Consider the following 61,367-nt stretch of genomic DNA (forward strand, 5'->3'; position numbering starts at 1 on the left):
AATGGAAAGATATTTTTATAACCTTTATATTAACCATTTTATATAAACCAGATCCGTAGAACCGGATATAACCGGGTACCCTTGCCCGAACTTTCGGGTCAAATAACCGGGTACGCCCACCAAGAAAAAAAGATATCCCCATATTTAGTGTAAAAATGCCTACCTCTGGAAATAATTTCAGAAAAATCTGATCGTCTTTACTAAACCAAAGTTGTTCCCTAAAAACTTATAAAGATCTGCAAAGCTATTTTTCTAAACAGAAGTTTCTTCAAAGTCCCGCCAGAGGTATCTGAAGACAGAATGCCCTACAGAAGTCTTCGGTGTTCATATGAAATTTCTATCAACTACCTACGTCTAAACACATAAGAAACTTCTAATGCCTCCTATAGACAGAAAGCCAAGAATTTCTAAAACCAAAATACATTTTTATGTATGCACAGATTGAGGATCTTTCAGATGGCCCCCAAAGACTTCTCAAAGAAAACTTTTCAGGATATCTGTGGATAAGGTATTAAAAATTAGATCTTTCGAAGTACATAACAGCCACACATACATGAGGATCTTCTACAAGTAGTCAAAATTGTACCGGTCTTTAGTAGATCTTTTAATAATCATTTGTGTATAACCACTTTATAGATCTGCAGAATAACATTTAGATATATTTCACTAGATAAAAAGGGTCTTAGAGGATTTTCATATTGATAATATACTAAAGGCTCTTTTTGGACACCTTAGCTCTCACATTTATACTGAAACCCCCGCAGAAAATGTATAAACGTGGTATTCTACACAACCAATCCCGCTAGAGGTATTGAATGGACAAAGTTTACGGGCCTCATTATAGATAGATGATAGATTCTATATATACCCATCCTATTATCCTTCAGATAAAAAGAGACATTCTTCACAATAATACCACCCATATGTCAAATATACACCGAACACCCTTCAAAGGTTCTCTAAAAATAAAATGGTATTGAAGAGTCTTCTAGAAGTTGGAAAGGTCTTAAAAAGTGTTTGAAAATAGAGGACGGACATACACAAGGAAGTCAGAAGCTTTCGTCAAAGAACTCTCCAAATACCTTCTACCACTGATACTTGTTATCCGTAGTCTCGATTTTTTTATATTTACTAACGAATTGTCTCGATATTATAGCGAACACCTACATTCACTATTTCCGATTATTTTTAAATTTCCCTCTCCCAAAAAATGTGTTAGCTTTCTGTCTATTTGTCGTTAAAACATTGATTCCAGTATGTCGTGTGGTCTGGTGTTGCGGACCATGGCGTGTGTTTTTCCCAACCTATATATATCCATAGAATAAAATTTAATTTTGTAAACATTCGATTAAATGGTTTAACTTCAACAAATATTCGGCAGCAGCAACAAAATACACTGGGACACTTTCCCTTAGCTGCCGTGGCTGTCTCTATATATATAAACATGTCGAATGGAAAACATTACAACCTCTGGGACATTATCATATTTAAAGTACGGACACTGAATTCGTTTGACAGCATGAAACCCATTTACAGTTACTATGCCACAGTGGGTCATAGATTTGTCAAAAAAAAAATAAAGGCAGTACAGCGAGAGAGAGAGAGAGAGACAGGGATACATGAGAGACAAATCGTGTCGCAAACACACACAGATCAAAGATAGTTAGTGGCTCTATTGCTAATACCATCATCCCGGATGTGTGTCGAATCATCATCGGCAGATTCTAGGGGAACTCTGTAGTTGAACAAAAAATCCATGTTATAAACTCAATAAATATTTAATTGTATCACACACATATACACACACATCAAATTGGTTGTTGTTGTCAATTTTTGGCCATCGTATCACATGATGCCCAGATTCAACCATCCAAATAACTATCCACCAAACAAACGAATGATCCAACCAACCGACCGACCGACCAACCTAACTGAAATGCAATTTAGTTAAAAGTATCAAACATCAAAGGCGATACAGTCAAACTAAATGATATTCGACAGGAAAAACAACGACAACAACAATACCGCCACCACCACTAACAACGACAATCTGATATGTTTATATTGGTGTCAGAGGTGTTACTAGATGGAATTGTGCAAAAAAAAACACTAAAATAAAATAAAATCTAAACAAAAGTGAGTGTGACAAATTTTATAATCGATATCAAAGTACCTGTAAAACGGCCTACTTAAAATTGGCAGCAGCAGCAACAACAACTAAAACGTGTCGTATTTTTTGGCAACAATTGCTAAGGCAATTTTTGGAGTCAAATTTGCTCAAACACAGTGGTTTTTGTTAGAGTAATTGGAAGTAAATAAGAGGAATATTATATTAACAACGTCAGAAGAGCCTTGGGAAAATTTTAGCAACAGACAGTTCGAAAATGCAACTCTTATGTGAATATAAAACCCTTCTGAGCTCCAAATATGTAAGAAGAATGCGGCAGGTAAGAAATCAATCAGGGATTTAATAATATCGAATTATTCGGAAATCTTCTAAGTAAATAGAAGGTCCTTCAAAGGTATTCTATTATTTATATTACAGACAGATAACACTTCAGAGATCTTCGATAGTCATAATACCCTTCAAAGGTTATATACTGTCCTAATGACCCTCAGAGGACTTCTATGGACATATTATTTTCTTCAGTGGTCTTCCAGAAATCGTTTATTTAATTTTTTTATCAGCAGGGTGTACTTTATCAATTTTTTATTGACCGAAGGTCCTGCAAAGTTATTATACCAACAGAAGACTATCCAGAGGCCTTCTATAGGCAGAAGGTCATATACACTCCCTTCTTCTACACAAATAATGTCCTTTAAGATGATTTTTATGCCTTTTATACACAGAATTCCCGACATAAATGTTCTAATACATAGGACCTTTGTGAGATTTCTATCGTCTGAAGGATCACAATGATCTCCAGAAATATCTTCAGATGTTATTTGTAGAAAGTCTACCGTTGAGAGATCTTCTATGAATAAAACAGACTTCAGAGGTACTTTTTATGTAAAAGGTTCATTGAAAGGTCTTGTGGAGAACTATTTTTAGAGGGTATATTTGTCTTTTATAGTCAAACGTGCTGCCTGAGGTTTTCTATATACAGAATATCCATCACAGGTCTTCTATATACATACGAAATTTGTGGGATTTCTATAGACAAAACAGACAGAAACTTCTTGAGATGTCATATGCAGGAATCCTAGAAATTTAATAAGGTAGTGATGTAATAGGCCCCCAGATACTTCAAAAGAGTAATTCGACACTTCCAAAGGCCGTCAAAAACTGAAGACCCCTTTAAGTTATTTTAGAGACCGATTTTATATACGTTTTTTTATATACTTATAGGTTTTGAACTGGACTCCTCTAAAAGACCTCTATCTATATATAGACAAGGCGTATCAAATCTCTCAAGAGCTCATCAGGAATATCTAAGGATTAGAAGTCCATGAGGAGGCTCTCTCATGCATCTCCTATAGGTTGTCAATTCTTTAGAGGTCTTATTTAGATAAAAGAAATGTATGTATAAAAACTTTCAGAGGTCTTCAAAAGGGGACTTTTACCTTAAAAACACCGTTTTGGGATCTTCGAAGTATAGAAGGCCCGTTAAGAGACTTTCATAGTTCAGAGATATTCTTAGAGATCTCAAACTTCTTTAGAAGATCTCAAAATATATATGTGGTCTAGACGTTTGAAAGATTTCCAGAGCACATCAGGAGTATCTATGGATTAGAAGTCCGATACGAAATCTGTTTACATAGGGATCTGTAATCACTAGGGATTTTCTTTAGACAAAATTCATTCAGAAGTCCTCTGGGAGGCCTCGGACCGAACTTATCTTTGTCTATAAGTAGGTAAGACGGTTCAGAGGTCTCAAGAGCTTATTAGGTGTATCTGCCCTTCAGATGTCTTCTATAGAAAAATGGTAACTCTGAAAACTTTTAGTTAGATAATTTCCGTCTAAGGGTATTTTATAGGCATATAATCCTTTAGGAGACTTATAGACAAATGTGGTCTTCTATAGACAAATAATTATGCAGGAGGTATCTTTATAGAGGTCTGAGATACAACTTTTCTAAAAGCCCTATATCTCAATACAGTCAAGACGTTTCACATATCTCCAGAATACGTCTAAACTTCGACCATCTCCAAAAGACCTACTGATTTCTTAGAAGCTCTCCTGAGTCATTTTTATCATTGAAAATCTTTGTACCTGCACCTATAAATTCATAGCAATGTCTTTCATCTGTGGATGGCTTCGTACCCCTAGAAGCCTGTGACAGGACTTCTTACCATGTGACAGATATATCAAAAACCTACGAAAGGCCTTCCATCTATGAACGACCTAAAGACATCTAAAAAGTAATATTCTATCAAATATGTTATGCCTTGAGTACCTGAGAATAGTAGATTTTTCATTTTAAGGACCTTTGAACGACTAAATTCTGTCATATATGTTATGCTTAGAATACCTCAAAATATCTTTTTAAAACATTCTTCTAACATACCAGGAGTTTTCTATCTTTGGAATGGCTCTGAATGACATCTCAGGTTTTATAAGTTATATGGCCTCTAAAATGACTCATTTCGGCAGGGATAATCTTAAGGGTATTCTAACTGCGTATGTGCTTTAAGCGGGTTTCAGTCTTTTAAGAACCAGAAGACCACTAAAATGTTTCCTGTTGCAAAATAACCTCTGAAGTGGCTTTACAACTACTCTAGTTTTTCCTATTGTTATACCTTAATTTACCACCCCTCTTCGTATAACCACAATCCATACCTCCATATAGTTTAGACGCACTTAAACTACAAAAGAAGGCGATTTTGTAATCTTTGATGGCTTTAATTAAGATTTTACGATGGCAATTCCATACCTCATTTTGTATTGAATGGTATTTCCTCACCCATAATAGATATCATAAAAAATTGTATAAGCCATCCATCCACCCATTCATCGAGTAATCCATCCTTTTTGTCCATAAACAACAAATTGTATTTCCTTTTTTAAAAGAAAATCATTTCTTCCGATACCGCAACTAGTGTCCTCTTCTTCTTTCCTTTATTCATTCAAACGTCCATAAAAGAACAAATCACCACAAACGATGTGAACATAAAAAACCCCTTTTGTCGTTTATTACTTCGAAACGTTCACATTTACGTATACAAAATCACTGTATTAAAATTTTATTACACACATACATGCATATCGAAGGAAAATATGTAATTCCCTCGTCCCCTTTCAGTCCTGCACGTTGAAGAGTGGTGCGGTACATTGGAGTGGAAGGGTTATTATGTTTGTCAAATGCAGTGTTGCCAATTTAGCACTTTTAGTGCTAGATTTAGCACTTTTTGAACTCGTTTAGCACCAAAAAAAATGATCTAGCACCTAGCTCCTTTTTTAGCATTTTTTTATTTATTAGGATTTTTTTTTACAATTTTGGTTTCAATCCAAAAAAATTCCCAGATTGACACATTGAACATGTTTGTGCAATGCTATCCAGCATGTGCCGTGCATTCCAAATTTCTTAAAAAATCCATCGAGTAATCCATCCTTTTTGTCAATGTATGAGAGCTATAAACAACAAATTGTTGGAACTTTCTGAAAACAATTTTTTTTATTCAGCGGGAATCCCGAATGTCAAGTTATTTTTTTATTCAGCGGGAATCCCGAATATCAAGTTATAACCACTTTAGGTTACCGAAGAGGCGGGCGTGCCTCATTATATTGTGATTGTGCCTCTCTGTTGGAAAAGAGATTATAAACCCTTAAAAGTACACAAATGAGACGGAAATTGATAATTGTCTTCATATTTGTTATTTACCTTAGCCAAATTTGGACATTATTAGTATTTATATTTCAGTAGGAAGATTTCAAACCCCTTTAAAACAAAAATATAAAATTTAAGATGTGAACAAAAAGGTAATAAACCCCTTTTCCCCATATTTATAATTGTTGATAAGGAGATTTTTTATTCAACGAAATTTAAATAATGAAATTAAAGCCAATGCAATTGTGAGGGCTAGGGATACGTAGTGGAGCGAAAAAGTCGAAACTTAGACTTTTCAATACAAAAAGTCGATTATTCGATTAGTCGACAAACGATTTCACTGTATTAAAATTTTAGTTTTACACACATACAAAATTAAAGCAATTTAGGTTGAAAATGTGCCCAAAAGCTTAAAAAACATATATTGGGGTACCATTATATGATGTACCCTATATGGACTGATAGTACCCTATATGATAGTAGTAGCAATGTATGTGCAAAATTCCAAGGCTCTATCATCAATATTGCGACCTCAATCGGACGGACATGGCTAAATCGACAACGAATAGCCGTTAAGAATAAATGGGGTTTCTGATGAATATTTCATTATTAAATATTAACAATTTTGTTCTATAAAATTTTAGCACTTTTTTCTGGCACTTTTTTAAAATTTTTAGCACTTTTTAGCATTTTTTTCAACAAAATCTAGCATTTTTCCTCAACAATGTTTTGGCAACACTGGTCAAATGCTTTGTGAGGATTTACAGAAATTTGTTCGAGGCCTACCATCTGACATTTGAACTCGAGAAATAGGTAATTTTTAGCCTAAACGTACTCGGTATGGTTTGACGTACCAGCATGTGTTGTGTTGTTACCTTAGGGTTTTGGGAATATTTACAGACATTTGAGGTGACTGCTGTCATCTGACATTTCCGATGAAATCTTTGACCTTTTTAAAGTATAAATATACTCAGTGCGCTTTGACGTACCAACATGTGTTGTGTTGTGTTGTGTTGTTTAGAGTCACTTGAAGAATCAATAGACCAAAATATGAATTAACCGAGGAAAATTCCTATTCGACAGGGTGATTCGATGAACTTAAATCTTTGAAAACTGGATCAAAGACAAATGTCGGCCAAAACGACTCTTGTCTCACAGAAAACTGGTGTTCTTCATTAACCGGTTAAATGGGTTTTAGCCTCATAAGGCCAAAATCGACCGTGTAGATCTTTGATGATGAGTCACATCCAACGATAGAGTTTCGTGGAAGAAGTACTTCGAAGCAGATGGTATCCAGTTTTTTCTGTAAAATTGCTTTTGTTGTGACTTTTCCGTCTGGGCAACGTAGGATGTCAACTATATATGGTTTGCCACAATATCTTTTGAAGATTTCAGAGGAATTCGAAAAACGAAAAGGAGAAGACAAAACCACAAATAAATTTCAGTAGCTCTGCGGGTTTGAGGATTTCCACAAGCAGAAGGGCCATTATGAATCTCTTATAGGCTGGTGTTTCTTTATATTTCATATACATCGTTCAGAGGTCTTCATAGAGATCTCGGGATGGATTCCCAACATGGGTTGGGGACCTTTCAAAGTTCTCAATAGCTCATCAAGAATATCTATAGAATAGGAGTTCATTACAAAACGTTTAACTATGAGAGTTTTATAAACCTATGACCCCTAGGGATATTTTATAGACAAAAGTCATTCAGAAGTACTCTTGGAGGCCTAATTTTGTCTAGAAGTAGGCAGGACTTTTCAGTGGTCTCAAGGGCTTATTATCTGATCTTCTATAGATAAATGGTAACATGGAAGACTGTTATCCGTCATAAGCATATACTTTTTTAGGATTTTTTTAGACAAATGACCTGTATTGTTCGTGCAGGAATCTTTTTAGAGGTCTCAGAAAGGACTTCTCTAAAAATCTTCGATCTCTATACAGTCAAGACGTTTCAGAGTTCTCGAAAATAAGTCTAAACTTCGACCATTAGCTTTTAAGGCCCTCTGCCAAACTTCTATCTATACGACCTCTTAAAGAGTTTCAATCTTTAGAAGATATTTTAACAGATGACCCAGTGATAGAAAATCTCTGAAAAAATCTTCTATATTCTATCACGGTCTTCTACCAATAAGAGTAATCAGAAATCTCGTATTTTGAAGAGCCCTCTAAAGAGGTGTTTTAAAAGTTTGAGGGACTCTTAGAAGTTCTCCAATTTTTAAAATAAATCTGAAGATCATTCTCTCCAATAGAGCTGCGAAGAAGTGCATATCCCTCATAGAAAATGCTTTAATCCCTGGAAGAGGTTTCTATTCCAGTCTAACTCTAAAGGGCCTTCTATTTATTGAAAACCTCTAAGCAGATGTATTTTTTTAATGATATTTGAAAATTTGTAGGTCTATAAGGACCTCTGAATTGATTTTAATCTCCTTCGAACCACTTCTGCCTAAAAAAACAAAACAAATCTCTAAAAACAAAAAATTCTATATTTTTCAAGGTCTTCTATCATTAAAAGTAATCTGAAATCTCATATTTGGAAATGCCCTCTAAAGAGCCTTCTATTTATAAAATATATCTGAAGGTGTTCGAAAAGTCTATAGAACCATAAAATTAAGACTCTTCTATTTTTAGAGGGACTCTTCGATCAAATAAATCTAAAGAGCTTTCTCAAAGAAGATGTTTCTATCCCAGAATAACTCTGAAGGGCCTTATATTTATTGAAAACCTCTAAGCAGACATTAGTCTTTAGGAGATATTCCTGTTTATATCCCTGAAAGAGGTTTCTATTCCAGTATAACTCTGAAGGGCCTTGCATTTATGGAAAACCTCAAATCAGACGTCTGTCTTTACGAAATATCTGAAAAGTCGTAGGTCTATAAGGACATCTAAATTGATTTTAATCTCCAACGAACCACTTCAGCTTATTGAAAGGATCTCAGATAGCCAAAGGAAAGTTGTTTAGGAAGAGCACGCTTCCTCGGTAAAACTGGTTAGGTGGCGACTGCTACGCTTGAGCACCGTCTGGGGTAAATTATGAGTGGAACACAACAATGAGTTTTCCTGAACGCTTCGTGGACCGATGTTGTACCATGACAATACGAACCGCAACACATCGGCTCCACCAACACCTTTTTGATCAAACAAAACTGGAATAAATTAGTCATCGCCGTATATTCCTGGCTTTGTTATTTTTAAATGGGATATAAGGGTACACGTATTAATATTGGTCCACTTTTCAGGATAAACTCCAAATGATTGGTTTTATGGGTTCTCATTGGGTAGAAAATCACCCTACCAAAAATAAGCCTACCACTATGGCTTAAGTTTCAGGGAAGACTCCATACAGAGATCAAGATATGTATTAAAGATTATGAAGCGCCATCTAGAGTTCATAATACGCTAATAAATGCTGTGGAGTCATCTAGCGGCCTTTATAGGTAAAAAGGATGCCTGTGAAGGTCAAAACAGTTGCTCGAAAGGATCGAAGGACTGTTGGTAACTCACAAGAGCTCACAATAAGTAATAAGAGGACTTAATAAGTACAAGGATGCGATCTAGAGGTCAGCATAGGTAAAAGCAAGCCTCTGAAGGTCAAAATAGTTGGCCTTGGAGGCCTTAAAGGGCTGGAGGTAGGTAGTAAGGATTTTATAGGAGGCCATCTAGAGATCAAGATATGTATTAGAGATTATGAAGTGCCATCTATAGTTCAAAATACGCTAATAATTACTGTGGAGTCATCTAGCGGCCTTCATAGATAACAAGGAAGCCTCTGAAGGTCAAAATAAGTGCCCTTGGAGGCCTTCAAGGGCTAACAAATACTTGAATTTAATTAAAAAATATGGAAACGTGGATTTTTTAAAGAATATTTTTTCAAGCATCCAAAAACAAAGGCGTGGATTTTTAAATGTATGGTGTTTCACGAAAGACTCCATACAACGGCATTTCCATTATTCGGTATTTTGGGAACGAATTTCCTTCAAATTGGCTTTAATTTTTAATTTGGATATTTGACAGGTTTATCAAACTAGTTTTCTTACCAAAAACTATAAGTATCGTTCCAAATTGTTGGGCATCCCCTTTATATAGGGGATGCCCAACAATTTGGAACGATGCCCAACAATAGGTCGATATCTTAGGCCAATTTTCCAATCTGAGTGTCTGTACTATGGTATGTAATTTTATTGTGGCTGTAATTTTGGAAATTTTATAAGGGAGCTATGCACATACCCCTTATAAAAGTCCCGATCGATTTTCGTTATATTTAGTGTCCACATCATGATGAAGTGTATAATATATTCGGTCTATCCGAACTTAAAGCCATTTACACATTGTTTCTAGTGGCCCAACCTTTCAATCACGTTTAAAAAGGTGCAAAGAAACCGTTCATATATCCTTGTGGTTGTATTGTCTTTTGCATTTATGACAAGTCCTGCACAACCACAAGCCATTGTCCTTTCGGTGTAAAAAAAAAAACTCCCACACAAGACAAGACAAGTTTCAACTATCATTGGTTCGGAAAATTTCGGTTACAATTTTTGAAAAACATAACACATTTTGCTTAAGTAATTGCTATTATCCTGTCTTTATACAGTTTACAACCTATAAATGTTACTTCCTTCAGTCCATGTTACCCCTGAAATCCCAAAGCAATTTAACTCATCCTCCAAGGCTCTAATAAAAACGATTCCAACCAATACCCCCACACACACATATTATGATTGTCCCTTTTTTGTGGGTTGAAACTAATGAAGCTATATATGGACCAAGGCAGCAGGACACACTGACACTTTTTAATGGTTGTTTATGTAATAGAAGCAGCAGCAACAGCGGAGGCAACGGCGACTGAGCCCAGCAATAGATGCCCATAAGTGTTTGTTGAGTGCTCCAAATTTATTTAAGCCATAAGTTATAAAGTACACATTATGCATAATTAAAATAATAAAACGGTCAATTCTTGTTAGCCAATGTCTATTTATGTAGATGTGAGTCCAGATGGGTGTGTCTGAGTGTGTTTGTGTGTGCTCTCGTGGGTCTGATTGTGTTTTGTATGCCTGTGGGTTCGTTGTGGTACACTGTGGTATAATTTGTGTGTGTGTGTGTGTGTGTGTGTGTGTGTATGTTTATGTGACTATTCTAATGAATAGATATAAAATAATGTTCCGGCCAAGGAGGATATTTTTGTTGTACCCTATAATAAATTATAAATTTCTTTAAGTCGTCAGACTATTGGATCAATGTTAATAAAATACGATTTTGATGGCATCTACAAGTGGGAGATGCTTTTGGATAATTTTTCTATGAGAAATAATCGTTTTGGTGACCTAACATTTTCAGAAGGTTTTCTATAGGAAACCACTGGGAAAATTTCTGGGTTAGAGGTAACGGTAACACACTAGAATCCAAAACATATAATTAGGAGTCATTATACGTACTATGAACACATCTAGAGGTCAAAATATGTACTAGAGATGATGAAGAGCAAGCTCGAGTTCAAAATACGAAGTAGACAGCGCCAGTAAATACTGTAGAGCCATCTAGAGCTCATCATCATCAATAACAAGATAAAAACAGGTGTTCGAGAGATTTCTTAGGGCAGTAAGGAACCTAAGAAGCCTCTGAAGTTAAAAAGCGTTGCACAAGATTTTTCTTGAGGTAGTAAAGAAACGCAGCAGGTAATAAGAAAATCTAGAGGATGGAATAGCTAATGGTAAGACACGATAACTCAAAATACATAATTAGAAACCCATATAATTACTAGGACGACATCTATATGTCATATATATAAATAGAGAGCCATCTAGAATTCATAATATGAAGTACAAGAGATGATGAGGAGCAATTTAGAGTTCACAATACGAAGTAGGCAGCGCCAGTAAATACTGTGGAGCCATCTAGATGGCATCAGCATAGGCATCAAGAAACCCTCTTAAAGTCAAAACAGGTACTCGAGAACTTTCTAAGCGCATTAAGTAAACTAAACAGATAATAAGAAGTCGTAAAGGATCAAACATGATCAAACAAGAGTTCACAATAAGTACTAAGGAGGTCTAATATATACTGTGGAACCATCTAGAGGTCAGCATATGTAGCAAGGAAACCTCTGAACGTCAAAAGTGGTGCTCAAAAGCTTTCTGGAGGTAGTATGGAAACTCTACAGGTAGTATGTAGTTCCAAAAGGATTGAAATGGTAATACACGGTAGATCACAATATGTAATAAGAAGGCCTAATAACTACTATGAAGCTATTTAGATGCCAGCATATATAATTGGGATGCCTCAGTCAAAACAGACGCTCAAAAGCTTTCTGGAGGTAGGAAGGAACCATACAGAGAATTCAAAATGTGTAATTAGGAGCCATTATAAGTACTAGGAGGCCATCTAGAGATCAAGATATGTATTACAGATTATTAAGAGCCATCTAGAGTTCAAAATACGTTAATAAATGCTGTAGAGTCTTCTAGCGGCCTTCATAGGTAACAAGGAAGCCTGTGAAAGTCAAAACAATTGCTCGAAAGGATCGAAGTACTGTTGGTAACTCATAAGAGCTCACAATAAGTAAAAAAGAAGACTTAATAAATACAAGGATGCCATCTAGAGGTCAGCATAGATAAAAGCAATCCTCTGAAGGTCAAAATAGGTGCCCTTGGTGGCCTTAAAGGGCTGGCGGTAGGTAGTAAGGATATTATAGGAGGCCATCTAGAGATCAAGATATGTATTAGAGATTATGAAGAGCCATCTATAGTTCAAAATACGCTAATAATTGCTGTGGAGTCATCTAGCGGCCTTCATAGATAACAAGGAAGCATCTGAAGGTCAAAATAAGTGCCCTTGGAGGCCTTCAAGGGCTAACAAATACTTGAAATACTTAATTAAAAAATATGGAAACGTGGATTTTTTAAAGAATATTTTTTCAAGCATCCAGAAACGTGGATTTTTAAATGTATGGTGTTTTCCAATTCCAAATGACCGTCATTTAGTTTTTCTAATCCATCGAATGACCCATTGCATGCATCTCATCCAAATGATACACCACACTTTATACTTCTTCATCCCAAAATCCAACCTCCCCCATCCCCTCCCCCACTCTCATCACCTAAACCATAAACTAACAAAAATTAAATGCGATTATTTGTTAGATTATAAAACATTTTGTGGGCAAAATGTGTTTGGATCTAAAATTCAGCAGTATTCAGGCGTTCGTCATCGATGTTCGTTCTTGTTCATCCACCCAGCAACATTCAGAGATTTGACTCTGTCACCTATTTTAACGATGACCAACTAACCACTAGCCAGTAAACCATGTGTACCAACAGCAGCATCGGCAGTTGGCACTGTAAAGTGATTTTATGCTGTAGCCAACATTTCGGATTTTTTTTTTTGGAAGACAAATTATATTTATTTTAATAGGACAGGCAGGAAATGATGAAATTGGGCTGGAAGAGAGGAGCAACAAAAAATTTGAAATGAAACCAACATTATTTCCTAAAAACAAAAGTGATCCGATCCGAAAAATCGTAGAGTGTATCTAATGAAGCTATAATTTGTGTTGAAACGATGAGGAGGAGGAGAAGCATTGAGTAAAGCCATTATGGTGACATTAACTAAAAGATGTTGCCTAAAGCAATGTATTCCCCAAAATTTAAGTTATGATAAGATGAGAGATGGGGGAGATGAGATTTTGGTTGTAATTAAAATTGCATTAATTTTAAAATGTTAGAGGTTGATGATGCTGTCAAGGGAGGTTATGATTGAATGTATATAAATAGTTTGTTGAGGATACTGAAGAAAAGAAAACAATCTCAAAGACGGATATATTTATATAGAAACTTAAATTTAACTTAAAATACTATCGTCAACATATTCAATCTTTTCAACTTCCAAGCCGTAGCAAATAACCTTCAATGGACAAGAGACGACAATTTGATGGGTACGAAAGATTTGTACCAGAATATACATCTATATTGTTGCCCAGGGAGGTAAAAAATGCATCAGAAGAAGATTCCAAAACATGTGGACGAACTTCATGTCTCCTATAGACAGAATAACTTCCAATGATATTATGTGGATAGAAAAAATCTCCAAGTCTCGTATGTTATAAAATCGTCAACAGGTTTTCCATGGGCATGGGATTAGTAAATACGTTCTATGTGCACAGAAATTTAAAAGGTATTCTATGGTCGCGATGGTTTTCCTAAGCACAATACCCCAGCTACCTTTTTCCCGAATCCGCTCTTAATATCTGCACAAATCTCCAAAGTGGATTCTGACTCGGAAATTATTATTAGAGCTATATGTTAAAACCGGTGTTAATTCGGAAGAATATTCTTGAAAAATTCCAAGAGAAGTTCAGATTTTCTAAAAAAATAGTTCATAAGTCAAAAGAAAGACTTTTGTAAATTTATAGAAAACTTTAGATTTCGATAAGAGTTCGAAGGAAATTCGTAAAGACAAGTCTTCGGAAAAAATTTAGCTGGGACTATAAACAGATATTCTTCTTCAACTAACAATCCTCCTATCTAGTTTTCTGAATGAAATCGGTTAGAATTCGGAAGAAAATTCTAGGAAAATTCGAAAGGTTAGCTGGGGCCATATTCGGATCTTCTTCATCAACAAGGGCTACGAGACTAACGAAATTTTGAAAATTTTGACAAGAAATTTTAAATTTTCTGAAGTATTCGGAAGAAAATTCGTGGAATGTTTAGCCTTTGAAAAAATTGTGGTTTGGTGAATTCAGAGTAAAATTTAAGTTTTTCGGTCATAATTCGGAAGGAAGGTTTTTATAAGTTCATAGTAAAAGTTCTACCAACCACACTAAGTGTTAAGAAATTCTGAAGATAATTTAGATTTTCTGCAAGAAATAGGTTAGAATTCGGAAGATAAGAAATCAGAGACTTCGAGAAAAATTGTCAGCTGGTACCTAGTCTTTTGTCGGAAAAATAATTAAAAGCATTTGGTTGGAGAGGAAGAATTTTATTGGGATGATAGGAACTCAGAGACCTCAGAATACAGTAAGGTGGTATGACATACATACAGGGGTTTTTCGAACACCGTGATCATCATGTGGCATATCGTGAGATAATTTCGATATTGCTGGATTTATCATTGGATCCCGCACAATTTAACAAACGATCAATTAAAAATGCTATTGTCGGCTGGTGCCAAAAAATCAACTGCGGCGTTTCAGAAGACATTTCTAAGAACATAGATGAGTGCTTTTGAACCAGAATTTGCCGTGTGGCTCTCGAAGACAAGCTAAATCCAACGAAAGTAGCACTTCGAGGCAAATGATCACCTCGAACTGCTACTTCGATGGTTCACGCAGAAGGGAAAGGCCACGAATCAGATGGAAAGACCAAGTAGAAAACAACATCTTGGAACGTGGTCTTTCAAATTGGAGGAGATGTGCACAAACGGACGCGCTTGGAATTTTTTTTTAAGCTCGGCTTTTGGAACCAGCGTTCTGTAACAAGCCAGCTAAGTAAGTAAATTCCTTATCTAGATTTAACAAAAATGAACTATGAAACTAAATGAACGACCTTAATGCACATTTTTTCAACGTTTAGGATTAGATAGATTGGTGGCCTTCCGCAACGAACAAGTTCAAAGAATCTATTCCGGAGGAGGAACAATCGGAACTAGGTCCGGTTCTTTCGTTCATCCGCTTCCTCCAGTCGTTATTTTTTGCTCTCGTTCACCTAGTTAATTCCTATGCAATCGTTCATCTAGATTTTCCTGTTCACACACCCTGTGCCACTGAATAATTAATTGAAATGGAACTATGGAACTAAAAGAATTGCGGAATGAACCGAAAAATTTCGAACCGCTTCAGGAACGAGATTGTCCAACTCCATCGACCGTTTAAATAACGAGACACCCTGTTCCAGTTCTCAGCGGTGTTGTGACATGTCTAAATACTTCTCGATTGCGTATCTCTGATCTTGTATCTGCACTTCATGTGTTCGTAATTGCTTGTTTCTAGACCTGTTCATTAAGGGGTATACTCGTCTCCGCAGTGAAGGAACGATAACAAAGCATATATTTTTTCAAAAGCATTCCATTATTTCATATTTATCTAACGCATACCACCAAATTATTTGCTAAATTTTATTCTAACAAAATTCCAATGTTTTTTTTTTAGAAAAAAACAAACACCTTTTTAACTGACTGTCAAGTATGTGAAATGCAACATTTGCATATTCGACATGATAACGATGGTATTTTATCACATATCGAATATTTTCCAATTATTTTTATATTTCCTCTATTTATGGGGAATTCCTCTTCGAAAAAAATTCAATTTTTTTCCACAAAAATATAAATTCTATAACTTCCTGCAGACAATTATTGGTTTGGCATTCGGACCAACAAAAAAGACAAAAAAACAAAATTATTTGAAACATTTTATATAAAATGACAATATCTGTATTTTCACAAAAAATAAATCGAACACAAGTTATAACCTCGAGAAAAATTTATGATGCACTTTATCAAAATAAATTCTAGGTAATGTAATTATCCCACTCAGAACCAAAAAAATAATAAATAAAAAAGTGGCGCCCAACAGTTAAAGCCCACAAAAAAAAAAACACTGAACATCCAAATACTTAACAAAATAACAACCATTCAATTGTGTCGAGAGGAAAAAAACTGTGTGGACGCACACACTTGCATATTTAACACACCAAAACCAATAACAACAACAAAAATAAATAAATATAAATACAAACACACAAAGCCATAAGCGTAACAAACTGTTCAACTATAACAATTTTATGATTTTCCGGAAGATTGTTCTTGTTACCGCCGCTTTTCTGGTTATGTCAATACATTCGACATTGTTGTTAGTATTGTTGCCATTGTCCCCTTTGTTGGAAACATCATAATCAAAAGCCATACAACAGCCTAGTATACATAAATAGGAGCTATGCCAGAAAACCAATAACAATTGTTATTTTGGTGGTGGTGGTGCTGTTGGTGGCCTAAAGGAAATCGACAAGCCACCGTCATTGATTTTGTCACAAAACACACTCAAAATGGCGCAACATCCGTTTATACGATATGTCACGCTCTGTTGTGTTGTAGCCATGTGTTGTTGTTGTTGTTGTTGTTCGGCTACTGGTAGCAGCCTCAACGGCCGTCATTGTTGGTTGGTTGGTCTTTCACATTTCAAATGTTGATGGCTTTTGAAGGCTTTTTAGGCCATAAACTGATAATTTATCGTTATTCAAAATATGGACGTAGTAAAATTGTATATTTTTGCTATGTGTGTGTGAGTGTCCCTTTTTGTTCATATTTTAATATTGAAAATTGTAAAGCATAACGAAACGAATGCATAAACCAACATCAGTAGGAACAGCCGCAGCCAACCAACCAGCCACTAACATTTATAAAATGACAAATATCCAGTGGAAAAAATTGTGAAATGAAACATCAATTTTAAATGTTCCGTAAGCCTATGCACAGTGGGTTCTAACATATTTTGTAGACTACAAGGTATACGGGGTAAAACACCCTCTAAAATTTTCAGAAATGTCTGTTGAATGAAAGATATACTACATACAAACATCCAACACATTCTCTCTTAATTGTTCTGGAACGAACTAGTTCATCGGAAATATTCCCATGAAGGAACCATATAAACTAGGTCCAGTTCTTTAGTAGATTCAAATGAACAATCTAGGAGTCGGAAATGTATGGAACTAGTTCCTTTGTTGTGGGAAGAGGAACTATATGGAGCAAGGGAACTATATTAAGGAACTAGTTCTTCTTAAAAAAGGAAATTGAGAGATCGATCAACTACTTGAAGTAGACTCTAATGAGATCCAATCCTGAATTCAACTGTGACATTAGAACATAGGAATACGGACTCGAGTCATGTTTTAAGTTCCGTGGTTCGAAAGGAACTCACATTATTTTTAATTTCTTTTTAACTCTAGACCATAATATAAAACAAGTAAAAAACCAGGTTAAAAAGTTCGATTACAGATCTGAAGAGAAAACAAGTGAAGCCAGTAAGGAAAGTTCAACCCTATATGATACCCTTCTCAACTTTGAGTACATGCAAGAGATGCTAATGTGTATAATATCCTGTTGATAGAAAAGCTTTGTCTCTTCTTCTGTCAATGGAATTTGAATGACTATTGACATGGAATCGGGTGAAAAATAAATGGGATTTACATAGATATTTGAACCAATAAAAAACCATACACATACCATTCTGAAATCTATAAAAAAAATTCATGTCAATCGGGCAGACTTGAATTTTTGGTGTAACATTTGTATGAAATCCGACAAAATTTTATATGTAGATCTGAACCGATTCAACAAAACTTAACACGCATCTAACTGGACTTAACTTAGAATGCTGTGCAATTTTTTCTCAATCGGCCCTATATTGACAGTATGGTGCTCCATTTATATAGAATCGGACGAAACTACATATATAAGAGCTATACCCTAATCTGGACCGATTTCAACAAAACTTCGCATACATAAATGTAGACCCAATTCAGTACGCTGTGGAAAATTTGGTGCCAATCGGACCAATATTGGCAGTACGGTGTTCCATTTACATAAAATCGGACGAAACAATATATGGGAGCTATATCTAAATCTGCACCGATTTCAACAAAACTTGGAATATATATCAAACTAGACCTAATTCAATACTCTATGCTAAAGTTTTCAAAAAATGTTGGGAAGTTCATATGGTGACTGAGTCATAGGTCATATTTTTGGGAAAATGAACTACCAAATAAAAGTCGCCCAGCTTGCAAAATTAGGAACTTCAACGCACAAACAATAGAGCAGCCTTTTTGTGTGAAAGCCATGTAAAACATGATCAGCTATTGAAAATATTCTAGAAATGAATTCATTATTCACCAGGAATCCGGAGTGCCAAAGCACACAGCTAAAACCGTCAAAAAATGAAACGAGTCCTAATTTCAATCCCAAAAGATGGACCCACATCGAAAATTTAATGCCAATTTATAGCCAAATAGGTTATTAAATTGTGTCAAACTATCCAAAATACTAAAATTTAGGATAACATTTGGTAGGAAGATTTTCTACTCAATGAAACGTGCCCAAAATACATTATATGGTGGATATACCAATACGTGGGCAAAGCTTTAACATGATTTCAACAGACGAGTTTCTTTCCGACGAATATTTTGAAGTGCAGTCATTTCATAGTGGTACACAATAATGTGTGTGCCTGAAGTTTTCAGAGATATTCGTCACATGAAGATTCTGTAGAAGCGTTCAGAAGGTGGAGGTTTCTCAATCGGAGTAAAAAAGTTGTCGATAAAGTAATCACCGACTAATACAAAGAGGCTTTGCCAATCGTCAAAAAACATTTTTAACCATAATTTTCTATTTAAGGACCACTTCTGCTATCATAAATATCACAGGAAGCAAAACTGAAATATTCAACGGCTTCAGAGAAAAACGTCGATTCACATATTTATTATTCCTGTCGGAATTATTCCTCCAATGTTCCTCAAGTTTAAAATCTCCTGAGTAATGTCAGCAAAATGATCAAAAGAATTCCTAAGAACAAAGATCTTCTGAAATGTCTATTACAGAAATGTCTGTCTATAAATATTATATGTTATTTATATTTCAGAAGATCTTTGTTCTTCAATACAGACCAACTTTTTTGAAATAAAAATATTTTATAGATTAAAAATACAGATCTTCTAGAAAATTATGATATTCTATTGTATAGGGTGATTACTTTATCGACAACTTTTTTACTCCGATTGAGAAACCTCCAGGCTTCTACAGCATGTGACGAATATCTCTGAAAACTTCAGGCACACACATTATTGTGTACCACTATGAAATATAAATATAAATATTTTACAGATTTTCTGTATATACAATGTATGCAAAATTTGACCAGCCCAAGGTAAAAAAAAAAATCTTGGGATAAAACCGGACACCTTCCTCGCCCGACATGAATGACAAGCTCAATAAATCTAGCGAGGATTGCGGGTGGTTAGTTAATATGTATATGGAAAAAACTGGTCTACAATGGAATAAAATCCTCGACGATGCAATTTTCTACACACTGACACCTATCCAAACATGCGGGAGCACTATTGGAACCATATTTTCTACGAATAGCGTGCAGGATTATAAAAAAGAATAGTTTCCTCATTTCCCCCGTACAATAAGCATACCATCCGGGACACGGATATACATCGATATGTACGACCACCTGCGAGTAAATCAAGAGTCGAACTTCCACAATGTCCTATTGGTCATATTAAGGATATAGTAGATCCATGTGGTCTATACAACGCTTACGCACAAACAACTACAATAGCGTCGATGGGTTGAAACACATTCTCTTCTTATTCTCTTTTCGTCAGTGGATTTTAATGATGTACTCTCAGTTATGCTCTCACAAACATACTCTTAATTTAGTTCTGTAAAACACTGGTACAAAATCAAACTTCTCCTGAAAGACTATCTCCTAGTATTTAAGTCTATAGAAACTGAATTTTGCTCAGAACCTGCTGAAGCTTCCTAAAATTAGGAAAACGCAGCACAACATTATCCTACATCCATATTAAGAAACAACATTTATCGATGTACTGATAAAGTGCATGAAGTTATTCGAGCCTCTTAATAAACCTAGCACGTCGACCAGAACAAGCTAACAGAACATATCCACTTCATGAAATCAAATTTCTCCTGAAATACTACCTCCAAGTATTTCAGATTATTAGAAACTGAAACTTGATCAGAACCGGCTGAAACTTCCAAAAATTAGGATAAACTACTAAGAAATGCCGCAGCATTACATATTCCTACATTCAACTTAAGACCGTATTTATCGAAGTATTGAAAAAGGGTTCTCATAAAACTCGCGTTTTAACCGCCCTAGCAAGTAGACCAGGACATGGTAACTGGACACAGTGATATAATACTAATTTGGCAGCTGTTTGATACCTCACTAAATCTAATGTGCAACGTTTTAGAATAGAAAAAGGACGCATGTAGGTGTTGAATAAATTACAAACTGTCATTCACTTGGTAGGGTATTTTCATAACTAGCATTCAAATTTCTAAAATTTCAAAAATTTAACATATTTTGAAATTGATATAACTCACCAGAATTTTTTGAACCTGGAAATAAATAAATAAAAATATATTAGTATACTTGCACTAAAACAGAGAGGTGTATTTACGTGTTAAATAAATTTTAAATAATTGTATGGTGGAGTACTTCTCTACTTCTCTTCTCTATGATATTCTTGTTTAATTTCAATGCTTTTTAATAGTTCGAAAATTCCCATATTTTTTCAACACATTAAAATTTTGTACAAATCCCTTGCACTGTGCACCACCACATGCATGCACCCTCCATCAAGGCAGCAGACATGTCAAACAGAAGTTTTGTTTTGTGGAGTATAGGTTTGCTAACATGCATTTGTAAATCTGAAACATTGATTTATTTTCCTGTATTTTTTGTTATTTACAAATATGCTACTACTACTGAACACAGACGCCATAAAAACACTTGCTAGATTTATTCCCTTCCCGTCCTCCACGTGAAAAGGTTGTAAAAAATAATAAAAAATACAAGCTTATATAAAACACATGGTTTCTGATATGGAAATTATATCGTATTCATTCAAAGCAATGAACAAAAACCAAAAAAATCGGATACATTTTGGCGGCTGTGCTTTTAGTTGCAAAACCCAACCGAATGGATGAAAAAAAAACAGCGAAATATAAAATTCAAATGGCAAATGTAAAAAAGGACAACGCACAAAAAACGCAAACACTCTCAGCCAATGTAGGCTTCACAACCTCGTTGTTGTTGTTGCTCGTTTTATTTCAGTTTTTTTTTGTGTTTTTGTGCAAATGACACTTATTTTAAATCCCAACAAAACAAATAAATTATTTTCGCCATTAAAGAGAATAAAAAAAACAAAACGAGAAGTAAATTTTATTGCCCCTTTTTTTACCCTGACCCAGTCACCATAAGCTTTATGGTATTTGGTATGGCAGTGTAAAGAGCAATACAGGGATTTTTTTCTAAATAGAAGTAGGTGGTGATGGAATTTGAAGGATTTATGAGGGACGTGATTCAATATTAGGGGCCTTTTATGCCTGGATAAAAAATTGTGGACAAGTCTATCTTTAAATATATCAGAAGTGGAGAATACATCACTTCCGTTGACCGCTAAATTACAAAATAAAATTTAATTCATTAAAAAAACCTATTCTTAGTTTCTACTTCATTACCCAGTTAATTGATCAATCATTAAAAATTTTAGAATCCTTTCGGGAAAACTAGTTTGTTCACTCTCTTCTTATTGATACGAAGATTTCAGTGCATCGCTCGCACTGTTTATTAAAGTGAACCTTTGTCCATATGCTATTTTCAGTGAATTATTTTACTGAACTACTTGAACATCGCTCGTTCAGTTCATTCAGTGAATCATTCAATGGAACCTGTAGTAGAGCCTTACATTTTTATTCATTAAAATGAATTCTCCCTAGTTTTTTTTTTTCATTATTATCCAGTTCATTGGTCAATCATTAACCTTGTTAGAATAAGTTTCGGAAAACTTTTTTCTGCACTATTTTCCTATTGATACAAAAAGTTCTGTGCATCGCTCACTCAATTCATTAAAGTGAACATGCGTCTATATGCTCTTTGCAGTGAATTGTTTTATTGAACTACTAGAGCATCGCTCGTTCAGTTCATTCAGTGAATCATTCAATGGAACCTGTTGTAGAGTTTTACATTTTTATTCATTAAAATTAACTCTCCATAGTCTATTCTTCATTATCGAGTTCATTAATCAATAATTAACCATCGCTTGTTCAGTTCATTGAAGTAAACATGCGAACCTTTAGTAGAATTCATTTTCATTTTAATGCATTTAGAATAAATACTTCCTACTTATTATCCAGTTTATTGATCCGAAATTTCATTTTCGGAAAGCTTCTATCGAATGTTTTTCTTATTGGCACAACGTTCAGTTCGAAGTTCAGTGCATCGTTAGCTCAGTTGCTAAAACGAACCTATGTTTAAACGCTCTGAACTAATTGAAGATCGCTCGTTCATTCAGTTACGTATAACAATGAAGGTACTTGAATAATCCTTAATGACAAATATTCCGAGACCACGACTTTATATAGAACTTCTGTGTGGTTTCGTGCCGGTATGTAATATATATTAAAAACAAAAACTTTAACTATTATCATTTAGCAATTTTGTGAACAAATCAAATCTCTACATTACCCGTATTTCGCAATCTAGTTCAGAGATAGCAGATCTAGTTCAGGAGCAGATCGATCAGTTCCCTTTCTAGGATGAAACTGGTTTTTATAATATCACCATTCGGGAACTATATGAAATAGACCTATTTCGGATCACTACGTTCTTAAAGTATTGTCATTGAACTTGTTTGTTCCGGAACCAATAAATTTTTGAAAATAAGTTGTATATAGAAGTTAACAACGTTCAAACTTGGAGCTAACCATGACCCACGGGATTGTTTGAACGAGGATATTGTTAAGCGCAAGGAATGTAATGAATGCTATTGAGGGTTGGGTCATTCCGAAATTAACTAGTTCCAAGGTACTATTCTTGGTCCAGTGCTTTCGCTTATCTAGTCTCTTTTGTTCGCTCACTTAGTTCCTATTGATCCTATCTTTCATTTATTTCGTTTCGTTCATTGGACGAATTAACTGACATGTACCAATGTACGATTGAACTAAACGGAACTGTGGAACTAAATGTATGGCCTAGTTCAAATAAAAAAGATCGAACACCTTCAGGAACGAGATTTCCAAACTCTAGTGCTGTTTTTATATACAAAGTTTGTTGGTAAGGCCAACATATATTTTCTTCATATTTCGATAACGACGGTACGCGGCCACTTCCTCTTGGGAAATAGAGAAAATATTAGAGTTGGGCAATCTAGTTCACGTAGCGGATCGATCTTTCTCGTTCCTTTTTTTAAAGGAACTACTTCCTTTGCTTCATATAGTTCCTTTGTTCCATATAGTTCCTTTGCTCCAAATAGTTCCTTTGCTCTATATAGTTCCAACTCTTTCATAGTTCCTTTGAATCTCTCTCTTTCATCGTTCTTTTGGTTTTTTTTTTTGCTAACATAGTTCCGTGTTGATTCATTAAAAAAAAGAAATGAAAAATTAAAAAAATAAAAATGAAAAAACAAAAATGAATTGAAGCTACAGAATTCAACTGCAGGACGATAAGCATAACATATTTTTTATAAATAAATAAAAATATTTAAAACAAAACAAACAAATTAAATTTTAACTATTAACACAATAATAAATTGATGAGCTTTATATGTTTATATGTTGTTAACAGTGTGACGGCATTTGTAAAACGAACGAATGAAGAATATGGGAATAAAGGAATAAGATCAGAAAAAAAGAACCAGACCAAAAAAGAACGAGATCAGAAAAAGGAACTATATTAATTAAAGAGTTGGAACTAGTTCCGATCGTTCCTTTCTCGAAATTGTTCCAATGAACTAGTTCTTTCCGGAACTACCCAACTCTAGAAAAGTACTCACAAGACAATTCAGATCGATGTTTTTTAGAAGAACAAAGGGAACAAAATACACGACTGAACTAAAATTAATTCCGATCGTTCATTGAACGGAATCTTGCCATGGAATTAGTTCATTGTGTTTGCTTTACTCGGTCGATTGTCAATTGGACTTTAGTATAGAGTTTTAGAATTGTTCTGTGCTTTCAATCCCCCAATGCTCTTTCAAACCACCCAATAACTTCGATGCGCCCCTGTAGGAAATCTCACCCAAAGTGGTAATATTAATTGAAGAAATAGAAAAAAACTCTCACACATACAATTTTTATGTTTTACCTTTTTGTTGCCTAACACACTGTTTACAAGCCTACCGATTCATGTTATCCCTTCGTTGTTCTTTTTTTCCACTCTTCTTCGCTTAAAAAACGGTTATCTAGTAATTTATCAAATAAATTTCATTTGTATTTTTTTTTTCTCCACAACAATTTTCTTGTTTTTTCTTACTTTAATGGGCATTAAATTAAATATTAATCTACTATGGAACAACTGTATATAATAGGGAAATGGGAGATTGGTTTAACGTAAATGAGAACTAGGAAAAAAAATAAACGAGTTAGATCTAATAGGCGGCCGTAAACGAATAAAAATAATGGACGGAGGAAACTGCAAAACCTAAAAACGAATGAAATAGAACTGTAAACCATTCTACAAAATTGTAAATAATTGTCAACGGAAGGAAATTGATATAAATTGAGTTCGTAAGGATGTTGGCGCTGCTGCTGCTGCAATCCTTAGTTGTGGCAGGTGCCAACCGTCCACCCGTTTCACTTCGCCGAGTACGAGTAATTACCGGATGTCTATGGTAAATTAATTTTTCTGTTTTTTATTTTCGTAATGAAGTTGGAATTCTTAATAGCATATAAAGAAAATATCAAGGGAAAAAGTAGGCGAATCGTTTAATATGATAACAAAACTCAATTAGATTACTTTATTAAAGATGAGGGTCATCCACTTATACATGGTATGACATATTATATTTGAAAATGTAATCAAATTTTTAATGCGATTTAAATGGGGTTATTCACAAAATAACACTGATGCTGCCGATTCCAGCAACCAAAATTACGAAAACTAAAGCAACACTGTATAGGAAGGCTTATCGAAGGACAATGTGCCAGTGTCTGTGATATGATGACAAAAACCCTCGCTCGATAAGCGACAAGAAATCCCTATGAGTTATGAAAAAAATACGAAAGATACTATCCGAACGAGACCTCAAGAGAACTCCAGGCCGACAGAATTCTTACATCACGTACCTGCGGTTATTAAAGCTTCTCCAATGGAAGCTGATCCTAATTATAGCATTTCCTCCTCACAGCTTGCGACAATGAAAAGGATTAGGTCGACTTATAAGTGGGAAGTAATACCTATGTATAATGAAACACCTTAAGGTAAAGAGAAAGTACGAAATACACTATCCGAACATAGCCTTGTGGAAATACCCAACGGCGACGACCAAGTACTTTGGAAATCCCGCTGCCCACACCAGCAACTAAAAGTGGGAAAGGCAGAGAAAGACTGGACAGGAAGACTTACTTACATACTTAGATGGCTCAAGACAGAACATTTTTGCTATAAGCCAGCTTGAAAAAGATTTCCAGGCTCGTCGGAATTGTGAGCAGTTTTTCCAATTTGAAATTCCATGTTTCGATATGTTATCTTCCACTTAATCTTTCCATCGAATTCGTGGCCCTCTTCTTCTGCGTGAGCCTTTTGAGCTGGGGCATCCTCAAATATTCGCACAACATGATCTAGCCACCGTAGTCGATGCAGGTCGATGCGTCTGACTATATCGATGTCCTGCCCGTAGATATTTCGGCAATTTTTTCTCTCAAACACTCTAAGAACTGCCTCATCTGCCTGCACAAGTACCCATGCTCCAGATCTATACACCTGCACGGGTAGTATCAGCATCATGTAGACTGTCAGTTTGTTCCGGCGAGAGGTGGCCTTGTTCTTGAATTGCTTACTCAGACCATCTGGCGCAGAGTGAAAATCTGGTCAATGGTGGATTTGCCAGCCATTGGCTTCAGTCGTTCGCACAGTACGCTGAATAGCACTTTTTATGCGATGGGATGGAGACTAATTCCTCGTGTTGTCTCATTTTTAGTGCACGGGACACAGGATGCATGCATGCAGGTTCCAGATATGCCTTCCTCATGCCAAAATGTACTAATCTTGACCAACATCTGACCACCAATCTAGAATAGTTCGGCTGATAACCCATCGGCACCTGCTGTTTTATTATTCTTTAGCCGATTGATTGCAATTCTGACCTCATCTTACCTAGGTGGTATACACTGTATACCGACATCTCTTATTTGTTTTGAGTTATCTTTTTTACCACCACTATTTGATACCAGCAGCTTTTCAAAATGCTTCTTCCAGATCCTCAACATGCTGTCTGTATCTGTCACCATGTTTCCTTCTTCATCTATACAGGGGGACGCCGTCGGGTGGGTGTTTTACTCCTTGGACTTCGATTTGTACATCTCGATTTGCTCCCGCTCACATTTTTCTTGTTCTTTCTTCTTTTTTCTGAAAATACGTTTCTGCCGATAATTCTCTTTCGCATTACGTGTTGCTATTGCTAGCAGGGTTCTTCTATACGTTGTGTTTTTCATATCAGTAGCATTGCGACACTCCAGATCGCACCACGGGTTTCTTGATTGTGGTATTTAGTACCCATGTATTGATTTTGCTGCAGTTTGTAGGGAGTGGGTCGGGACAAGGAGTGCTTTCGTCAAGCAGGTGAGTAATTTGTGCAGCTTTCCGCCATCAAGTTTCCGTGTTGTGTTAGATCGCACCTTTGTTGCTACATTAAGACGAGTGCGAATCATGGCTGCTACAAGTTAGTGATCTGAATCGATATTCGATCCTCGGATCGAACAAACGTCTAAAACACTGGATGAATGCCTTCCGAATGTCACAACATGATCGATTTGATTTCTCGTTGTTTTTCATCGGGAGACAATTAGGTGGCCTTGTATCTCGATATGCTTGAATCTGTGCTGCTGACTACCATATTTATGCTGCCGCGAAGTCAATCGAGCGAAAAAACTGCGCCTGTTCTGTACAACGTGCGCACATCCATATACAGATTCGCAGATCTTGACGCCCTATACGTTTGCGGGAGTTGTCAATATTAAGGGGTTGGGTTTGGTTTTCTTTTTCGTTGTTTTTTCATAGTAGTAGATTTTTCCGAGGGTGGGCAACTAACTCGAAGCCTCAATCCATTTTTTTAGTTCTCATGGATGAATTCGCGGCACATATCACCTCACTATTTCAACAGGCGATGAAAATAGTTACCCCAGGTGGCATTGCGGGCAGGTCAGTGTCCACAATTGAGATGAAAGAGGGACCGAAATAAGCCTGGGCTTTGCCATGTTAAAGCCAATCAGAGCTGTTGCTTGGTATCTATCATCCCCTAAAGATTACGACGATCAGACGATTAATTAGGGTAGATCGATTACGCTATCAAATTATTCACAGAATAATTTCACTTTTTCATTTAATTGTATTCTTTTCAGCTTGGTGCCAAAGCTGTCCTAATCTTTCTTTGACCAGTCTCCCGAAATTCATGCAATTGGTCTTGGAATTGTTGTGGAAAAAAACTTATATTTATGTTTTCAAAAATAAATATAAACCTCATATTAAAATTAAACAAACAACAACCTTTTTCCATGAAACTTCTAATAAAACTTCACCATCTTCTATCTTTTCTAACAGATATTTCATCGAAACTACAACAACACTACAACGACAATGAAAACTCCATTTATGGTCATAACGGAAATCTAGATGTTATCGGCGATAATGACACCGAAGATGATGATGTTGTTATAGTCGACAGTACAGTTACCACAGGCATTGGGGCGTTGGCGGCATCGGCGACAAGCAATATTGAAACACCCAATATATTTACATGCCCCGCAGATGGTTTATATGCCCATCAATATGAATGTCACCTGTACTATCGTTGCGAACAGCAGACAGACGGTTATGTGAAAGCCTATTTATTAAGCTGTCGTAGGGGTACAATATTCTCACGTGATTTGAAATTATGTATGCCTCCATTGTTGGCAAATCGTGCAGAATGTCAACATTACACCAATGAAATCGATACACTGCTGACAACTGATGATGATGCGGCCGAGAATGATATTACACTTAGCGGTGGTGTCGTTGGTGATGATGGAGGCGATGTCATAAATGCCACCAATTCTGCCAACATTGATGCGAACATTGATAACCGATTGATGTATATACTGCAAATGGCCGGTGCTAGAATCGGTGCCAATGGTGGTGGGGTGGCGAACAATGGCAATGCCATGGCCGCCGATACATACAAGCAATGGCAAAATTATGGTCTAACAGGATTAAGCGGTGTTTCGGTAATTTCCTTTTCAACATCATCTGCACGTTCGGCAGCAAGTGCAGATAACGACCAAGGACCGCCATGTAAAGATGATGGATTTATGAGCGATCCAGATGATTGTACAGTTTTCTATCGTTGCATATCGAATGGCCAGACATTTAATAAAATTGGCTTCCGCTGTTCGGGTGGCACAGCATGGGATGAATCACTGCAATCGTGTAATCATTTGGCCAATGTCCGTAACAATGGTGGATGTCTGAATAAGAAGGAAGGCATACAAATGGATGAGGAGATGATGACGGCAACACAATCGTCACAAAATAATTATCAAAATACGACCACGTCGTCATCATCATCGAGTTCACAACAGCAGCAACAAAGTTCAACATCATCATCAATGAGTTCCTCATCCACATCGTCTTCTACATCCTCATCTTCGGAATCATCTCAACAGCAACAGTCGTCTTCAACACAATCGAGTAGCACTGAAAGTTCATCGACATCTTCATCCAGTACTCAAAGTTCATCGTCATCTTCCCAAAATTCTTCCACTTCGTCGTCAAGTAGTCAACAATCAACAACATCTTCCAGTACTGCGGCAAATATGGAAAGTTCCACCCAGCAATCTTCTTCGAATAACAATCAGTCCTCGAATTCCCAAAGCTCGAACAACAATCAATCTTCAGGCAGCTCATCTAGTTCCACAGAGAATATGGAAAGTTCTACTCAACAATCATCATCAAATAATCAAAGCTCCAGTTCCCAAAACGCCAATAACAATCAATCATCAAATTCGAATACGGGATCCTCTAGCAATCAAAGCTCAAACTCCCAGAACAATCAATCCTCAAATTCTCAAGGTTCCAATCAACAATCCTCCTCGTCGTCTTCCAATAATCAAAATGGCTCAGGCTCATCATCCAGTTCGGCATCATCTACCAACAAACCGGCTTCGACAAAATGTGAAGATGAGAACACTTATATTCCCGATATGGAAGATTGTGCCAAATTCTATCGTTGTCGCGATGATGGTAATGGTGGACTGGAAATGGTGACATTCACCTGTGGACCTGGCACTGTATGGAATCAAGATGATAAGGTGTGTGATTTGCCTACGGATTCTCAGCGGGAAAAATGTAAAATCACTTCGTCGAATTCTCAGCAAGGTTCATCAAACTCAAACAATCAATCGGGTTCTTCAAACTCAAATCAATCCGGTTCCTCCTCAAGTTCCAATCAATCAGGATCTTCAAGCTCCAATCAATCAGGATCATCAAACTCTAATCAATCGGAATCTTCCAACGCTAATCAATCCGGTTCATCCTCAAGCTCCAACCAGTCTGGATCGTCAAGTTCAAATCAATCAGGCTCATCTTCAAGTTCCAATCAATCGTCTTCTGGAAATGACCAATCAGCATCTTCATCAAATAATAATCAATCACAATCGTCCACGTCGGGCGCCACTACGACTGAAGAACAAAAACCTCAGAAACCCATTAATCCCGATGGAAAATGTAGCGATACCGAAACATATTTACCCGACAAAACCGATTGCAGCCGTTTCTATCGTTGTCTGGATAACGGAAATGGTGGTTTCGATATTATCGGATTTGATTGTGCACCCGGAACAGTATGGGATGGCGACTCTAAAGGTTGTAATCATCCAACAGATGTCCAGAAGGAACAATGTAGGGTAATGGCTGCCGGAGGTGGTAATTCTCAGGGATCGTCATCCGGCAATCAGCAACAAGGTTCGTCAACAACACAGGAATCTTCATCCAGTTCGAGTAACCAACAACAGGGTTCTTCTTCGAGCAACCAACAACAGGGTTCATCATCGAGCAATCAACAACAAGGTTCATCGTCTTCATCAACCACGACAAGCTCTGGAAGTCAACAGCAGGGATCAAGTTCAAGTAATCAACAGCAGGGTTCATCTTCATCGCAGGAATCATCCAACAGCTCCAATAATCAACAACAGGGCTCGTCAGGTTCCTCATCAAGTACACAATCCTCTCAAAGCTCCTCATCATCGACAACGGAATCGAATCAATCTTCTCAATCATCCAGCAGCCAAGAATCTTCAAGTACCCAAAGCAGTTCATCTTCGTCATCATCGAACAATACACAAACCGGTTCATCCTCCAGTACCGAATCCAATCAGCAGGGTTCACAATCATCTTCAAGTCAATCTGGTTCGAATCAGTCCAATCAAACTACAGAATCGTCATCAAATAACGAATCTAGTCAATCGTCTAGCTCTCAGTCCGGTTCTAGCAACACAGAGAGTAGCAGCAGTTCGTCTAGCACCGAAACTCAAACCACCACACAGAAACCATTTATCCCCGCCACCGAATGTGAAAATGAGGAAACCTTTTTGGAGGACAAGGAAGATTGCAGTAAATTCTATAGATGTCTAGATAATGGCAAGGGAGGTTATTCGAAAGTTTCATTTAAATGTCCACCCGATACTATATGGCATCCTGAGGCTAATAGTTGTGATCACCCAGCTCAAGTGCCATCGAGAGATTGTAAAATGCCACCACCTCCACCACCATCATCAAATACCACAGAGTCTTCAACTGGTACGGAGAGTTCCACTAGTCAATCTTCCGGTTCTTCATCATCAGCCTCCACCCAAGAGTCAAGTCAAAGTTCATCGACCACACAGGAATCATCGCAATCATCTTCCTCACAAAGTTCTTCGTCGAACCAAGAATCCAACACTACTCAAAGTGGATCTTCATCTAATCAGGAATCAAGCACTGCTCAAAGTGGATCTTCATCATCTCAGGAATCAAATACTACGCAAAGTAGTTCCAGTTCTTCCAGCAGCAGCACCACCACTCAGGAATCCTCTTCGTCTTCTTCACAAAGTTCATCGTCCAACCAAGAATCCAGCACAAGTCAAAGTAGTACCAGCTCAACCACAGGTTCTACATCTCAGGAATCACAAAGCAGCTCATCCACGACTCAAGAATCTACCTCACAAAGTAGTTCAGGATCATCTTCGACCACAGAAGAATCATCAAGCTCCTCGTCTACAACAACCCAAGAAAGTTCCTCGTCTTCATCACAGCAATCTGGTTCATCCAGTTCATCTCAATCTGGATCACAATCCTCCAGCTCATCCCAAAGCAGTTCATCCAGCACTCAATCCTCCAGTTCCTCGCAACAAAATCCTGTTGGCACCTGCAAGAGCAATAATCAATATCTAGAAGATTCCAAGAACTGTGCCCGCTTCTATAGATGTGTGAAAAACAGCAAAGGAGGTTATGACAAGGTAGCGTTTACTTGCGGACCTGGCACAGTGTGGGATCCACAAATCGAAGCTTGCAACCATGCCTGGGCAGTTAAGGATCGTAAATGTGGAACTGGAAGTAGTGGAACAGAAACAGGTAGCTCTGGACAGCAAACAACAAAGAAACCCGCAACAACTCAACGTCCTCTGACTACCACAAGCAAACCTACCAGTAAACCTATTGAACAGCCACCAACGGTAGCACCATCCACGACCAACAAACCTGCCGCCCAGAAACCTTCCTCCACAACACAAAAACCAATTGAAAACACCCCTGGCATTTGCAAAACCGATGGTTTTGTCGGTGATCCTAACGATTGTACTCGTTTCTATCGTTGCGTATCCAATGGTAAAGGAGGATTTACTCAATATCCATTCCGTTGTGGTCAAGGTACCGTTTGGGATAGTGATTTGCAGACGTGTAATCATGATTTGAATAAATGTAATACGAATAATGTTGCGGGTGAACATCCAACGACCCCGAAGCCGGACGATACAACTACAGGGAAAGCACCAAGTTCTATGCCTGGTTATGAACCAACAACAACCACTCAAAGGCCACAAGAGACCACCACTGAATTCACTACCACAAGTCCACCGGGTTATGAGCCCACCACAACTACTCAAAGGGCTCCGGAAGGACCACCAACCACTACCACAGAATATCCACAGCCAAGCACAACTACCACAAGTCCTCCGGGCTATGAACCCACCACTACAACTCAAAGGGCTCCGGAAGGTCCACAAACCACCACCACAGAATATCCCCAGCCGAGCACAACCACCACAAGTCCGCCCGGTTATGAGCCCACCACAACTACAAGTCCACCTGGTTATGAACCCACCACAACAACCAGTCCACCGGGTTATGAACCCACCACAACGACTTCTCCAAGCACAACCACAACAATGAAACCCGACCCCAATAAACCAATTAGTTCCAAAGACCCTTGCCCCAAGGAAGGCTTCTTCGGAGATCAAGATGATTGTCAACGATTCTTCAGATGCATTGACAATGGCAAAGGTGGCTTTGAAAAGCACTCCTTTAAATGTGGCAACGACACAGTTTGGGATGCTGAAATTGAAAGTTGTAATCATCCCACAGAGGTCTCAGATCCCAAATGTCGTCAAGAGGGTACTACCGAACAATCAGGTATGACGACCACCACAATGAAATATCCAACAACTGGAGTTACAGGCTTGGAAGAAGATACCACCACAGCTATGCCCATGACCTCGACAACACCCGTACCTAATTTACCAGCCGGCAAGGAATGTAAGGGTAAAGGTTTTATGGCGGATCCCGAGAATTGTCAAAAATTCTATCGTTGTTTGGAAAATCCAAATGGTAGCTTTGAGAAGCATGAGTTCAAATGTGCCAAGGGTACTGCATGGAATGAAGATAAGCAGGCATGTGATTATAGGGAGAATGTTGAACGTTGTCAGGGTACCACAGAGGAACCAGAAACGGAGACCACAACCATGGAATACGTGACAAGTACAACGGATAAATATACCACTACAACATATAAGCCGGAGGTGACAACCACAACACAGGTTGTTGAGACCACAACAACATACAAGCCCACGATGACAACAACTACTCAGGTTATGGAGACCACGACTACGTATAAGCCCACGATGACAACTACTCAGGTTATGGAGACAACCACCACTTACAAGCCCACGATGACAACTACGACTCAGACTGCAGAACCCACAACCACATACAAACCTACGGAATCTACAACAGATAAATATCCCACTTCCACAACGGAGGGTAGTACGGATTATACCACCACCATGCAACCAACAACATCCACCACTCCAGTACCCAATCTGCCTCCAGGCAAAGAGTGTACCGGTGAAGGTTTCATGGCTGACCCAGAGAACTGTCAAAAATTCTATCGCTGCATCCAATCCGGTAAAGGCTATGAGAAACATGAATTCAAGTGTGCCAAGGGAACGGCATGGAATGAAGACCAGCAGGCCTGTGATTACCGTGAAAATGTTGAACGTTGTGCCGGTACGACTGAGGAACCTGAACTAGAAACAACAACCGAGGAATTTATGAGCAGTACAACTCCGGGTTATGAGAAGCCAACCACAATGAAACCAGAAACCACCACGGAGTACCTCACCAGTACCACGGATAAATATACCACTACTACCAGCGTGCCGACCACAGCCATCACCAGTACCACGGATAAATATACCACAACTACCGGCATGCCAACAACAACCACCGACAAATATCCAACCTCAACCATTGCCGTCGAATCATCCACAATTCCCGCGGAATCAACTACCGAATTAACTACAACAATGGAACCATCTTCAACAACTCCAGTACCCAATCTGCCACCTGGCAAAGAGTGTACTGGAGAAGGTTTTATGCCTGATCCCGATAATTGTCAAAAATTCTATCGCTGTATTGAATCCGGAAAGGGCTATGAGAAACATGAATTCAAGTGTGCCAAGGGAACAGCCTGGAATGAAGATAAACAGGCCTGCGATTACCGTGTCAATGTAGAACGGTGCTCCGGAACTACAGAAGAACCTGAACTTGAAACCACTACCGAAGAATTCATGACTAGTACAACTCCCGGTTTTGAGAAGCCCACTACAACTAAACCAGAAACAACCACGGAGTATGTCACAAGCACCACGGATAAATACACCACAACCACAATGAAACCGGAAACCACCACAGAGTATGTTACCAGTACCACTGATAAATATACCACAACTACCAATGTGCCGACCACAACCACCGACAAATATATAACCTCAACCATTGGAGTCGAATCATCCACAATTCCCGCAGAATCAACAACAACCATGGAACCATCTTCAACAACTCCAATACCCAATCTGCCTCCTGGCAAAGAATGTACAGGAGAAGGTTTCATGCCTGATCCCGATAATTGTCAGAAATTCTATCGTTGTATACAATCCGGAAAGGGCTATGAGAAACACGAATTCAAATGTGCCAAGGGAACGGCATGGAATGAGGATAAACAGGCTTGCGACTATCGCAAAAATGTTGAAAGGTGTTCGGGAACTACCGAGGAACCAGAACTGGAAACAACAACCGAAGAATTCATGAGTAGCACAACTCCCGCCTATGAGAAGCCTACTACAATGAAACCAGAAACCACCACGGAGTATGTGACCAGCACCACGGATAAATATACCACAACTACCGGTATGCCGACCACCACTACCACCGATAAGTATCCAACCTCAACAACAATCCCTGAGTCATCCACGGAATCCAGCACGGAATACACCACAACCATGGAGCCCACTTCAACTACTCCCATACCCAATTTACCACCCGGTAAAGAATGCCAGGGCGAAGGTTTCATGGCTGATCCAGAGAACTGTCAAAAATTCTATCGCTGTATCCAATCCGGTAAAGGCTATGAGAAACATGAATTCAAGTGTGCCAAAGGAACAGCATGGAATGAGGATAAGCAAGCCTGTGACTATCGTGAAAATGTTGAGCGTTGTTCGGGAACCACCGAAGAACCTGAACCGGAGACAACAACTGAGGAATACACCCAAAGTACCACAGATAAATATACCACAACAACTACCCAGGGATATGAAAAACCCACCACTGAAGAAGTTATGACCACTACCACCTACAGACCAAGTGTGATCACAACAACATCTAAACCATCGGACACAACAACAACTGAATACGATAGTACCACAACCTCTACACCTGACAATACAACAACCACAATACAACCAACCTCAACAACACCTATACCCAATTTACCCGCCGGAAAGAAATGTACTGGTGAAGGTTTTATGGCCGACCCCGATAATTGTCGAAAATTCTATCGCTGCGAAAAATCTGACAATGGTTATGCTAAATATGAATTTTTGTGTGCCAAGGGTACCGGTTGGAGTGAAGAGAAACAAACATGTGATCATCGTGATAACATTGAACGTTGTCAGGGACAAACAGAAGCTCCTGAGCCAGAGACTACCGAAATGCCAACGGAAAATTTAACTACAACAACGATTTCGTATGAGACCACAACAACCGAAGGACCGTCAGTGACAAAACCAGTAACTACAACGGAAAGGCCAACCACTACTGACAAATCGACAGAGATGCCAACCACAACTACGGATGTGCCAGCCACAAAACCCACGACTACAACCACCGAATTGCCAACCACAACCACAGGAGTGCCAACCACAAAACCCACAACTACAACCGAAATGCCAACCACAACCAATGAATTGCCAACCACAACCACCGAAATGCCAGCCACAAAACCCACGACTACAACCGATATGGCACCAACAAAACCCACAACAACAACAGAAGAAACTACCGACTACACCACAACAATGCAACCTACCACAGTATCGCCCATACCAAATCTTCCACCAGGCACTAAATGTCCTGGAGAAGGTTTTATGGCTGACCCGGACAATTGTCGCAAGTTCTATAGATGTATAGAAAATAACGGTAAATATGATCGTTATGATTTTATGTGTGACAAAGGTACCGCCTGGAGTGAAGAGAAACAGACGTGTGATTTTGCCGAAAATGTGGAAAGGTGCGAGGGACAAACTACCGAAGCTCTTGAGTCAACAACAACCACAGAATGGAGCACAGCCCCAACTAAGCCCACAACTGCTGCAACTGAAATGGGCACGACCACATCATACCCCACAACGGCTCAAGGGCCAGAATATACAACTACCACTACCATGGCTTCGGAAACAACAACCACTGATATGCCAGGTTATGTGCCCACCACCACCGCACCCGCTGGTACCACCACCGAGAGTGAATCAACCACAGATTCCACAACAACAACAGAACAATATGAAACCACAACAATGGAACCAATAAATCACACCTGTACTGCCGAAGGTTTCTTCCCCGATGAGGATGACTGCAATCGTTATTATCGTTGTGTAGAAGGATCGAAGAAGGGAACCTATAACGTGTATAGTTTCCGTTGTCCCAACGGTACTGTCTGGGATACTTCACTGGATACATGTAATTATGCCGATCAAGTATCGGGTATTTGTTCATCGGGATCAACAACAACTACGGAAATGTCTACTACGGAAATTGGTAGCACTGGAAAACCGGAGACAACGACCACAGATAATCCCAAAGAAACAACGACAACTGGCAAACCTGAACCCACTACTACCACGGATTATCCCAAGGAGACCACAACCACCGACAATCCTAAGGAAACAACGACAACTGCAAGACCTGAGACCACAACCACCGATAATCCCAAGGAGACAACCACTACAGATAATCCCAAAGAGACAACCACAACCGTCCAGCCAGAGACAACCAGCACAGATAATCCCAAGGAAACAACAACTGTAAGACCTGACACCACAACTACAGATAATCCCAAAGAGACTACCACCACTGATAATCCCAAGGAAACAACGACCACCTTTAAACCAGAAACTACAACAACCGACAATCCCAAGGAGACCACCACAACTATCCAACCCGAAACCACCACCACCGATAATCCCAAGGAAACCACAACAACTGTACAACCCGAAACGACCACCACCGACAATCCCAAAGAAACAACAACCATGAAACCTCAAGAACCAATTACAGGAGAACCTGTAACGGGAGGAAATGTGACAGCAGCACCTTGTCCGCAAACCGAGGAAGGACAATCCTTGTATATTTGCCCTACCGGTTTTAGACGTCATCCCAAACACTGCGATATGTTCTATCAGTGTACAGAAAAGCAGGATAGCTATGACCAGAATATTGTCGTTTTCCAATGTCCCAATGGTACCGTCTATCATGAAGATTTGAATAGGTGTGACACTCCCCGAAAGGATGAACAATGTGATGTTAAGGCACGCACTCAGGGCGGACTCTTTGAAGATGAGTACAAACAAAGTCATACGGTAAGTAACATATCTTTAAAAAATATTCTAATTTCTTATTCAAGATTTTCCTAAACCTCATTCCGCTTCTTTCTACTTTCAGATACAAATCCATTCCACGGCTTCCCTCTGCCCAGCCGAAGGACATTTCGCCGTGAACGGAGACGAATGTGGTCAAATATTTATTAAATGTCAATATTCCGCTGGCAGCCAACGTTTGGAAGGTCAAATCTTTAGATGTCCCAAAGGTTTTGCCTATTGGTCCGTAAGTCGTCGCTGTGAAAGGGCTCAAAAGTTGCAGAACTGTACCACAACAAAATATGCAATCTCCACATCCATACCCGTTGAATGGTCAAATATTGGAGCTAGACGTCGGGCATTTAGAGTTTAGTCAATTTTCATAATACCATAAGTATTTATATTGTAGAATTATTTTTATAGGAAATATTATAGACGACATAAGCAAACGATTGTTTGTTCTGTTTACGAAATCGTCCCTAAGGCGTATTAGTGACGACAACACTTATACGCCAAATAGTCTAAACTATTTCGAAGCGATTTGTGTAACCAAAATAAACGATCTTTGTTTCGTTTTTTTTAGCATAAGTTCCCCTCGGGTTTTTATTGTACATTGGTGTTGGTATTAGATCTAATTTCCAAATTTATTTTATATTTTTATTTGGTGTATGGTAAACCGGGTTCTATATTTTTTAAGTAAGCTAGAATTATGTATGATTTATGTAATTAATAAATATTCCTATAACTTATATAGACTTATAGTAATAATTTCATATTATAATATTAAATATGTATATCGAATAAATGCCATAATATTTTTATAAATTTTTATATATTTTATAATACATAAAAGAAGCAATAAAGAAAAAATATTTTAATAAAAAAATAATTCTTCTTAATGCCAGCGATTAAAAAAAGTATTAAAAGAGAGCACAATTGTTTAAAGAATTAAGGAGCAAAAAAATGTGGAGGTTGAGACGGATCTCAAATGAAACGTCGTAGGAATAATTGTGAAAATAATTTCAAATTTAGCCAATTTTGGATTTCCGAATATGCATAGGAAAATTGCAGATTCTATAGCCCACTGTACAAAAAATTAAAATGGGTGCGGATTCCAAATCAAAGAACTCAGGGAGTTGTGTTTGGGGTTATTATCTTGATAAAATTGAAATGTTGTCCCCCATTCCAATTTTTCAGCACTACATTTCAAATTATCCTTTTGAATATTTAAATAATAAATTGTATCCATAATTCCTAATCCGGCAGCGCTCATACAGCCCCATAGCAGTACAGATCCTCCTCTGTGCTTTACGGTCTGAATTGTGTGCTTAGGTTCCACAGCTTTATTCGCCCTTCGCCATAAATTACTTGGTGTATCCGCCCAAACTACTTAAACTTAACAGATTTCCCAAATGCAAAGGCCTTTGTTATCTTCCCGAAAGAACGCCAATCGGATTTTCTGGTTTTGAGGGTGTTATATCCCCATTTATAATAATACATATTGGCAACTCACAAATCACAGAACAGCAGACATATTCGCAGCAAACACACCAAAAACAGAATGTGCCGCCATTACAAATTATGATGAAAAATGTATTTGTACTTCAAAACCGATTTTTATCAACATATCAAGACTTTCCGATTATTGCTCCGTCGAGATATTAACGAATGTGAATTTGTATCGACTTGTGACTGCAAAGCGGACATATCCTAGTATTTTCCTTCGAGCCCAGTTCATACGTGGATTAAAACATGTACATATCAGAAAACAACTGCTACAGTCAGATGAACCAGACCTCGACAAAATACTGGAAAAAGCCTTGTCTTTAGAAGCTTCGAGAATAGACAGCCGGGGATTGGATTTAAAAATTCAACAGTTGGACAAGTGGCGTAAACAAGATACCATCCAGATTCTCAAATGGCAATGGCAGACAACAATTTCAGAGGTCTTGTTCAAGAGGTTCGTCATGGTTAAAATTCAGGATAAATTTTTCTCAATTGGGTATCGACAATTTATGTATACGATGTGGACAGAATAATCATAAGGTAACAGATTGTCGCACAAACCCCAAACGGCTAAAGTGTAAAGCTTGCGGGGAACAAGGACATGTAAACAAGAATGTATAAAAACACTACTTGCTACATCAAATAATAACTCCATCGAAACAAATAATGAGGAAACAATTTTCAATATACATGGCAGGGGGCTTGTGAATGACGTTTTTAGTGCGTAAGCATGGCCTTGCTTCGAATTGTTTTGGGGTTACATTTCTTTTCCAGATAATTTTCTTCAATTTTAGCAAATTTAGGAGCACGAAAGACCATGCATGTGTATGTTTTTATTTATTTATTTTTCGAGATGAGCTACATGATCGAAGTTGTAATGAAAAGAAAAACCAGAGAGATACTACATTCCCATCATTATGTGACGCGTTTTGCCGTTGGTTAAGCGGCTCATCAGGGGGCATCCGAAAGTATCAGAGGATCGTATATACAAAAACAAAATACAAATGGTATCCCAAATAACCCGCCAAACACTACAGAATCGAAAATCTTAGCTGTGTGATATAGACGTATACTGGTCAACATATCCCTATATCTAGGGTCATTTAGTTTAGTCTGATATTTTTTCAATAAAATTTTTTGTTGTTCTACTCAAACAGCTGATTTGTTATATTAAATGTCATTACAAACTGATATTATCTCACATAATGCTTTCTCGAAGCCTTTCGAAGTCAAAGGTGTCCTTCAAGTGAATTTCTAACTTTTAAAATATTTATCGAACTCTAGTTATTCTAGCAATTTCTGGACCATTCGCTTTCCCAATTTTAGGTTTGCAGTACGAATTGTTGCTAATTTAAAAAGATTTTACAGAATTTTTCTAAACTTTTTCTTCTGAAAATGATTGATCAGACTTAATTTGTTACCGCGAAGTTGTTTTTTGTATATAGTTTTTAATATCAACAACATTTCATTTGAACATTCCAAGATCTGCTAATTATATCGTTATATATTAAAATTTTTCAGTGATATTTCTCTGTTTTCTAACTCAATCGATCAAGTACAGTACACATAAGCGTTTTCAATAAAAAAAATGAGTCCTTTACCGGTTTGAAATTGTTTTTAGTATTACAAAAAGTACCGGAACATAGCATTCCTTTTTCATATGTTATTTAAACCACAAAATCTAAGGCGCCTTAATGTTTACAAACCGTTGCCGGCAAAGCCTAATCGGTTCATTTGTTTTGATACCCCAATTCGGTCCGATTTTCGACCTAATATTCACCAATACCAATCTTTGTTTGTTTGTTTTGATTCTGGCTTTTATCTTATATGGATGAAACATTTTCTTCTATCCGTGGTCTACTGTATCTGCATTCTACGGCGTCCTGTTCGTATCGTAAATAGCAAATCGTCCAAGTGAATGGAATCAATTGAAATCTACACAGATCGAATTTAATCCTGGTAAGATAAAACAGGTCAAATACAAATACAGCAGGTAGTCCTTTTGGTGCTGATATCAAGGCCATAAGCGGTTCCATCCTGAATTATGCTGCCCAGGCCTGGACTTCTTTCCTTAGTGACACACAATGGAGATCCTTGCAAACTCAATGACTCGTTCATATTCAGTTATTTTGTCTGTTATAATGTCCTTTATCAACATTATTGACCGGTTTCTGTATTTGTTTACTTATTTCTTCCTTTTCGGTGTAAACACAAACAAAATTTAATAATTGAAATTCATTTACGAAAGAAGGCATCAAAACAAAATGCTAAAGAAAAAATTACAATATAAAATCACGACAAATCCCACACCCAATACCAGTCACAATGTGGTCGATGTCAATAGTAATCAACGTAATTTGCCGCTAAAGGTCTCCCCTTTCTTTGCCCCAACCTATTGGGAACAGTTTTATGCTCTCGAATGTGAGTTGAATGGCTACCTCAGGTTATTAAAACCCCCACCAGAAATAACACACATTTACAATCCTGTGGAGTATGCAGCCCAAATCCATTGTGATTATTTAAAACGTTATCTAAAGGGTCCCCGAAAGCTGGTCTTTATTGGCATGAATCCTGGTGGTGATGGAATGGCCCAGAATGGTGTAAGTTATTTATCGAATAATTAGGAATGAATCTCTATTTGAATTTGCTATTTTAGGTACCATTTGGTAACATCTCCACAGTACGTGATGTTATGAAATTACAGGGAGTTATTATGGATCCACCACAACAACATCCCAAACGTCCAATAAGGGGTTACGATTGTACTCGAGAAGAGCCAAGCGGCAAACGTTTATGGTCTTTGTTTGAGAGGCTTGCCAACAATTCATTGGATACATTTTTCCAACAATGTTTTGTCCACAATTTTTGTCCATTGGCTTTCTTTGATGGTGCCGGTCGTAATATAACACCCAGTGAAATTAAAGGACCCTATAAAAAGGAATTGCAGGAAATGTGTTTACGTACCATTGAAAAACAATTGTATTTGTTAGAACCCGACTTTATCATAGCTGTTGGAGATTATGTTTTTAGAGCACTTCGAAATTCGGATTATTGTAAAGGTAAATGCCTATTGCGTCTAGATCACCCTAGTCCTCGATCATTAAACAACACCAATTGGCCGGAGAAGGCGGAGCGCTTTCTTCTGGAACATGATTTATTGAAATACTTGCGCAACGAAGTTTAAATGTAGATTTCTAAGGATTCAAATATTTATGAATTTAATGCGTTCCTTTTTATGTTTAAATATTTTGTTAATGAATTGAAGAGCTGTGCTCTTTTGAAATTGATCTCTTGATTTAAAATCATAAAAGTATTATTTGTGTTTAAGTTTCGCAATAAATGTATTTTTCTATAAAATGTTCAAATTTGTGTAAAGAAATGTTGCATAACCAAATTTCTAAGCATACAACAGAACACGACAGCATTACGAACTCTAGATTTAAGGTCATAATTCGGCACTACGCTATTGTCGTAGGAGTAGTAGGTATATTTTTTGGAAGTTTTTTTAAAATTTCGTGTGATATTTTTTGTTTTCAGTCCAAATATGCTATTAGTATTAATGGTTTTACACAGAACTAGATTTCAGTTTTTATTAGACCTATAATACCTCTAAAAATTTCCGAACGAGTTCATACGTAATTTTAGCAAACGGATATTTTTTGGTTTAAGCTATCATAAGATTTCGGTTGCCAATTCGACGCCTCCAAACCATAGTATGCTAAGTCGACTTAGCATGTTTTGAAGTTCTTTACGTTTTTAGATAATACGGTCCTTAATTTAAATTCACTGAAATTTTCGTAATCATCGGCCAATCCAAACCAGTTATAAGCAAAAATGTACTTAGCATGGCACATACGATTAAAGAAACTTCCATACTTTGAAAGCTTCTACTGAAAAACTCACTTTTCAGACTTAGCATACTATGGTTCGGAGGCGTCGAATTGTAAGAGAAAACATTATGGGGAAAACGGGTCGACAAAGCCCACAGATGCAGGTCTGTCTACAGAAGAGCCGTAAATGATAGATTAGTTCTACCAGAGCATCTAGTGCACAGTAATCTACAAACATGTAATGTAAAACCATTATATAACTTTGCGGACAACACCAAAAACTATATTGTATATAGATCCAATTGATATCATTGCAGCATTAAGACTTAAAGCCTATAACGAGTGGATCGATACCGGACATAATATACCGCAAAAAATACATGCTACAATCGGATGCGCCTTCGGGAGCAGAGCTGATTGTTAACGGACGTGTCCATAGGTTGCGGATAGTGGGAAGCACAATATAATTCTTTGGGTAGCTGTGAATATAAAAAAACAGTCGCTGGCAAGCTGCTACTGAGGGAGAGTCTCGGAGAAAATGACCAAATATCCATATCAGTCGTCTTGGGTCACCCTTCCAAAATGACTCCCATAACGCTAGGGTGTCAAGCGACCTCGTGCTCAGTGTGTCAGTGTTCTACAGTTTGCAGTCAGGGTCCCGACTGGGCGCTTCAACAAGTTTGTTGCCGAGTCCTTACTACGGTAAGAAGCTATGCCATGGTCATCCTCGAATCCTCACTAAAATCTTTTCTATGGAGCCGGATTGAGCGCTGCGAAACCCCTGACATCATCCACGAAAACTGAGGGTAATGGACTTTTGAAGTCAGCCCGAAGGAGACCCGGTAAAAAGCCTCCGTGAAATCTGATAAGGCACTACACCCTCTGCCGAAATGTCGAAACCAAACTTCAAGCTAAACTCTGGGGAGTATCGTTATATGGTGATAGTAAAGAAGTCATAAAAGCATAACTTCCAACTCAATTAAATCTTAAAGTATTCTGGAATGTATAATTTCTCACGACACGATTTTGTACGAATCATATAAGTACAGAGTAACACAGCAATAATAGGCAATTGAATCTAATTTCCAAATTGCTAATGTTCTGCCGACTATAGACATGAATAATGCCAATGTGGGGAAGACAGCGATACGCTGGAACAGTTCCAGTGCCACTTCACACCCCTTGAAGCCTTCGTACACAATTCTTAGGAAATCTAAGGGGTGTGAATTTAAAAGCCTAAAGGACCTTCACTAAGAACACAGAATTCCTATAATTATAAGAAGTCAAATCGTGTGATACTTTTCTTCACTGGCTTAAGTGTACATCCTATTATTGGATATGTGGTGTGTAAACCAACGTAACCTAAAGTAAATTTCAGAGCAATTCAATCCAAATCCGGCTATAAAAATCTTAAACGATCTCTTGACTGCTGATCAAACCTCAATCGTAAAGTCCTCGGAAAATTCCGTCACCTGATTGTGATGAAATGTCATAAAATGGTGTAAAACCCCTCTTCGAGAGGTGACACGACGGTAACGTATTGCCGTCTTATTGACGTAAACCTAATCCATTCAACTTCGACCATAACACTAACTGCTAACCCAACCTGGATTTTGAACAAGTCAAAATGTCGTTATGTTCGGTCGGGTTGAACTTTTAATAACCTCCACCTTGGACATTTAAAATACCAGTAGCCGTTCGGGGCCTTCATAATTGGCGGACTATGTCATGGTATATTTTTGGTAGGAAAAATTGACATGAGAAATAAATTAGAACCAATTCGGTTAAAAAACGTACCCAATAATAGGATGCTATCGTAAAATCTAGGCCGATATTGATCATTTTTGGTAAGGTGATTTACTACTGTTGATTTCCGAACAAGTCAAAACGTCGGCCGGGCTAAACTTTTAATAACCTCCACCATGAAGTGGACATTTAAAATACCAGTAATCGTTCGGAACCTTTCATAATTGGTGGGCAATGTCACGGTAAATTTTTAGTAGAACGTTTTGACACCAAATGTGAACCATGTTAAGGGCTAAGCAGAATGCTCGCGTTGAGGCATCCGTCGCGTTATATGTTATCGAAAATACAACAAACACAAGGAAATGATATGCGTTTATGTTATCGTGTCCTTGTGGTTGTTGTATTTTCGATAACATATAACGCGAAGGATGGCTCAACGCGAGCATTCTGCTTAGCCCTTTAGAGTCATTTCTGTTAAAATGTGCCCAATATTCCGAATAATGGGTATGCCGTTATGTGGAGGCTATCCTGAAAATGTAGACCAATATCGATCATTTTTAGTAGGGAGATATTCTACCCAATGGAAACTCAAAATAGCAAATTTCAACCAATAGATTAAAAAAAACTTGCCCAAAATACCGAATAATGAAACTTGAAAAACTTGACCTATGGCGAATTTGTCCTACCAATTGACCAAGGGCTTTTATCTTCCAAATTAATTTTTTACATTGTTGCACTCCATACAAATATATCAGGGCTTTTGTAGTATTTCAGGAGGCTATGTTCCCTTTAATTTCTACTGTTAATCGCCTTGTGGTCAGGTTATACCAAAATTTTCTTAATCCTTCCTACTTGCTGGTCGTGCTCTAATACTAAAGTATTGCCTAAAATGATCGAGCAAGCTAATTACTCCCTTGAAGTATCAAATTATGAGGACATCTACTTTCCTTCAAATAATTCACAGTGGAGCGCCATCTGTTAGAATTTTCTTACGACTATGAAAACCACACAGCTAACCAGCACTGAAAGTATACATTACCATTTACAACACTTAAGTGTGACAGCTGTCACCACAAAACTCGTAAACATCTGGTAACGTACACAAGAACTTACACACACACTCTCAAACGAATTCAAACAAACAACACAAACGTACCGCGAAAGGTGACGCTACAGAGAAAGAACGAAAAGAAACAAAATATTTCAAAGCAATTTACTGTGCCAATAAATCTATAAAGAATAAAATAACTAAACAAGAAAATGAGCGAAAAACTTAGTGAAAAATTTAGCAAATTTGAGAAAATCTATCTTATGGAAAAACATCGTATCGATAGCTTCAAAAATTGGCCCTATGACGAGACGGTCGATTGTAGCATTACAAAAATGGCCCAAGCTGGTTTCTATTGGTCGGGCAACAAAAACGACGATGACACCGTGACCTGTTTTGTGTGTGGCAAAACACTGCATGGCTGGGATCCCACCGATGATCCATGGAAAGAGCATGCCAAACATGCGCCACAATGCCAATTTGTTAAATACGGTCACAAAGAAAGTGATTTGACGGTGAGTACGAAGGATAGATTTCAATCTGTTTAAGGTATATACAGTCGAAATAGCTTATAACGACGAGGGTCAAAGGACTGGGGAAATTGGTTGCGAAAGACTTTATAAATAGATTTTTTTTTTCAGGTTTTGGGATATAGTCGAATAAGCGATATGCCACAAAAAGCGGTGTTATAAATGATTTCAACTGTATTTTCTTCATATTTGCTGAACATGTTCAATCATGACATTTTTCTGTTGTATTTATATTTCTAGGTGGAAGAATTCCTAAATATTTTCCATGCCGTTGGAGTGACTAAAATGATGAAAGAAGTCAATGGTATTAAAACGAAATTTCTTGCCCGTTCCTCATCCGAATTGGAAAAGTGTTTAATGGAGAAGAAATAGTGTGCCAGTGCCATATTGTTATTTTTAGTATACATTTTTTTATTAGTAGTTGTAAATTTAGTTTTATTAATAACAATAATAGAAAACAAATAAAAGTATTATATTTAACTTTTATAAAGACATGTAATATGGTATTTTATTTATATAATTGTAAACTCTGTATGATACTGAAGCACAGAAATCCAACGTTCTCCTAAACATCTCGGCGTCATACTAGACAACCATTTATCATTATATTCTTGAAAGAACACGATAGGGAAGACTTTGTGGACTGGCTATTCAATGCAGTTGTCCGTCCCATTATTACCTATGGATGTCTGCCGGCTATTTCCGATATCATGGAGGGTGCCCTTTCAACTGTGCCCAACTGGAATCTTGCCAATGGTCTTGACGTAAACCTCACTAAGACAGAAATGGTACTCTTCACTAGGAAACGTAAGATTCCAAATTTCCGCTTACCTTGGTACAATCCTTGCCCAGAAATTAGCGTGGAAAAAGAATGTTGAGGAGCGCACTAAGAAAGGACTAATGACACTCTATTCAGTAAGAACTCTATATTCTCTATACTCTATGGTGGCAAGGGGACAAAAAAGGTACTGCTGGCTAAAATGAGTACAGTACAGCGATCGGCTTCGATCCTGACAACTGGAGCACTAAGAAGCACACCACAAGTAGTCTTTAATGAATTCTTGAACCTCCAACAAATGGGCTCTCTGGTTAAATTCCAGGCTGCTAGAAGTGCTCTGAAGCTCTGGGAAACGGATGCTTGGAAGTCGCTGAAATTGACCACGGTGCAGGCGTTTACTGCAGGAAACTAGCAATGTATAACTCATATAAACTTAAGGAGCTTTGCAGCGTTTTTCAAGCTGAAATCCTAGCAATCACGAAAGCGGCTGAGGCAGTCAAAACACTTCCTGTCGATAACATAGGACCGGTGACTATATATGTCGATAGTCAGTCCTGAGTGGCAGAAGACACAAACAGTTCGGAAAATAAGAAATTGATAATCTAGCATTCTTCTCAGGAATAGACCCCAAGCAAATCATAAGCATTGTTGAGATTTTGACATGGCTACAATAACCATATTTCTATACTCTCCAACTTCCACTATCTTTCCTCTTTTCCATTCTCTTTTCTCCCCTCTTTTCCGTTACCAAGGATGATCACAATGGACAAATGTCTCTGAAGAACTTTACAACATACAAACTAAACGAGAACTAGTTATTTTGCAAGCAGATATTTTTGAATATATTTAGAAATCTGGATGTAGGACCTCCAATCTATCTGACCAGCAATTTAAAAACGTATATTTTAATTTATATACCGGTTTCATTTCATAAAGATGACTGTAGGGATCATTAAATATCAGTGAAAAATCAGATCTCTCGTTTTTCAAAGTGAGAGAATAATGATCTGGATTACTGCAGTCTATGCGGAGATGAAGAGGAGACAGAAACAATTTTAAAGAAGGTATCAATTTTCTTCGAAATGTTTTTAAATCATTTACAACTTTGTAATGGTTGAGCTATTAATTTTAACCTCTACATTTTTCTTCATATAATCACTTTCTTCCTTATTTTTCTACAACGTCTGTAGGCAGTTGCGCAAACTATTTGAGAAATATCATTTACCGAATCAGTGTTTAGTAAGGAGGGTAGTTGCAAACCCAAACCAATTAGATTAACAATAAACAGTCTACTAGACTAAATGAATGCATTTGACCACTAAATAAAGCTGCAACAGCATATTTGAGGGATGAATACCACGTTTTCGAGCATGAATGATCATGATTATGACAGCATTCTGCATGTAGTAGTATAGACAAATTTCAATTAAATAGGAAAGATGTATAGGGTTTGGTACATAAGTAAGTCTTTGGTCATATTAATTAATGAGTGATATCAATTTTATCTCAATTAGATAGTAACAAGACCTATAGTTACTTTCGGACCGATGTTAATGGTTAATTAAAGCCCCATATTTTGGAAATGTGGCTAGGGAGACCTTCAATAACCTATTAAATCCTTATACAATGCCGCTATTAGGACTGTAACAAGATGTCCTCACATGACTCCCGATAGACCACTTAAATGAGGAAAGATCTTCAATGAAACAAAAAGGAGTCTTTAGATCAGCAGGCCCATCAAACAGGACCGAATTGTGCACACACGTATGTAGTTGAATTTCAAGAATACAGGGCGAATACTATCGTAAAAGGAATGTCTCTATTTGGGTCAGATTCTACAAACGGAATAACAAATTTAATATACACTCCACTATTTAGTGGAGGCTATAGAAAGGTATTTGGTGATAAAGCGAAATGCTAAATTACATTATTTTGGTTCTTCAATAACATGAAACGAACCCGTCTGTTTATATCATTTTATTCAAGACAGATATAACATAAAAAAACGATTTTGCAGAAAATGCGATTTAACTTTTCAATTTAATTACACTTTATATGGGGCAGAGGAACGTCTACAGCTTCTCAATTAGATTTTGTAAGATATATTCATCGGACAGTAAATGTATATATGTACTTGTCATATATGCAATGAAATTGGCAGTTCAGATCTACTGTACAATTTAAACTTAATATATAGCCAAATTTTCAAAGCTATATCTCAAATATTGCGCACTTTATATATCAATAAGCAGACATGGTTCATTCGATATAGAATTTTACTTGGATCAAGTATCTATATTAAAGCATCCCCGTTAAATACTCCGAGGTGTCAAGAACGGAGTGATAAGTTTAATATCTACTTCACCTTATAGCAGTTAATATTTTGATGTGTTCCACACGATATGAGAAATTAGTTATGCATACACATCACTTTGTGGCAAACTTTGTTCCCGGATAGGTATTAAAGAACGCTTATTTTCAAATTTACCTGCAAAAATAATGAATATTCTCTTTAATATTTATGATTATGAATCTACATAAGTTAACCCACCTTAATGTTTATTTACGTAAAATCTGGAGACAAAAAAATGGGATCATTTAAACACACAATTTAAATACTTCATTGAAGTCCGGAGGAAATCGTTTATTTTTAAGAGATTTTAAGAATAAAACATTATCTGAAATCTCAAACACTACGATACTGAACGCCGACACTTTATACCGAATATATTTGTTAGGTTCTCAAACGGTTGACCGAAAAAGTGATCATTTATATGGAAGCGGGTCGCTGATATAATCCATTAATTTAAAAACATTTAGCAAAAATTGACAATATTTTTTTCAAGGGCAAAAATTACACAGACACAGTAGAACACAATTCGAATGACTCTATCTTCCTCAATTGGAGGTTAAAGTAATTAAAAGTATTTAAGTAAAAGCTTTTGTTCGCAAAATTTTCTAATTAGAACAGTTTTCCCAGAAAAAACGTCTTTATCGTTCACTAAACGCGCCATTACTAAAGCGTCACTTCCTCTCTCATGAAAAATAACGGAATATGTCAACAAGTGTCAGATTAGTGTTACGTCTGACTAATCAAAGCATGACTATACAGTGTTTATTGAGAGTAAGTTTGTGAGAGCGTAGCTAAGGATGCTTGGCGAAAAGAGAATACGTTTTTCCATAAGCGCTATGGTACTATTTTGTGCATAAGGGTTTAATGTATTGATTTGTATGATTGCATAAAAAGATGGTAAACTTATTAATATTAATTATCATGCTTAGGGGCGGCGGGTAGTGTAGGGTACAGAATAGTCTACCACGTTCGACTTGTATCCCTTCTTCATTGGTTTGTATTAGAATAATACTAATAACTATGAACCTATATTGTCCGTGGTTTATCATCTGAAACTCAAAACATTGAAATATCGACTTAAAGGGGCTGTTACAGCTACTATGCGTAAACATGTTTTTTTCATACGTTTAAGTAATTTCACAGATACGAAAATTTTCACATCAGCTGTTTGTATTGTTTATGTTTACAAATAAACGTTCTCCGTTAATAACAAAACAAAAAAGAAACAATTTCATCTAAAACAAACCATGATTTTTGATAAATTTATGAGTGAAGCCTTCGTTGAAGCAAGACGTGCTCTCTCGGTTGGTGAAGTTCCAGTTGGTTGTGTATTTGTTTACCGTGGAAACATTATAGCCAGAGGAGCAAATGAAGTAAATGCCACCAAAAATGCAACACGCCATGCTGAATTTGTGTGCATAGACCAGATTTTGGAATATTGCGTTAAAAATGGCCTTAGCCATGAAGATGTATTCCCTGAAATTTCTGTAGTGGTTACCGTAGAACCTTGTATTATGTGTTCGGCTGCGTTGCATGATCTTAAAGTTAAGGAAATCATATATGGTTGTGCAAATGATCGTTTCGGTGGCAAGACAGTTGTTGATGTTCCACAAGTGGTGAATTATCATGTGAAGGTGGAGGGTGGCCTGTGTGCCGAAGAGGCAATGGATTTATTAAAGGAATTCTACAAGGGTGAAAATCCCTCAGCACCAGTTGCAAAAAGTAAAAGATAGTAAATAAAGTTTAATGTTGCTCTTTATACTTTAAGAATATAGAAATTTATAAATAAATTATATTTTTTATACTGAAAATTATTTATTATTTTTTTTCTCCAAAGTTTTTTTTTCACATTCAAACTTGCCGAAATGGAAATTTACAGCCTCTACGAGTGGGAAATGAGGCTGTACAGTTAACATATAGGTGATATGTGGTAACATTGATCTATTTTGAAAATGTTACGGCAGGAGAACTTTAAAACCTGAAGCCATGAAATGCCTAATTATATTATTATAGAAAATGTAGCTTAAATCACAGGACAGATATATCCAAGGCGTATTAAAAAGTACAGGCATTATATTTCAACAGACATACTACTAGAAATGCTAAGTCGACATAGAATTCATCAGTTATCTACAATTGGGGCCCACCAAGGGTGTGTTGTAAATTGAATGACGGGTTTTACCCAGATAATGGCATATATATTTTTAATAGAATTTAATAATATATATAGTTTAAAAGCTAATATTATATTACTAATAATTTAAAATCGTTGAGTATTAGAGCCGGGCCGAATTTTTATTAATATTATTTAATCCAGATATTTATATGGTTAAATTGGTGTCAGAAAAAGAAGCGAAATACCAAACTACAGACACTTAGGTTGGAAAATTGCACTAAAATTTTGAACATACCAAAAATGATGCGTGAACTTCCTATGGGGGCGTTGCAGAAATATGGGCATGTATTGAAACAGTCCTGTTAGGAAGATGTTTACCCGCAAGGTTCCCGAATGTCAAAATACAGTCACATTATAATACAAAAATGTAATCACAGCGGTTGGAAATGCGTCTAGCACCATCAAAATGCTCTTAAAGGTTGCTGGACTTTAATAAGGAGCTACATCAAGGATCGATCTGTATTTATAATTTATCTCTTAAATTACACCCAATTCGATGAAAAAGATTTCTTAATAAAACTATATATCACGAATAGGGCGTTTCCACGACATAGGGGTATACGATCCGAAACAAACCGAGTCTTTCTCGGCCAATGTCTGTCACCTCAGCCCATTGTGTAAAGCAATAGCAAATGAATTGTACCATAAGATGAGGGCTAATCCTTGAAATGATATTAATAATTTCGGTAGACAATTTTGCCACCAAATGGAAACCCAAAATATTAAATTAGAACCAATAAGGTTAAGAAATTTGCTCACAATACTGAAAAATGGGAGGTGCCCTATACAGTAAAAACTCGCTAATCCGGATAATTGATTGCAGACCCCAATCCGGATTACTGAGATTTCCGGATTATCGAGTTTTATTAATTGGTTTAAATTTATATTAATTTGGTGATAATTTAATTATTTTTATGTTTTTATTAAAAATGAAAATTATTCATTTCAAAAATATGAACTTTGAATATAATAGGTACCATTTTCAATTAAAAACGATTTTTTCTTAAAATAAAAACAATCCGGATTTTTAAAATAGGTCAATCAATCCGGATTATAGGATACACATTTGTGTCCGGATTACCGAATAAAGACGGATTATCAAGTTTATACTGTACTTAGGATATTATCTATAATAGAGATGGATATTTCATATCCAAAGGAAATCAAAAATATAAAATTACAGTCAATTTTGTTAAAAGACGAAAATCTAAATTTAGGACGGTATCTTTATATGGCCAATATTAAAATATTTTGTAGTATCTCCGGTGAATATTTCGAAGGCTAAATTTAAAATACACTCTACTGTATGGTGGAAGATATAAAAAGCGGTACGGTACTCTGAAAACCAAGCAACTTAGGGGTAGTAGCAATATATGTGTAAAACACTATAGCTCTATCTTAATTTCATCAGACAGACGGACATGTCTAAATCATCATAACATTTAATTCTGATCAAGAATATAGACTTTATGGAGTCTCTGATGAATATTTGGTGTTGTTGGAGACAGAGTGACAAATTTAATATACACCGCACCGTATGGTGGAGGTTATAATCAAGTGATATCCATATTCTACCTTGTGGTCCTAGATGTAGGAATAAATATTTCAAAAATTTTCAGTTCCAAGTTTACCTGAAATTAATTTTAATTTTATAATTTGATTGTTATTCTAGTCATGTTTACTCACCTCCATTGATATTTATATTAACTCAGGGGATAAAAACTTCCTCAACGAAAATAATGGAAACCTAAAAGCATCACAAAATTTACCACGATTTTAACGAACACCGGAGGAGACATTTATATACACGATTATTAAACGATTTGAGAAAATGAACGAATTAAAGCATATTTATTTTATCTGGAAGAACAATTTAAATATCAAATTATAATTATAAGTTTTAGTAGTAAAATCATAAATACTCACCACTATGTTATCACATTAATCCGAAACCGTACTATTTATGGGGAGAATTTCAAGAGAATTGAATGAAATAAGATGGAGAGGCAAGCTTAGAGCATATTCACAGAATCTAATGGAAATTACATTGTCGGAAAATTCAGCAAAACTTATTGTCATATTTTCTCAGTTTTTTTCTACCGAATAAAATTAAACGGACACAATGGAACACACAACCATATAACCGAAGGAATACATTTTGAATCACATCCCGATACTCGAGAGGAAACTAGCATATTGTACACGATTTTCCCTATAACCGAAACCTACAAAATTTATATCCATAAAATTGTTGAATTATTTCAGGCAACTTTTTCAAAGTAAAACACAAACGGCTCACAGTATTCGATTGAAATCCCGATAAACTAATTGTTAAACACACACAACAACATAAACACCACAACGCACGACTCTATATTATTAACTCGCCTATTGCTGGCAAAATTATTGTAAAAAAACTCTCTTCTTCGCGAATTTTTCTTATAAGAACAATTTTCTCATAAAAAACGTCTGTATTGATCATTAAACGCGCCATTACTGAAGCGTCATTTCCTCTGTCATGTAAAATAACGGAAAATGTCAACAAGTGTCAGATTATTTTTAAAGGGGGTTGCCATCACTTAACTAATAAGCATGAATAAGCAGGGTTTATTGTATTTCATAGTTTTTGTTTCATTAAAAATGGGCAAATAATTTGTAAAACTGAAGCCTTTAATAACGTTTTATTAAGGAATTTATTTACACATCTGATATTTATTGAAAAAATATTTTGGTAAAAAATACTCAAGTATTTTATTAAAAATACTAAATATGTACTCTTCGGAATTAGATGGGCCTTAAACAAATACTTTTTAAAGCCACAATTCTGTTGTTCTTTAAGAAATATCCCATTATTAATCTACACTTAATAAGGCAATTGCAAAAATACTCTTTCAAATCGACGCTTTGGAAGATTCTTGAAAAAAATCTATAGAATATTCATGATCTTTGAAAAATAATCTATAAAAACCACGCAATATGTTTGTAATTGAAAAACTTTTTTTAAACCAGTAAGAAAAGTTCAAAAATCGTACGGGCCGACTATATGATACCCTTCACCGCTTTGGGTACATAAAAGAGATGCTCATGTACACTGTCCTTTTGATAGAATAGACATAGCATCTTTGGAGGACCAATGAAATGGAATCCGACGAATTTAACTGAGTACATAGATATTTGAACTAAATTAAAGCAACACATATACATACCAATCTGAAATTTATGAAAAATTGAATGTCAATGCTCCATTTACATAAAATCGGACTAAATCTGAACCGATTCTAACAAAACTACGCATACATCAATCTGGATCTAATTCAGTACTCTGTGGAAAATGTTGTCTCAATCCGACCAATATTAGCAGTATGGATCTTCATTTACATAAAATCGGACGAAACTATATATGAAAGCTATATCTAAATCTGAACCGATTTCAACAAAACTTGGCATACATCAATCTAGACCTAATTTATTACTTTGTGCAAATTTTTGTCTCAATCGAACCAATATTGGGAGTTTGGTGCACCATTTACATAAAATCGGACGAAACTATATATTGGAGCTATATATAAATCTCGTCCCTGGGCCAAATTAGTGACATGTACCAAATTTCATTCAAATCGGATCGTAAAACGGCTTTTACATTAGAACTTTTTACCGGGTTAACCTACTTTATGAGGATTTATTTGACATATATGCAAAGGAATTGACAATTGAAACCCACTGGGTTAACGAAATCCGGTTAAATGTAAACGTACTATAAGACGACATGCATAAATCGACTCAGAAAGTGATTCTATGCATATTCTCAAAAGGAACCATGGGTCTATCTCGATTCCTTTTGCCTGTTACAAACATATGTACAAAGACATAATACCCTGTACCATAGTATGGTGAAGGGTATAAAAATACATTCCTTGATTTGGCCAATGAAATAGTGTCGTTTAAAAAATACACACCCTGTTTTGGTTCTTGAAAAATATTTGGTCTGTTCCCGTACAGCAAGAATCTACTAGATTTTAGTATTTTCTTCGATATCATAAAGGAAAATTCGTTATCGTAGTAAAAAGTAGTAGATTCTTGCAGTAAGGGAATAGACCAATTGTTCAGAAAATACAGGCTTTGTTTGAATAATATTTTTAGTTGGTCCTTGAAAAATATTCTTTAAAAAATTCTCTCGTCAGTTGGTCATTGACAATTATTCTTAAAAAATCCCTGTTCTTGAAAATAAACTCTTAAAAAATTCACGCTCCAGCTGATCCTTGAAAATTATTCTTAAAAAAATAAATGCTTCGGTTGATGCTTAAAAATATTTTTTTTTAAATCCTTACTTTAGTTGGTCTTTTTAAAAATCCTCTCATCATATTTTTTGAAAAATGTACGGATTAGTTTGTTCTTGAACATATATTCTTTAACAAATCCACGCTTCATTTAGTCGATAAAAATATATTCTTTACAAAATTTACAATTCAGTTGGTGCTTTATAAATACTCTTTTGAAATTCCATGCTTCAGTTGTTGGAAGATATATTCATAAAAAATCCACGCTTCAAAAAAAGTGTCATTAAATGCACAGTTGCTTTTTACTTGAAATTGGAAAGCGGTCAAAATGACCGCCTTCGGCGTTCTAGTGTTAAGCGGTGTACACACTATCCTTTTTGAGTGACAGTTTGATAACTTATCGTTGTTACAGTTTTGTTGTGTTGTTTGCAGCAGCCATATTATCATTCATGCCTTTTTCAAACCGACATTCAAATTTATAAATTGTGCAAATAAGACGCCGTAAAAAAGAAATATATGAATAAAAATGGATGATAAAAAAATTGGATGTAAATTTTTAATAAAAATAATAAAAAATAGGCTTCGAATTTTATTGGCTTCTTAATGAAATCTCGGTGAGATTGTTGTTGACCATTATGTGGATTTTTATGGGCATTTTTGGTTTGATAAATCACCTTAAATACAATTCGCTTCCCTCAAAATTGTCATTCGGATCACAAATGTGACCCGTACCTTGTTTACAATTTAACATCAACAAACGACGGACATGCATAAATCTACTCAGAAAGTGATTCTGTGCATGTTTTCAAAAAGAACCATGTATCTACCTCCTTTTTTCATGGACTGTACTGATCCTTGAAAAAAAAAAACTTTTAAAAAATTTACTTTTCAGTTGGTTGTTCAAAATATTAAAAAAAAATCCACTCCAAATTTTTCAAGAAAAACTATTGAAAAGGTCCTTTAAAATGAATGCTTCATTTAAAATTTTATGAAAATAAAAATTTATGTCGTTATACTATACGTCTTCATTTAAGTTGCACCCAGTTCATAATTGCTAACAAGAAAAACAGCTGTTTGGCAGCACATACGTTTTTGACGCCGTTAAAATACTCGGCATTAGCGACGACAGCGTGTAAAAACGACAAACACAAATCAACGGCTTCATAGTCTTCTCGGGTACTTTGTGCGTTTTGTTTCTCGTTTCCCGGAGTTGTGAGAAAAAATTAAATTCTAAAATATTGCAAATTTAATACATATAAATAAATATACAAAAGTCAACAAATTGATTAGTATTGATAAAATTGTGCGTTGTGATTTATAATTATTAATATTATACAAAAATAAATTAAATATATAACAAAAAAGTGAAACGAAATAAAAACCCCAAGCAAAGAAATTGCCTTGAAAAGAAAGTTTATAGTTGTTGTTATTGCAAGTGCAATTTTTTCGCGGAAGTAAAATAAACAAATACGGAAAATTATGCGATAATAAGAAATTACACATAGCAAAATATTTTTTTTATAATTGGGCGTATGTGTGTCGTCGGTGGTATTACGTTAAGACCATAAATACAATTAATTATACAATTATCGATTACAAATTGAATGAGCAGAAAAGGAGAAAAAAATTAAATTAACTTTCACCTTATTGCGATGTCTTAACAAAACAAAAAAGAAGCAATACAAATAAAAAATATATATGGCCAAATTAATCCACGAAAGAAATAGTGCAGTAACAAAATAAGATATTGGCCAACAACAGCAATTGAAACCCAAAAGAAGAAGCAGAAGACGCTACAACCCAAAAAAAGAAATAGTTTTTATTTTTACACAACATTAATTTCGTTTTGTTCGTTTGTTTGTTTTTGATGTGTGCAGTAACAGAATTATTGACATACATCTTTACTTAGATACCTTTCTGGGGATAACCAACCAACAATTTGCAAATACAAAAAAAAAATAGTTCACTCGAGGTGGGGGATAGGGTACCAGACAGACCGACAGACATATTGATGTAAAATTAACCACAACAACATCGCAGAGCGATAGTGTAGGTGGTGGTGCATTATTGTAATAGTCGTCTTTGTTGTTGTTGCTGCGGCTCTGTCATTACATATACATTCTGTTCGTCTTCTACTCATGTACTAAGGCGTATAAAAAAGGGACATGTGATTATTTTTTATAGATACTACCAAGGCGAGACAAGAGGAAAAAAAATAATAAATTCCACACTTATCATCATCCTTTGTCTACTACTTGCTTGGGCTCGACGGCTGTGTGTGTGTGTTCGGGTTTTATCAATCATTATACCCTCCACTCTAGAAGGTAGTGCAGTGTATATTTGTCATTCCATTTGTAACACCTAGACATTTTTATCGGAAATCCTAGTGAAAATTAAAATTTGCATCGATTTAGGCACATCCGTCCGATGTCCTGCATTGAAATTACCATAAAGTTTGCAATACTCCTACCACTCCTTGTATGTTCGCTGTTGAAAAATGAATGTATCCGTCAACATTATCAAAAATATACTACTTTCGGCACGGGATAGATGAACATTTCCGCTACCCGATTACATTTTCCGAAACAAATCTATTTTAGTAAAAACGATCAGCTTTTGGCTTAGGTCTAGTTTAGGACCCTCTCGCGGATCATTGTGGAATTTTTATCACATGTAGTTCTTGGGGTCCTGCTTACAACGGTATACTTTTTTCTTGCGAAAATCGGTATTTCCGGAGATATAGACGTCCAAAGTTCCGTTGGGACCCTTATAATTTCTCACGATATTTCAAATTTACTGAGGCAATAATTTATAGCGTTTAAAGTCTTTCTTACATAAACACAATTCATATTAAAAGGAGATACGATCACGTAGCCGAAGTGGTCACCTGTCCACAGGAGAAAGACTTAAATTCCCACAGGAGAAAGACTTAAAACACCCATACTGTTTTACAAAATTGAAGAAGGGTCCAGAGGAATTTTGGAGACCCATATCTCAGATTGTATGAAATATTTTTTTTTGTAATCACTGGGCTTCAAGCGCTTTAAATTGATACCCACATTGCCTTGGTAAATTTTAAAAAAGGGAGAAAATCCAAGGGTCCCAACGGAATATTGGATGCCCATATTTCCGGAAATACAGATTCCCGCAAGAAAAAAAGTATACCATTGTAATTAGGGCCCCAAGGACTACATGTGGTAAAAGTTTCAAAACTATCCGCGAGGGGGCCTTAAACTAGACTTGTTCAAATTCCCGTTTACCCGGTTATTTGATCAGGAAGTTTGGGTTCGCGTTTGGGAGATACAGTCAAAAAATATTGACTATAATGAAAGACTACAATTTGCTCTCTTCAAAATGGTGCGATATGTGGCCATATCTATTGTATATCAAAAGATTGGGCCTTAAAACCCGTTAAAATGATACCCATTTTGTATTAATGCTGAAGTCTTGGCAATTTGGAAGGAAATCTGGATGCAGAGATTGTTGAACCGCGTCACTATCTTTGATGACAGCCATCGTTTCTTAAAGCCAAATCAAATCCTCTAATATCAAGTCAGAGGTCGTCTTCGAGTGTAAAACAGCTTTGGAAACACTTACTAACAGCTATCGACTGGTCTGTGTACCAGAACGGTTGTTCCATAAGCCGAGATTAAAAAAGATTTCCAAGCGCGTCGGTCTTGTGCGCAAATCCACCAATTTGGAAGACCACGTTCCAAGATGTTGTTTTCTACTTGGTCTTTCCATATTGGTCTTCCCTTCCCGTTCTACGGGAATCATCAGTAGGCTCGTTTCCTAGAAAAATATTCTTTAAAAAATCGTTTCTTCAGAAATTCAGCATACCTACAAGTTGTATACAACTGTAGGGATTTTCCAAGCAGAAATCTTTGCGATTAGCAAGGCAGCAGAATTGATAACAAGTCTGCATGAAGAGATCGTTGAACCATTGAATACCTTTGTGGACAGTAATGCCATCAAATCGTGTAATATCAAGTCTTAGGTCGTTCTCGAGTGTAGAACAGCTTTGGAAACACTAAATAACAGCTATCGCCTGTGATGGGTACTAGGGCACTGTGATTTCATGGGCAATGCAAAATCAGACGAATTAGCTAAATGAGGATCTCAATCTACAAATCTAGCAATCGCTGATACAATTAAACCAACCAATGAATTTTGGCACAACGAACCTGGGTGCAATGTGTCAAGATCTATCGGGCCGACTCTGAGCAAAGCTAAAATTAAACTAAGGGGCCAATTGAAAGGGACCATGATGTTACTGATTACTGCAGACTCTGTGATGACAAGGAGGAGACGGACACAATTGAACATCTCCTGTGCCTCATTCCAGTTCTGGCCTACATACGATATATATTAGTGGTTGTTCACTTTCCACCGCATCTAGCCTTCTATTCAACTGTGGAAACTGCATTAATCTATAACATCGTCAGAAATCTGAAGTGGATGGGAAAGCGAAACCTGGGCACATAACATGCTTTTGTCCAAACTTCTACAACCATCAACACTCAAACTTTCTATTGTTTACTTTCTTCTTTAATTCTTGATTAGCTTCTGTCTTCTCTAACCCCTTTCTCCTCTACAGAACTCCTCATCTTTCTACTTCGATTATTACAGTGGACCGGAAGGTCTCCGAGTGTTGCAGTCACAGTTAGTGGATTGCACATCCCCAAACCTAACCTTCCTCAATAGTCATTACATCATATTTTACATAAAGACTTGTACCTGAAGGCTTGCAAAGTTCAGTTAACACAATAATTCAATTTGGTCGTTCATTAACAAAGCTAATTGTGTCCTGGAAATGATCCGATATTTAATCGAAAGATCATCTTGACTGTTCGGGTTCTTGCTAGTTGAAATGTATCTTCGTAAACTTTTTCAATATAGATCCTTGTTTGGACATAGACTCCTGTCACATGGCCGGATTGTTAAAGGATTGCCGCATTTTATATAGGTTCAAGTTTTGACATGCCCCATTTAAAGGTCACGCCCATTTTTCGGTATTTTGAAGATTTTAGTCTCCTTTTTAAAAGTTCCACCCCATTTTAGGTATTTTGATGACTCTAAACGCATTTTCCTAACGAAATAACACAAATTTAGTATTTAAGGTTCTTAATTTTAAT

General features: G+C 36.7%; 4 protein-coding genes across 4 annotated transcripts; all 4 read left to right on the forward strand.

Annotated features, from left to right (window-relative positions):
• Positions 1-27,216: 27,216 nt before the first annotated feature.
• LOC133324508 (mucin-2) lies at positions 27,217-38,401 on the forward strand. Its single transcript, XM_061533343.1, has 7 exons — positions 27,217-27,229; positions 28,108-30,484; positions 30,857-31,057; positions 31,406-31,822; positions 31,907-36,319; positions 36,398-37,991; positions 38,074-38,401. Exons 1-7 carry the CDS (start codon positions 27,217-27,219, stop codon positions 38,359-38,361), a joined length of 9,303 nt encoding a protein of 3,100 aa, XP_061389327.1. The 3' UTR covers positions 38,362-38,401.
• A 3,357-nt stretch (positions 38,402-41,758) lies between these two features.
• Positions 41,759-42,678, forward strand: LOC133324502 (single-strand selective monofunctional uracil DNA glycosylase). Its single transcript, XM_061533335.1, has 2 exons — positions 41,759-42,094; positions 42,151-42,678. Exons 1-2 carry the CDS (start codon positions 41,759-41,761, stop codon positions 42,676-42,678), a joined length of 864 nt encoding a protein of 287 aa, XP_061389319.1.
• Positions 42,679-46,330: 3,652 nt separating this feature from the next.
• LOC133324503 (baculoviral IAP repeat-containing protein 5) lies at positions 46,331-47,020 on the forward strand. Its single transcript, XM_061533336.1, has 2 exons — positions 46,331-46,633; positions 46,889-47,020. The coding sequence occupies exons 1-2, from the start codon at positions 46,331-46,333 to the stop codon at positions 47,018-47,020; spliced, it is 435 nt and encodes a 144-aa protein (XP_061389320.1).
• A 4,006-nt stretch (positions 47,021-51,026) lies between these two features.
• Positions 51,027-51,517, forward strand: LOC133324507 (tRNA-specific adenosine deaminase 2). The gene has a single exon (XM_061533342.1). It carries the CDS (start codon positions 51,027-51,029, stop codon positions 51,510-51,512), a length of 486 nt encoding a protein of 161 aa, XP_061389326.1. The 3' UTR covers positions 51,513-51,517.
• The last annotated feature ends 9,850 nt before the right edge of the window (positions 51,518-61,367 follow it).

The sequence above is a fragment of the Musca vetustissima genome, unplaced genomic scaffold, assembly GCF_032173495.1.
Source record: "Musca vetustissima isolate MV318-11 ecotype Yass unplaced genomic scaffold, APGP_CSIRO_Mvet_v1 utg9448, whole genome shotgun sequence".
NCBI classification, from domain to species: domain Eukaryota; kingdom Metazoa; phylum Arthropoda; class Insecta; order Diptera; family Muscidae; genus Musca; species Musca vetustissima.

Bases quoted from the DNA above. Each gene is read 5' to 3' on its own strand.
- LOC133324508 (XM_061533343.1), top strand. The intron at 31,823-31,906 runs GTCTTCATCACA...CAGTTCATCCAG, and splicing joins ACAACCCAAGAAAGTTCCTC to CACTCAATCCTCCAGTTCCT. The intron at 37,992-38,073 runs GTAAGTAACATA...TTCTACTTTCAG, and splicing joins AGTACAAACAAAGTCATACG to ATACAAATCCATTCCACGGC.
- LOC133324502 (XM_061533335.1), top strand. From the start codon at position 41,759: ATGCTAAAGAAAAAATTACAATATAAAATCACGACAAATCCCACACCC. The intron at 42,095-42,150 runs GTAAGTTATTTA...TTGCTATTTTAG, and splicing joins ATGGAATGGCCCAGAATGGT to GTACCATTTGGTAACATCTC.
- LOC133324503 (XM_061533336.1), top strand. From the start codon at position 46,331: ATGAGCGAAAAACTTAGTGAAAAATTTAGCAAATTTGAGAAAATCTAT. The intron at 46,634-46,888 runs GTGAGTACGAAG...TTATATTTCTAG, and splicing joins ACAAAGAAAGTGATTTGACG to GTGGAAGAATTCCTAAATAT.
- LOC133324507 (XM_061533342.1), top strand. From the start codon at position 51,027: ATGATTTTTGATAAATTTATGAGTGAAGCCTTCGTTGAAGCAAGACGT.